The sequence below is a fragment of the Bidens hawaiensis genome, unplaced genomic scaffold (assembly GCF_021521415.1).
Source record: "Bidens hawaiensis isolate Kalapana, Puna unplaced genomic scaffold, B.hawaiensis_p1.1 tig00008152_1, whole genome shotgun sequence".
In the NCBI taxonomy this organism is placed as follows: Eukaryota; Viridiplantae; Streptophyta; class Magnoliopsida; order Asterales; family Asteraceae; genus Bidens; species Bidens hawaiensis.
The window spans coordinates 974,723-1,046,811 of NW_027491581.1; the positions used below are offsets into that span (position 1 = coordinate 974,723).

Below are 72,089 nucleotides of genomic sequence, written 5' to 3' on the forward strand. Positions count from 1 at the left end.
TACATTCTTTTTCATTTATATTTATATACATTCGTACATACTCTTAATCTTTATAACATTATTCATATATCATACATACATCATTCATAGATATTCATATATCATACATACATCATTCATAATCATTCACATAGCATACACTTACCACTTAAGGTAAGTGTATTAACTAATCACATTAAGTATGCACACAGCCCCGAAAACACAACAAGGGAGTGGGGCTAGAAATTCACCTTATCTCTGTTCCTTTCCGAGTTAATGGTAACTCCTCTCTTTAACTGGGCGCGGCTAACTGTATAACAAGTAAACGTATCAATTAACTATCACTACCAATATCATATTTCTAGTTCAATATAACCCTCAACGAACGAGGGTCCGGGGGCAGCGCCCTTGGCAGCGGGGTTCTAGGGGCGGCAGCCCTTAGCGGGGTCAAAATGGCAGAGCCCCTGGCTAGGGTTAAGCTGCCAGGTCAGCTTGGAAATTTTTATTTCCATTACTAGTCCTTAACAAAATTTCACTAGAATTCTTAAATTATTATTTTATTCGTTATGACGAATGACTTCTGGTTAACAATCCTTTACTAAAGATCGATCAGAAAATTCTAAGTTTGAACTAATCTAATCGAATTCTCAGTTCTAATCGAATGGATTTTCTATTCGAATGGACTTTCTATTCGCATGGCAGATTCTATTCGAATGGACTTTCTATTCGAATGGCAGATTCTATTCCAATGGACTTTCTATTCGAATGGCAGATTCTATTCGAATGGACTTTCTATTCGAATGGGCTTTCTATTCGAATGGACATTTTTTTCGAATCAAAGCTTCTATTCGAATGGACCCTCCATTCGAATCAGATGGTATCTGAACCTTTTTCCTTCTGTTTTTCCTTTCTTTCTATTCGAATGTTTTCCATTCGAATTCTTTTCATTCGAATACGTCCACTGTAGCGTATTAATATCAATATTACTACATATAATAACATCCATTCTCATATTATCGTATTATATCATCTTTTAAAATGCTTTCATTTCTATCCTTGACCAAGATCTAGCTTACTTAGCAATAAATTTAAACCTTTATTGATTTCAACCCGTTTAAGCTAGATCTAGGGCTACTACATGAACCGTACATATTAACGAGTCCATTAAGTTCACTTTTAACATCAAGTTTAAATTTTTATGATATAAAAATACCCGATTTGCCTTAGTACCAAGTCTTAGGGCACACCATTCTTAAAAGCTAAAATTTTATACATAAAACGTACCTCTTGACATATTTTAAGCTACTTGTTAGATTCTCGTATAGCTATGACTTGTTTCTTTCTTGATAATCAAAGATCTAATAGTTTCTAAGCTTGGCTTGGATCTTGGATCTCGGCCTTGATATTAGGGAGTGTTGGTGTGTGTGTGTTTTTAGTGTGTTATGGAGGCTAGAAGATAAGAATGAAGGTTTTAGGGTTTTAGGGAGGTTTAAGGGGTTTATATACCCTTAAGCCCATGGACCTAAGGTCCATCACCATCTTCCATCTTTCTTTGTCCAAACCCACACTTTATTATTTTATTTAACTAAATATAAACACACTCTTAAGTAAACGAAACTTCTTTTATTTATTTATTATTATTATTATTATTATTATTATTATCAAAAGTAGGAAGTTACAGAATTATAGATATAATAAAGAAATATTTTAAGTTAATAAAAAAATTTTTATTTTTTTCTTTCATCTTTCTTATATGTTGTTATTCTTTACCTTAAAAAAAACTCGTTGTGTGTATTTTAATATGTGTTGTTGTGTAACATCCCGAAATTTCCAAGAATAATATTTAATGTATTACTCGTTAATGATGGAAAAGTTTACTATAAGTAGTAGCGCATTAATAAAATAATAAAGATGTGTTAAGTAGGCTAATTAAATGGAAATAAATATGGACCAAAAAGGAAAGATGGGCCTTGGGTCCATGGGCTTAAGGGAGTATAAATACCACTTAAACTCTAATCCTTTCCATTTTTATCCAAAACACACACAAACACATTCCAACATCCCGAGCTTAGATCCGAAGGTGGAAACCCGAACGCGTTGGTGCTAAAACGTTGTGACGAACCAAACCAACATCAATACTAGATCGTGTTAGTAGATCGACTCGTTTAAGGTGCGTTATAACGAGATATTGTTTATTTTTCGGATTCGTTTAGTAATCATCAGATCTGCTTGAGTAAGGTAAAAACGAATCAAACGTGATGATTCTTGTTAAAATCCGTAAACATATGATAGGGCAATTGATAGAATGATGAACCGTATATGAATATCTATAAATCGCACCATTTAAAACGTGATGTTTAAGTATTTGGACGGTTGGGGTTTGTAGGCGCTAGTTAGACGAATCCAATGATACCAACATCATGTAATTGTTTCGTTAATAATCAAAGGTTTATTGCAGATATGAAATATGTTGACCAGTTCGTGTTCTTGACGATTTTGACTTTGACCCAGAGTCAAAGTCTGGATAAGAACAGACGCTAATTCGTTATGATAAACAAATCATGCCATTCGTTATGTGCCCAATTCGTTAAAATAAAGAATCAAGTGATTCGCTACTCACCAGTTCGTTATGCTATGATAACGAATCAGGTGATTCATTACTCACCAATTCGTTATGTTAAGATAACGAATCAGGTGATTCGTTATTCACCAACTCGCTATGTTCAGATAACGAATCAGGCTGTGTTCTGAATAACGAATTAGACTCTGAAATAATGACAGGATTGGTCCCTGGACTTAGAAAAGAATTATTTAATTACATAATAGTCCTTGGACTTTATTAATTGACGAAAGATACCTTAAAGGATTAAAATGTTAACAATAAAATATTATTATGAAATCCTAATGGAAAATGTGTTAAAACAGTTAATGAAAATAAAATTTTTCCAAGCTGACTTGGCAGCTCGACTCCAGCCAGGGGCTCTGCCCCTTGGACCCCGCTAGGGGCTGCCACCCCTAGAACCCCGTTGCCAGGGGCGCTTCCCCCCGACCCCCCGTCGTTGAGGGTTATAATTAAACTAGCAACACGATATGGGTAGCGATAGTTAATTGATACGTGTAATTGTTATAAAGTCAGTCACGCACGGCTAAAGAAAGGAATAACCATTAACAGTGAACATTGTAAGTCTCCGGTGCGATGGTGATCGATACGAGATCCGCACGATGTCTATGAGTGTGGAATCCTCCTAGACTCTTTTATGGTGTTGGAAGACGAAGAACATGATTACACACAAACAAACACACGAACGAAATAAACAGATCTGCAGACCGCTTTATATATTGATCAAAACACATTACATACCGAAAGAGAAAACATGTTACGGCCGACCCGAGGTGAGCTCTACCTCGGGTCCGCCTACGAGACTCTCCCTATCTGTTTTCTCTGGACAACTTTTCCTGCTCTCACTCTCTCTTTTCTGTTTCAACTGAACAAATAACCTCAAACCCTATACATAACACACACATATATAGATAAATATCTTCGCGGGCTTGGGCTTGGGCCTCAAGTTGAAGTTGTTCCTAACTTCACCAACACGTGAAGTTGCTCCTAACTTCACCAACACGTGAAGTTGTTCTAACTTCACCAACACGTGAAGTTGTTCTAACTTCACCTATGACGAAGTTGGCTCCCTCCATAACTTCTCCCCATCTAGTCGGAATTGCATAGTGACGGTCACAAAATGCACCAACAGACTCCCCCTTGACCATTGCTCTCAATTCTAACAAACACTAAAGATCATCTGTTACAAAACATGCACCAACAGACACCCCCTTAACTGATGATCTTCTGTTTTCTTCTTCTTGTAGGACTCGATATTTAGACATTGCACTGTGATCTTCAAGGTTGAACTTCACATATACATGCAACATCAATCCTGTTTTCAACGAGCCGTGTCTGAAACTGTTTTGTAGCTTCACAAATCTACCAATCACCCGGTGTCTTCCATATCAGATCTCCCCTTCAGTGTAAGCCCCTCCGAACTATATCGATCGAGATCTTTAACCTGCATCCCGGTGCCTAATCGATCATCTCAACCATTCGGTTAGTAAGATAAGGTTCAATCTTCAACTACTCAACAGAAAGTAATTAGTTTCATCACAAAACCACCTTGATAGAATCTAACATACTTGACCATAAATATATAATGGGTTTCCTCATTTGATATCGCAAGCCACTAAAATTGGCCTTACAATCACCCCCTTGACTTATGATATCAAAAACTTCGTTGAACCATGTCTCGCATCTTCACGAATCAACCCGATAAAGCCGAAGCATCTTCAATCACCAGGGATAACGATCAAATGACTTTCTTATTATTTCCGAGAATGAAATTATTTAAGTAGCTCACCCCTAATAAATAAGTATCCCAGATACTCGTAGCCCACGTTTTCAGGTTGAGAGCTTAAACAATTTAATTCCCGATTAAATCCAACTTGTTCAAAAATTTTCACCTTAATAAATAAATATCTCAGATGCTCGTATCCCACGTTTTCAGGATCCAAGTCTCGAACGCCTTGAAAATAACATAAATAATATGCTTTGAACACGATCCAATAATGATGAAAACCCGAACAAAATTTGACTTTCTTCAGTTGGTCAACTCCAAAAAAAACATTATCACCAATTTTTTCCTCAATGATCCTCTCTTCATATGAACGACATATGAAAATTTTCGTTCAAGAAAATTTCCCGATTTTTTTTGGATAATCATATCTTGAACGTTGGAGGAAAGGAAAACATATCGTTAGACTGACCTACGGGTGAACATCGCATATCTTCGCATGTGAACTTCACGTGATAACTTCACCCATCTTTAACTTCACTAGCTGATAACTTCACCACCTGTTAACTTCACCACCAGATAACTTCACCCTTCATTAACTTCGTCTGGCATTAACTTCACCTGACTTTAACTTCGCCTGGCTTTAACTTCACCATGTACTAACTTAGCCAAAACCCTAAAATTCGATCGACAACTTCGCTAAAACCCTGTAACTTTTTCCGTTTCCGTCTTCCCCAACTAAAATCAGATCTGAAACGTGCCAAAAACACCAAAACACAGATCTCGAACCATAGCATAAGAGCCTAAGGCTCTGATACCACTTCTAACTTCACCTATGACGAAGTTGGCTCCCTCCATAACTTCTCCCCATCTAGTCGGAATTTCATAGTGACGGTCACAAAATGCACCAACAGACTCCCCCTTGACCGTTGCTCTCAATTCTAACAAACACTAAAGATCATCTATTACAAAACATGCACCAACAAACGTAACCGCATTCAGGTGAGTTTCTAGCCCCATTTCCTTGTTATGTTTTCGGTGCTGTGTGCATACTAAATGTGAACGTTAATACACTTACCTTAAATTGTAAGTGTATGCTATGATGAATTATGTGATAGTATGTATGAATGTTATGAATGAATTCTTGTCGGTGCGTGAACGATCTTCGGATATTGCACATATCATCAGGGAGTATGGTTGTTAGATGAATGATGTGAAGAACGCCTAGAGTGTTCATATTCTACGATGTAATTATCGTATATGTGAGGTATGTGTAAGCAGGTACATGAATGGTATGTGAGATCTACGTCCGGCATAGTAAGTTAGGATGGCAAATCCCTCTAAACTACTATGGAACCTAAACTCGATATGTGAAGTGTAAATAAGGACTATGAACCTTATTAGCATTCTTTATACGGATATTATATAATTGAGCATGCGTTCCTTCTATGGAGTACCTTCTATGGACAATGCATATGGTTCCTTCTATGGATCAGGTATAGAGTTCCTTCTATGGATAATGTATAGTGGTCCTTTTATGGAAAGTATGCAGGGTCCCTTCTATGGGTAACGTTAAGGATCCTTCTATGGATAATATCTAGAGATCCTTTTATGGATAGTTTATATAGACCCTTCTATGGGTGATTCAATTTGTTACTTCTATGAATGATAGTAACTGTTCTTATAACAGATATTATGCAATGGTCCTCTTACGGATAATTATAAAGTGTCAGTAATGAAGTTCGGTTAAGTAGGAATATGTATCTTCGGATACATATACGTGAATGTATGAGAATGTATTGTATGTTGCCTGATTAACTAGAACTCACTCAGCGTAGCTGACTTTTAGTATGCAAGCAGGTAATTATGTTTAACTAGCTGGCATGAGGATGACACATAGCATGGATTGAATGGCTGGCATCTGAAAATGGAAGAAAATAATGTTTTAAATATGATGTTGTATATTATGTTTTAAAGAAAAGATCGAATGTTTTGTATCGAATGATTAAAGTTAACGTTTCCTCGAAAGTTTTAATAAACTCTGATTTGTAGAACTGTTTTTATGAGTAAATCCAACGTCCAAAGTAGGGCACCGGTAACGGGGCCTTACATGTTGAATAGCATATATGCAATTGTTTGTATTGTATATATGCAATTGTGTTATATTATATATAAAAAAATTGATATAGTTCATAAGTGCATTAGTGTTGTATTACATATATGCGATAGTGTGTATTGTATACAATTATTAGTGTTGTATTTGCGTATATTCAATAATATGTATTGTATAATGCAATTGTGTTGTATTATATGCAATAAAATACTATTGTATATATGCAATACATATTAGTGCATATATGCACTACATCGACAGTTTTTTTTTTTTTTTTTGTTTTTTTAGGAGCAATATCATCTTATTTGAAGTAGGAAAGAAAAAAAACACAAAATATTTTTGTTTAAAAGTTAAAAATATGTTTCTATTAGTTCTCTCTTTAAGATGAGTTCTCTCTAAATCCAACCCTATACACACACACACATACATATATAAGCTTAAGTTCATGCGGAAATTAATTTTATCACGAGAAATGTGTGAAGTAATTTCAACCAATCATATTTTTTCTTTTGACTTTTTCATTTAATTAAATATAAGGGTATAATGATAAAAATTAAGTTTTCTTATATTTGGTAATTATAAAGTATTTAGAAGTATCAATTTTTATAACTTTATTAATTATGTATTTGTTAATTTAATATAAAAAATTAACCTTATAATTTTGTATTCATGTGTGTATCCAATCAAATTCAATTTTTTTTGTTTAACTTTGATGTATTATTTGTTGAAAAATCTAACATAAATATTCGTTGTTAGTTTGCCATCCTATTTCAAGCATTATATACGCACTTCAAAATAATAGCTAATATTAACCAAAAAAAAGAGTTTTAAAACATTTACACTTCAAAATAACACCGATTAAGCAAATATTTTGAACCTATGATATTTCCTACATAGTCAACGTAACAAAAAAATTGCATACATAGACATCATACAAGCATATATCCTATAAATAATTTATTATTATAATACCAATATAATTATTTTATGTAGACAACCAAACTTTCCAATAGATTATTTTATATATACAACATACATTTAAAATTTCCAGCAAACATTCCAATAGAACATCCTACGTAATCAACGTACCTATATATTATCCTACGCAACTAACTTAGAAAATTTGTTTATGACACATATATCCCAAGAAAATATTAACACAACCATGCTATAGAACTTGTTACCTACACATATTGCTTACACATGTATGTTATCAACACAAAGTCTCTTACACACATACCTTACACTTAATAGCACGACCCTACAATAAATACCACAAACCTAATAAGTGTAGAATTGTTGCAAAACATAGTACATGAAATCTTTAATTTTTCTAAATATGAAATCAGTTTTATTCAATAAAGGGCTCAGCTACTTTCCCCAAGAAAATTTTACATTCATGCTCAACAATATGATATATATACACACATAATATATATATATATATATATATATATATATATATATATATATATATATTATGAATGTAGTAGTTGTGGACGTAGATCATTGTATGGATTGATTTAAAAAATAATCTTATACTATCCAAACATCCACTAATCTTTTAAAACTTGAGAATTTAATCAATCATGGTTTTTGAGGAGTTTGATTTTAGTGGATGATTACAAAAGTTAATTAAGGCATGAAAAATAACAGATAAATTAATTGTACACTTGATTGATGAGATTTAATTATGGTTACACCCAATTGATTGGTCTAACCTTTGTATTAAAAAATAGGTAATAATTATGTGTTGGTAATTACAACTATGTCATTTTTATTATACACCATTGATTATAATAATCAACGGTTCATATCGATTTCCTGCATTTCTCGCAATTATATCACTTCTCTCCTGGACCACCATATATATATATATAATCATATATATAAATATATATACATATATACACACTAGCTTTTAGCCCGCTTGTTACGCGGGTTACTTTTAGTTTTTTTAAATAATTGTTTTTTTTAATTATTTTTTTGTATATTTTTCATGTAGGATTTGTTAAGGTATTAAACTTAAAGGTTACATGAATTTATAAAACATGTTACATTTATTAGCTGTAGTTAAAGTATTGTTTGTTTTGTTTTTTTGTTTATATCTCAAATGGGTCTCATTGGTCGAGTAGTTAACGTGACCCAACATTTTATTATTTAAGATGCGAATATTTGTCTTAATATACATGAAAGCATAAAGAAATTTATATGGTTTGTGTTATTTTCGTTGTATTGAGTTGCTACGGTTCGTTGGTGATGTAGAACGTATATGTTGTTTAATGGATCACCAAAAATGGACTCTCATGTTGTCACACCCCGACCAAAGGCGGCGGAACATGCCGGGGTGCAACGGATTTCCGAAATACACAAGACGTTATTAAAGCGACAATATTTAATCAACTCATTAATTACACAAAATCAAAAGGAGTCACATAACTTGTTCATACAATAACCGAAACAAAACATAGCGAATAAATATATTGTTAATTTTTGCTAATATCCTAACCGTCTTGATAACATTTCTCCACGATCTCGAGTTAACCAAAAGTCAAACCTGTAACATTGCATAAAATAAAGTTTATCAACACAAGGTTGGTGAGAAATTTCATAGTTTTTGAATAATATATATATATATATATATAATAGGAAATTCCACAACTTGTATATGAAACAATAAATAATAGCAATAATTTGGATAAATGAAATCACTAATAAGAATACATTAGCGACACCTTGCTACAAGAGAATACCAAATAGTCTAGGATTTTGTATGAAATCGTTAGTAAGAATACATTAACGACACCTTGCTATAAGAGAATACCAAATAGCTTAGGATTTATAAATCAACCAACCAAAAGCGGTAAAACACATTAGCATATAAGCATGTAAGCATAGAACACCAAATTGAGCATTTATTTAAGTAAAGTATACAATAAAATATGTGGTTTAAGACTCAAGTATAAAACATTTAGTTTGATTAAGTATGCAATATCACCCCCAAAACGAAAGATGGACCACATTCAAGTAATAAACTTGAAAAATGGATGATTTGGAGTTTAACCGGAACGGGGGGTCTAACGAACGAAGCCTAAAATAAAAGAAGTCTTATATTAGAAAGGTTGTCTTGGAAGTCTTTAAAATAAAATAAATGTTAAAGAAATTTAAACATTTAAAGTTTAAGGTTTAAAATGTAAATATTTACGGAATTAACAATAGTCCTTTAAAAATATAAGTTTGCTCGAAACCAGGTTAAAGTATCTAACCTTAAATTTACTCAACCTATGTTAAGTAATAAGGTGGGTAAAAACGCTAGAATGTAAGTCCCTTTATAATATAGATACTAAAACGGGTTTTAACGAGTGCTCGGGTTAATGGTTCGGGTCTTGATAATTGGTCAAACCCAAAGTCAACTTTCCAAAATAATAAATGTTATGAGATAACTCAATTAAATTTAATAAGACTTAATCAAGTATGTAGTTCTATTGTTTTAGAACTAACAACGTCCGGTAAGCGAGTGTTCGGTTTTGTCGGTCCAAACTTTGTTATAAGATCAAGTTGGATTCAACATTCCAATTACATTAAGAAAATATTTAAAATCAGTTTATAAAGTATTTTTAAATAAATATACAAGTCTTGATAGCTAGAAACACACTTGTGTGTCTTAAGCGAGTGAAAAATCAGTTTAGTTCGGTTCGGTTTCCAACTTGGAATAAGTTCAAGAATGGTTACCACATGCCCAAACATCAAATAACTTGTATAATAATTTATAAATGATGATACTTAAATTTTACAACCGAAAAGTTAATAACAAAGTCTTTAAACAAAAGTTTGGTTTTCGGTTTGGATCTAGTTTCGGGTTAAGATCGAGGTTAGATTCTACAAACCCATAACCATAGAACTCATAAAAATGATTTTAGAAACTTAAATCTAACATAAATCATGTTTAAACAATTATTTAACAAAACTAGTAAACAAAGTTCAGTTTACGGTTTAGTGCTATTTACGGTTAAACCGAGGCTAGTCTCTTCAAACCCATAACCATGGAACTTATAAAAATGATATATAAACTAAAATAAGCAGAACTTTAACATGGTTAGTATGCATAAACAAGTTATATAATTATATATATATATATATCAAGGACTCGAATGTCCTCTATGAAGCCTTGCCTTACGAGGCCCGACATTCCACCGACCGAGACCAGAGAAGTGACCACCAAAGGTAACAAGGGGTGTATATTATATATATGTTGTACCACAAGCTTAAGTAACAAAACAAAGATTAAAAAATGGTTCTTGATTGATTATTAAGAAACCTTGAAGAGATGAAGTTGTGTTCGTTGTTTGGGAGAGAAAATATGAGAAATGAAAAAGGTGGAAATGAAAGAGATGAGCTAGTTTATATAGGGAAAGAGTGGAGGGCTGGTTATAAAGGTTCTATTATGGTTTACATAAAAATGAGTATGTTTAAATGGTCAAACAATGCATAATAAAACAAATATAAAATCCAATATTTTATATATTTTAAATGACAAAAATCCAATATTTTATATATTTGAAAAGTTCGTGTTACAAACGGGTCGGGTTTACATAATAAAACAAATACAAAAGTGACCCGAAATTGACGAATGTCACACATGTGTCTGTCAATTAATGTAGCCCAACATTTTATTTTTTGGTGTTTAAAAATATGTATTTTGTGCTTGATAGTGAATTGAGCTTTTAATAAATTGGTGTATTTGAATTTTTTATAGGCCAATTGTAAGGCCCCCGTTACCGGTGCCCTACTTTGGACGTCGGAATTACTCATAAACACAGTTTTTACAAATCAGAGTAAATTAAAACTTTCACGGAAACGTTAACTTCGATCATTCGTTACAAAACATTTAATCTTTTCTTTAAAACCATAACATAAAACATCACAATTAAAACATCATTTCTTCTATTTTCTGATGTCAGCCGTTCAATCCATGCCATGTGTCATCCTCATGCCAGCTAGTTAAACATAATTATCTGCTTGTATACTAAAAGTCAGCTACGCTGAATGAGTTCTAGTTAATCAAACAACTTACCATACAACCATTACATACAATTATATACGTGTCCAAAGACACATAGTCCACTATCCGAGCTGTTCACCTTACCGCTTAACCACTTAATTGTCCCCTACGTCTTAGCCACTTGTTTTACGGGAGCACATGGAGGCTTACCCTCCTACGCACTCACATTATGCCACTTGATAACGAAAGCACGTAGAGGCTTGTCCTCCCACGTACTCGCGTTATACCACTTTAATAATGACGACACGTATAGGCTTACCCTACCACGTACTATCGTCATGCCACTAACACCCTTACTAGGCCCCTTTCCACTTATATCACGCTTTACTCTAGTTGCCTACAACACATTTCCTATCAGTTCATCATTTATATAATAAGCAATTACATAATAACATTCACACACACTAATAAACACCTAGAGATCATTTCCTTTGGTGATACGTGCAATATCCGAAGATCGTTCACGCACCAACAAACATTTATTCATAACCCCTACGTGATAACTAACTCGTACATCATCTATAGCATACACTTACCACTTAAGGTAAGTGTATTCACACTTCACATCGAGTATGCACGCAGCCCCGAAAACATAACAAGGAAAATGGGGCTAGAAACTCACATGCATTCTGTTACGTTCACCGTTAATGGTTATTCCTTTCCTGAGCTGTGAGCGACAAACTGTATAAAAATTACACGTATCAATTAACTATCACTACACGTACCTCGTTTCTAGTCTAATTATAACCCTCAACGAACGGGGGGTCCGGGGGTATCTCCCCTGGCAGCGGGGTTCTAGGGGCGCCAGCCCCTAGCAGGGTCCAAGGGGCAGAGCCCCTGGCAGAAGTCGAGTTGCCAAGTTAGTCTGGAAAAATTTTATTTCCATTAACTGTCTTAACATATTTTTCATTAGAATTCTAAATTATTATTTTATTTACTAACTCAAAAAGTTCGAGGGTTTCTTTGTAATTAATTCATTTTATTATAAGTACAGGGGCCTTTCTGTCATAATTTCAAAGTCTAATTTGTTATACAATTCTTTAACGAATTGGGGCTCATTCGTTACTTCCTAACTCGCGTGTTCTTTCTTAACGAATTGGCCTCTCTAAGGAACTGGCATTTATGACGAATTGGCATTTTTAACGAACTGACCCTTCTAAGGAACTGGCCTGTATAACGAATGACCCCTCTGTAACGAATGAACTTTCTAACGAATGAGGGTTCATTTTTTATCTTCTCTTAACGAATGGGCATGACGAATCACTGCTAGTTCGTTATTTCCCCCTTAACGAATTACTTAACGAATGGCTTAACGAAAAGATTAACGAATGAAGCTAATTCGTTATTCTTCCGTTAACGAATTAGGGTTAGATCAGAGAATTTCAGAACATTCTCTGACAAAACCTTAACCTCGTACGCCGCCTTTCCGGCGCCGTCGTGCCGGAAAACCGGGTGGTTGCTGGAAAAACGTATTTTACCCCATTTTACACCGTTATCCCCCATTTTCCATCCCGTTCGATCCAGATCTGAGCTAGGGTGACCCCTAAGCTCATATTTTGACCGGCTTATACCCTATTCCATTCGGATCTCGTGACTTTAACGGTTGAGGGTGTCGGCTCGTCGTTTCACGACTAGATCTAGCGGGTTTGGGTCCATACATGTTGGTACACGGTTTTGCGTCTCGAGTCTTTGTATTTGTCATTAATGTATTTTTTGTTTATTTATGAAATAAATTATTAAAGTATTATGTTAGTTCGTTAATGTTATAGTCTAGTTCGCTAAGGATGTTTAGCGAACTAGATCTAAGTTAATTACCCTCCTGATTCGTTAAGGATGTTTAACGAATTAGGGGGTGATTCGTTAAGTGTTATTTCATTTAAAGTATGTAACGAAGTGGACTCTAGTTCGTTAGGGGATGTTAACGAACTAGATCCATCTTCTATTTATAGTGAACACTGTTCACAGTTTAATATAAGTTTTGAGTTTAATTAACGAATCTCTGCCGAATTCTCTCTCAAGCTTCATCTTCATACTAATATTATTAATACACATATATACAACTAATATATACATCAAATAACATATGAATCATACGTAATCATGAGCTAGATCAGTATAAGGTTAATCGTATATCAGATCTGAGAATCTGGGTACTGTGTTAGGATTAATCAGAGATCAAACAATACAATATCATACCATCATTACCTCGGGTCAGAAATCAATTCTTCTTCTTGGTTTTGGCTAGAGAAAGAGGGGATAAGAGAGGGAGCTTAAGTGTGTGTTTTGGATGGTGTATGGATTATGTGAAAATGAATGGATTAATGGGTGATTAAGGTTTATATATTATGGCTCATGGGCTTAAGCCCATGGTCTTTCCTTTAATAACCCAAGTCCATTACCCATATTATTTAACCCAACGCCGGGACCCATAAATACTCATATTATTATTTTATTAACAGAACGAGAAAACGGGATGTTATGAGTTTCCCCCCTTAAAAAGGTTTCGTCCCCGAAACCTACTTAGTTACCCCAACAGTATTACCTCCTGCTCTTGCCCCATCATAAAACGTCATAACTCTCTCTTGTTTACCGTTTCACCTCATGTCATGCCAATCCTCGAGTTGGTCATGGATCTCAGCTTTATTTGGTAGCGTCCCATGAAGTTCTCAACGATAGGTTTCATCGCACAAGGAATGTTACATTACTTTAATCATTACCGTCTACTTTTGGCCCGGTAGGTCGGGACCATTGATCAATCACAAGTCATTCATACGAAATCACAAGAAAACACAAGTCATTCATAAAAACATAAAAAGGAAATCATTCAAACTTGCCAGACAAACTTAGGTTCAAACTGTAACATAAAACACCCCTTAATCAATACTAACATAAAACAACTGTGACGAGTCACTTATTCTCCTGCAACCTTCTCAATGGCTGATAAACCATCCTTTTACGCATCTCCCCTTCTTCCCTCCACTGCTACGTTTTATTTTAAACGACTATGAATGTTTCTTATAGACAAGATTTGAATGTTATGTAATATATTATGGTTGAAGTTTTTATATTCCGCGAAAGTTAATTAACTCTGATATATTGAACTGTGTTTATGATTAAATCCAACGTCCAAAGTGAGGGACTGGTAACGGAGCCTTACAGCAGATAACACATTCGTTCAATTTACGTAACATCCCACTTTTGATTATAATAAATAAATGAAATTTCGTTTATTCAATAAGTGTCATGTGTCGGTTTAGATAAATAAACTATAAGATGATGGGCTTGGATTTTAAAAGATGAAATAAGAAATGGGATGGGCCTTAGGTCCATGGGCTTAAAGGAGTATAAATACCCCTTAAACCCTAATCCTTTCCATTTTTATTCATCTCTACACCATAGCCTACACCATCAAAAACACACACTAACACTATCCTATAACCCAAACCAAGATCCGAAGGCGAAAACCTGAGCTTGTTGGTGCTGGAACATCGTGACAAGCCAAACCAACATCAAAACTTGATCGTGTTCATAGTTCGACTCGTTTAAGGTATGTTTATAACTTGAACTTGTTCGTTTAGGATTGGATTTCGTCTAAGAAATCATATATTTGTGTATATGGTAAAAATGAATCCAAAGCAACAAATCTTACTGAAATTGGTTAACATTCGATGGGTTAATTGATTTATAAATGAGCCGTATAGTATATGTTTAAATCGCACACTATAAACACAAATGTTTGAACGATTGAATGGTTAGGGTTTGTAGGCGCTGGGTAGACGAATCCATTGATACCTAAATTGTGTTATTTCATCGTGAAATGAGGGTTTAATTGCAGATTTGATGAAGGTTGACTGCGTATGTTCTTGATGATTTTGACTTTGACCGTATAGTCAAAGATCTGGATAAGAACTGTTGGTAGTTCGTTATAGATTATCAATTCGTTACGCGTACATAACGAATGGGACTAATTCGTGTAAATGGATAACGAATCTATCCATTCGTTATATTAAGATAACGAATTAGACAATGAACCAGAATCACGAATCAGCTAACGAACCAGATAATGAATCAGGTGATTCGTTACTCGCCAATTCGTTACGAATAAGGTAACAAATCAGGGCATGTTCAGATAACGAATTGGAATGACGAATCAGATGATGATAAGACAACAAATTTGGCAACAACGAATTAGGCTATGTTCAGATAACGAATTAGGCTAAATTCGTTATAGCGAATGAGTTAACGAATTGGATAATAATTTAAAATCCTAATGGAAAATGTGTTAAGACAGTTAATGAAAATAAAATTTTTCCAAGCTGACTTGGCAGCTCGACCCCAGCTAGGGGCTCTGCCCCTTGGACCCTGCAAGGGGTTGTCGCCCCTAGAACCCCGATGCCAGGGGCACTGCCCCCGGACCCTTGTTCGTTGAGGGTAATAATTAAAATAGAAACGCGATATGTGTAGTGATAGTTAAATTGATAAGTGTAATTGTTATACAGTTAGTCGTGCACAGCTCAAGAAAGGAATAACCATAAACGGTGAACGAAACCGCATTCAGGTGAGTTTCTAGCCCTATTTCCTTGTTATGTTTTCGGGGTTGTGTGCATCCTCGATGTGATAGTTAATACACTTACCTTAAGTGGTAAGTGTATGCCATGTATGATTTATATGTTATTTATGTATATCTTGAATGTGAATGAAAGCTTGTTGGTACGTGAACAATCTTCGGATATTGCTCGTATTAACAAGGGAGGTATGTATATGATAGTTGAATATGATTGATAGATATATGTACAGTGTATGAATATGTATGAATGAGTAAAGAATGTATATGTATGTTACGGGTATGTAAAGACAGAATGTACAAAGATGAAGAAGTAAAGGATCAAACCCTAATAATATATGAGATAGAGAATAAAGGGATCAGACCCAAATAATATATGAGATAGAGAAGTAAAGAGGGATCAGACCCTACTAATATCTGAGATAGACAAGAAAGGGATCAGACCCATATAATATCTGAGATAGACAAAGAAAAGAGGGATCAAGCCCTAATAATATCTGAGATAGAAAAGGAAGGGATCAGACCCTAATAATATCTGAGATAGAACGGACAGTAAATATATAGTATGAAAGTAATAAAGTATGATCGTATGTATGAATTATGTATGAAAGCAAATTAGTAAGTAATTATTATGTATCTTCGGATGCATAGTTGACGGTAATGGTATGAATTGTATGATATGTGATTAACTAGAACTCACTCAGCGTAGCTGACTTTTAGTATGCACGCAGGTGAGTAGGATGAGACAACTGGCTTGAGCGGGGACACGTGGCAGCAGAATAAGAGTCTGGCATCTGAAGACCCAAGTTGTTTTATGATTTGACGTTTAATTTGAAAGACAAGAATGTTTTAAGACATGTTATGAATTATTATTTTAATGTTATGGAAGTTTTATATTCCGCGTAAAGTTTTAATTAACTCTGATATTTAGAACTGTATTTTGTGAGTAAATCCAACGTCCAAAGTAGGACACCATAACGGGGCCTTACAATTTATATACTTAAACTTACAAATAAGTAAAAATGTAGTAATACTGAGTTGAAAGTGAAGTTTTAAACACCAACAATATCGTTATCTAAAAAATATATGATTAAACAAAACCATATAAATCCAAAAGTCAAACAAACAGATGTGAAAAAAAACCATTGCAAATTAAATAAGCATATAAATTAAAGTGAGTTCTGATATGCAAATAATCAGGAGATAAAACAATTTACCATGAAACCCAAAGTTTACGGGAATACCCCACTGAAGTACTTAAGTAAATTAAAATCAATCAGCATGTAATTAAATTTTTAAAAATAACTTTTTGATCATTAAAGTTAAACTCCACCAGAATACCCTACTGAGGTGTTTAGCCCAAAACATTAAAGCTACTATATTCAGTAATCTGATACTTTAACTTTGAAAGTAAACAAAAGCTAATTAACTTCAGCTTGAAGCCTCTAATTAAAATTAAACATAAATTTCTTGATCACAATTTTGGAGTTTATCAGTAAAGCATCTAACATAAAGTCAAGACAAATCTGGATGTGGTCAAACCTATAGAAACAAAGATTAATAGTTGTAAAACATAGTACTTGTAGCAATCAGATCTTTTAACAGATGAATAGCAGCGATGGCTTTCTTCTAGATCAATTAGAGTTCTATTTTACAAACCGCTCCAATAATAATAATAATAATAATAATAATAAATGTACATGATTTAGAAGGGTGTATAGCAACAACTTATCCAGTCATGATTGTGTTATCGGGATCATAAACCTCAAATGATCTATAATAACTAAGAAAGGCATAACGAAAAATCATCCTAATTAGAACACTAATGGAAATAACATTTTAAAATTGAATACAATAACAATAATATATATCATAAAGCATTAAAAAAATTAACGAAAAAAACTAATTAATAAAGAACTATGAATCTTTAACACTTAACAAAGGCCAATCTTAAATATAGAACAAAATCCAATCAATTTTAGGTATACATATAGATTAGGGCCTTAGGGGAAATGATACAACTTACTTATTGAATTCCATTTGAAATTATCATAATAAGAAAAAGATGCCAACAAAAAAAAGGATTCAAAAGTAGTGCGCAATTAATGTGTTGCTGAAGCGATGAAATCGCACCATGGAATCGTTGATTAAAAGGTAAGGTTTTGTAATTCCAAGCTGACCTGGCATCTCGACCACAGCCAGGGGCTCTGCCCTTGGACCCTGCTAAGGGGCTGCCGCCCCTAGACCCCGTTGATAGGGGCGCTGCCCCCAGACCCCCGTTCGTTGAGGGTTATATTAGACTAGAAATTCGATATGGGTAGTAATAGTTAATTGATATGTGTAATTGTTATACAGTTAGTCATGCCCAGTTAAAGAAATGAGTTACCATTAACTCTGAAAGGAACCGAGTTCAGGTAAGTTTCTAGCCCCATTTTCTTGTTATTTTTCGGGGATGTGTGCATACTCAATGTAATTAGTTAATACACTTACCCTTAAGTGGTAAGTGTATACCATATATGATTTATGTGAAAGTTACTGAAAATATAAATGAATGCTTGTCGGTACGTGAACAATCTTCGGATATTGCACGTATTGCTATGGAAGGTGATCGTTAGAAGATTAATGTGAAAGATGCCAGTGCATCTGTATGTTATGATGTGGTATGCATGTTTACGTGGGTACTTGACGTCCGTCATAGTAAGTTAGGATGGCAAATCCCTCTAACTTCCTTTGGACATAGACGTGGAATGTAACACGTAGATAAGAAGTGTGGACCCCATTGGTGTTCCTTAGATGGATAATATATGATTAAGTGAATGTTCTTTTTATGGATAATAAACGTTGTTCCTTGTATGGATAATATATAGAGTTCCTTGTATGGATAATAAACGTTGTTCCTTCTATGGATAATATATATAGTGTTGCTTCTATGGATAGTACACGTTGTTCCCTTTATGGATAATGCAAGTTGTTCCTTCTATGGATAATATATAGTGTTCCTTTTATGGAATTTAGTAGATATTCCTGTAATGAATGTTGTGTAATGTTCCTCTTATGGATATTTAAGGGCAAGTTATTATTATGTATCTTCGGATACGTATATATGTCAATATGTAAGAAAGGTAACAGGTTAAGTATGAATATGTATCTTCGAATACGTATATATGTATGATATGCGAATGTATTGTATGCTGCTTGATTAACTAGAACTCACTTAGCGTAGCTGACTTTTAGTATGCACGCATGTAAATATGTTTAATGAGCTAGCATGAGGATGACACATGACATGGATTGAACGGCTTGCATCTGAAGATGAAAAAAATGATGTTTAAAATATGATGTTTTATGTTATGTTTTAAAGACAAGATTTGAGTGTTTTGTAATGATGGGTTGAAGTCTTATATTCCGCGAAAGTTTTTAATTAACTCTGATTTATAAAATTGTGTTTATGAGTAAATTCAACGTCCAAGTAAGGCACCGAGTTCAGGACCTTACATTTGGTAACCAATTTAACGCTGAGTTTGTACCCAACGGTGTGCACCCCCATTCAAGTTGGGCCTCTTTGGCGGTGTCAATTTTGTGGATAAAATACCGCTCACATGCTCACAGCACCGCTGAATTGAAGATTGATAACTTTTTTAGAAAAAAAAGGCCTATATTTAATTCAATATAATAGTTTGCAAAAATGGTTAGTTTTTTTTGAAAGAAAAATTAATTAAATAACTTATTAAACTATATAAACAAAACCTCTTTAATCATTTTTTTCCATACTAAAAAATTATAAATCTCTGTTAGCTCAACTTTTAATTTAATTTTGTTAAGGATATTTTATCTAATGACGAGTTAAGTTCGGTCGTTCTGCTTTTTATTCAAATGATCGTGTCTGCTGCAACCACTATATTGGTGGTTCGAAACGCACAAAGGCATATGAAGACAATGATTACGTCTCTATTAATTCAGAAGCTCGTTGTCAATAAGACCTCAACATGGATGATCTTGATGATATCCTAGAGATAAACAAACCTCTTTGGCCTCTCGAGCGAGACAAAAGCAAACGAGCGGCTGGAAGCTCATCAACGAATTCAATGGCTGATAAATTGGAATCGTTGTCAAATAAGTTAGATGCGTAACACCAACTATACGGAAATTGAGGAGCGAAAACTTAAAATGAGAAAAAATAATGGAGGAGAGGAAGGGAAGTGGAAAATTGGTAAAATCAGCGACCATTTTCATGATATTATAAAAGATAGTAAAGTGAAGTGGGTTATGATATGGCGCTAACGTGCCACTACAAAATAAAAAGTAAAATGATATTCACACCTTTTAAGCTAATATTACCTAAATAAAGTTCTCATATGCCACAAACCTTAATAATTCTTTTTTAATGATTTAAATTTCTACCTCCCATAACATTTATCAGTTAAGTACTTTTTTTCTATTTTTGAACAAATATTTATTCTTTTTTTATACATTTTCGGGAAATCAAAGCCGGATATGGATCAAATCCCCCCCCACACCCCCCCTCAAAAAAAATGTACCAAACTCAACATAGATGGATCAGCTGCTATTGGAGAGAGTGCAGGTGGTGGTATCCTGAGAAAGAGTTAACGTTAAAATTTTCTTTTCTTCTCTTCATTCTATCACAATGTTACTAACATGATGGCTGAGACTAGAGCTCTCAGAGATGGGTTCAAACTATGTTCTAATAGGGCATCCAAGTGAATGACATCGAATCTTATTCCAAAGTTACATGTAAAAGCACCATTGGGCGGTGGTTTCTATTATCTTCTTCCTCTTGAATCTCGAACAAAAAAGATCTCGGCATCAGCTCGACTAAGAGTTCCGAATAAAAGAAGTAAACTTCACTTTACTTAAGACGAAGGAACCGAGTGCAAAAAAACAAAAACCGGTTTCGCTTCAAACTACTAGTAATTAAGAAAACCAAGAATGAAGCTAGAATGTGGAGTACGGACTTATCATGCTTCCCAATTCCACTAGCATAAAAGAGCCGGCTTTTTGGCCGTATCTTGCTCCTTTCTTTCGCCTTAGCAGTGAGCGCTACTAGATCTGATTCAACTGAATAGGGGACTTGGATATGCTCTTGCTCCTGGCAGATATGCTGGGCGAGATAGTGAAAAAAGGGGAAATATGACTCTATGGCTGAGGGGAGGAGAGAAAGAACGCATATGGATATTATGTCTGTCAGAGGTTCGAGAATCTATGAAAGGACATCTAAAGCTAAGGTTACGAAGTAAAGGAAGTCCGAGAGAAGTGGTGATCTCATCTTGCTTGCTGGGAGAGAGGAAGCTTCCGGACCACCTTTTTTTTTTACAACTCTTTTCTATTTACCTAATTATAACTAAGGCTAACCTTTAACTACAGATATGTTTAATTAATCACTTGGTTTGCTTATTTTTACCGTTGTTTAGGTTAATATCTAAATATTAATCCATTAATAACAAATACATCCCCACAAACAACCTCCTATAAATATTGGAAACCCCAAAAAGAACCTAATGATTCTTGCTCTTCTTCCATCTTTGAGTACTTGAATATGACGGAAAATTAATCAAAATTAGAAAACTGATCATCCTTAAAAATAGGGTTGGCAATTTATACACGAAATACGAATATATGACACATACCTACACGACTTTAACATGTAACATGTAACGCCTTAATAGGTTTCGTGTACTAATTAAACAGGTATACACGAATTTACCAGTTAAATATCGTGTCTAAACAGGTAAAATGTCTATTTATCTGTTAAGTACCTGATTAGATTTTTATAATTAAATATAAATATATATATATAATTATAAGTTATCCCAAACCTTAAATTGTTAAAACATTCGCACTCTCTGTTTCTCACCCGTCACCACTCATCACTCACGGGCATTTCCTCTCCGACTTTTGTTTCACTAAACAGGTTGTCTAATATGTGTTTCTAACCAGCTCTTATCGTGTATTATCGTGTATACCAGGTAGTAACAGGTTCATGTTTGTGTTTGGATACAGATACACGATAAGTTTTCGTATCGTATACAAGTATACACATTTCGTGTTCGTGTATTATTGTGTACAGGTATACACGATATACCAACCCTGCTAAAAATATATATATTTATTAGAAAGTTGACACATGGTTGTATGCTTCCATTATTGTATATCCTTTTATATTTCGCAAATATGAATTTTTCTCCCGTGTGATGTTATAATATAATATATGGGTAAGTAAAAATATAAAGGGAGATAAAAATGAGAATAATATGGGCACATAAAAAATCTCTAAAGAAAAATTAAAAAATATAATAAAAATCATAATTTAAAATAAATAAATAATGATAAATATTTAAAAACTAAAAGTTTCTCCCGTCATTCCCGTTAAAAAACGACGGAAAGACACAATATCGAGAAAAAATACACAATGATGAAAATTAATAAAAGACACAACAGATCGCAAAATATAATACAACCCCCAACAAAATATAACACAATGTTAAGCAATATAACATAATATAAAAAAAGTACACAATGAAAAGGAAAAAAAACAAAATTAATGACGAAAATAAACAAAACACACATTGATAAACAAAAAGTCACAATGATTTTTTTTTCTCAACATTGTGTCTTTTCTAAGGATAAAGACGGGAGTAACATTATTGTTTGTTTACTTACTTTTATTTTTATTTTTAAATTTTGAGCTATGATTTTAATATTAATTTTTTGAGAGGTTTTTTATGGGCACAAATACTTCTCATTTTTGTTTCTCTTTGTAGATTAACCTGACTCGTAATATAGGATTATTGGATTTTAATAATCCCAACTAAAGACTATTGTCCTATAATAATCCAACTGAGTGTATCGCCACTTATGGTCTAAAATTTTAAAAAAATATGCTCTTAGTGGTCCCCATTAAAAAATATTAACGGCGTTAACTTTTTTCCGAAATTCATACTGATTATTATGGCTTTTGATCAGAAGAATTATACGATTCGGGTTGATGTAAAACTTAGCTTGAAACGATGCTACAAGCGACTTAATTTTTGTTAATTATAAGTTCAAACACTCGATTTGAAACACTAATCAAGTTGGTTGGACAATCGTTTGGAGTTAAGGTTTGTATCATTCTACTCGTATCCTCATCCCAATCAAAAACCCTAAAAAATTAGTTTGAAATTCGGAAAAAGTTAACGTCGTTAAGCTCTTTTATAACGAGGGGACCACTAAGAGTCAATTTTTTTTTAATTAGGTACCACTAGTGATGATAAACTCAGTTGAGAATATTATCATCCAATAGCCTTTAGTTAATATTATCAAAATCCATTAAACTTATAATATAATACATAACAACACAAACATATTTTGTTATTGTGATTTTATACAATTGTAAAGTTATTCTATAAAAGAAGGTAAAAATGAGAAAGATGAAAATGATTTATTGGAAAAAAAATCCTTGAAAAATAATAAAAAAGTCATAACTCAAATTAAAAAAAAATGTTTCCCTCTCGTTCTAAAAAAAGCAATGTTGAGAAAAATATAATCATTGTGTCTTTTATTTATTATTGTATTTTTTTCTTTATTTTCGTCATTTGACTGTGTCTTTTGTCATTGACATTGTATTTTTTTTCTTAATATTGTGTTATATTTTGTCTATTGTGCTTTTTTTAATTATAATTTTGTTTTTAGTTTATTTTCTTCATCGTGTCTTTTTTCTTGATATCATGTCTTTTCTAACGAGAAAGATATGGAAACATTTTAGTTTTTTTTTACTTTTCTCATTTTTTATTGATCTTTTAAGTTATAATCTTTTTATTATTTTTCTTGAATTTTTTAAAAGATTTTTTAGACAACAAATCCGTCTTACACATTTTATTTTTATTTTCATTTATATTTTAACCTTTACCTTTATACTTTATACTATACCATATGATTGTGCTGTTTGATATCGTTATTTGATTTGATTTTATTTTCTGATATATGTTTGTGCCTTAAATTTTTGTGTTAATGTATTTTAATTGTTATATTTTGGTTCCTTATTTTCGTCTCATTTTTATTGAGTGTGCTGTGTTTAATGACTACCCGTGCTGATATTTTGGTTTTGTTGTTGTTGTTGCTTCTTCCTTTTGAACGGGAATACCTAAATAGTAGTGGTGTCTTTTTCGAATGGTCGTAACATTTTTAAGCTCTTCTTACCTAAATGGTCATAAAACAATGGTGTTCCCTCCCTTTTATTGGTATACATTTGTTGGATTCGAACCTCCAAGCACTAGGGAGGAAATCCTTATGACAAAACCCGAAATCCTTATGACAAAACCTCCTAACCTTCCGGAGGATAGCCTTTTCCTTCTTTTGATGTTGACAAGGTTGTGCTATTATTATTTTGTTGTGCTTGTGGAATGTTGATGTTGTTTGCGCTAATATTTGTTTGTGAACCGAGAACTAAGATTTCCTTCATATTGAATGTGCTGATTTTTATTTTTTTTGAAATGACAACGATAATTTAAAAACTATTTAAAATGATACTTGACAGGAACAAAACATCAATACATACCGACTCATAAAAAACCAGGGTGATATATTTCACTTGTGCTTTTAAGATGATGTGGTTTAACTGAGAGCCATAATTCTCGTTAAGATAATCCTATACGGTATATATATACATCGCGTGTGCTTCTATGATGCTAACGTGGTTCAATTGAGAACCATAATTCTCGTTAACAGTTTCCTATACGGTATCTGTGTAAAAAAATAAGAAATAAAATTTTTAAAAAAGCTAAAACACTTATAAGTCCTAATTAATATGAAAAATATGAGGGACCTATCAAATAGTTAACTAATCACACTAAAACAAAATTGAACAAAAATAAAACTATAACTGTACTATATGATCGTTGTTTGATCGTCAATAAAGAGAAATCCTATGAAGAACACAACACGGACAATATTTAAACAAGTTGACGGGAACAATAAAATCATGATTTGATTTAGTTACTGAAATCATTTTTTGAATCGCATACATAGAATTCGTAACAGGATTAAGAAAAAGTTGATTTATTTTTAGAATATTATGTAATTTTGAAAAATGATTTTTATGCAACGACCATTACTAGTGGATGACATTATGTGGCGTTTTGGAGCCATAATGCTTGGGACACCGCCCCTAGGCATTATGGTGAGGAGCGTTATGTACGTAAGGTTGTGATGGCTCACAATTTGAGTGTTTTATGAGAGAGAGGTAGATAGGGGGTGAGGGGGGAGAGATGTTTTAGAACATTTTTCAGCTACACTCACTTTTTTCGAAATGCCCAAAAGCTAACTAGACAACACATGACGCAAAATGACCGTATGTGCGCCTAGTTTTGAGTAGGTATGGTTTATGATGGCGGTATCGTTGTCTTCAGTGTGCAACTATCATATCCGTTCCTATCCACAATTTTTTTTTCAGCATGCCCTTATTAATATACTCATTTCACACAAACTCAAACTCACAACCCTAAACCAAATATGTCACAAATCACCACCACTCCATTGTCATTTAACGTCCGAAGATATCCGCCGGAGCTCATTGTTCCGGCTAAACCGACACCTCAAGAACTAAAGCCTCTCTCCGACCTCGACGATCAGGAAGGCATTAGGTTTCACCTTCCCATGATTCTCTTTTACCAACAAAATCCAAATATGAAAGATAAGAATCCGGCAAATGCTATAAGGCAGGCTCTTGCCAATGTGTTGGTGTTTTACTATCCATTTGCGGGCCGGTTAAAGGAAGGTCCAGCCAGGAAGCTGATGGTGGACTGCTCAGGCCAGGGTGTGTTGTTTATAGAGGCGGAGGCAGACGTTACATTGAAGCAGTTTGGGGAGATGCTTTGCCCGCCGTTCCCTTGTATTGAAGAGCTTATGTACGATGTTCCAGGCTCTAGTGGCATCATCGATTCACCTTTGATGTTGTTTCAGGTGAATTATGTTGCATGCAAACTATATACGTGCGTGCTTATTGGAAGAGAAAAAGAATATTATTGGTAACAGTAATATTTTATTGAGTACTCATTCAAAACCTCTGCTTAAGAACTATATTTTTAGATCCAACCTTTACTTGATGAGCAAGACAGTACTATAATAATCATATTATAATTAAAAACTAACCAATTTGAACAACTTGTCAACTTAGGTTCGGAATTATCAATGTATTTTTTTCAAATTTTAAAATTGAAAACAAAAATAAGTAAAAATGTATTTCTTCTATGATCTTATTTTATATTTTCTAGTATCTTTTATTTTTGTCCAATTTAGCAGTACCCAAAACTGTTTTCTTTTTTGAACGACGAATTCCTTTTAATCATTGTTGTCTATGAGACTTGAACTCAAGACCTCAATCTCTCAAGTCTCAAACTTAGATGTTTAAAGGATTTGCTTTTCCCCGTGAACAACCATCTCATTAATACTAGGAAAAACTATATACATCTGGATCTATATCTAACTAGTTACAATTGGCATATATAAACTGATATTTATTATGTAAAATATAAAAATTAATATAAACAAACTAGATTTTGGTCATTTATATATGTTTATCAATATAAAAAATAATATAAACAAATTATATATGTTTATCATTGATATAAACAAACTCAGATCACTATTGAGGGCCAGGTGGTTCCGCAGATAACAAAGTTTAAATATCTAGGATCGTTTGTTTAAAGCAATGGAGAGATAGACAGTGACATAACCCACCGCATACAAGCTGGCTGGTGTAGGTGGAAAGCAGTCACTGGGGTTTTGTGCGACAAGCGGTTCCCATCTAAATTAAAGGGGAAATTTTATAGAGTCGCAGTTAGACCTGCAATGTTGTATGGAACACACTGTTGGGCCATCAAGAAGACACAGACGCGCAAAATGGAGGTAGCAGAGATGAGGATGCTGAGGTGGATGTGCGGACACACTAGATTAGGTAGGATCAGAAATGAGGTCTTTAGGGAAAGCTTAGGAATAGTTAGCATACCGACAACAACGATAGTTAGAGTAGTGGAAACCTTCATTGTGGAAGGAAAGAGGAGTACATGCGGGCCTAAATTGACTTGGGATAAGAGAATTAGACATGACTTGACAGAGTTGCACCTCTCTGAGGACATGGTCCAGGATAGAGATTCATGGAGACGTAGGATTAAGGTTAGCTACTTCTAGGGGAAGGTACCTAGTTAGCTTAGCTTTGCATTTAGGGTCTAGTTGGCTAGTCTGACTCCTTGTTATTTATGTATATATTTTGTTTGATGCTGACTTTTGATTCTTATTCCCTAATCTTAGTAGGTTACAAATTCGTTGCTATTTTGGTAGTTTGTTATCTATGTATTGCTAAGTGTCTTTACTTGTAGGATGTGTGTTTACTCTGTTTACATGTATGTAGCTTTATGAGCCGAGAGTCTCTCTGGAAGCAGCCTCTCTATTCTCACGGACAGAGGAAAGACTTGCCAACATCCCACCCTCCCCTGACCCTACCGATAGCATGCTATGTGGTGGGATATACAGGGCTTGATTGATTGATTGAATGAATTGTTTGATTGGTAGGTGACACGACTATTATGTGGAGGTTTCATCCTTGGTGTACGAATGAATCATACCATGAGTGACGGAGTAGGACTTGTACAATTCATGATAGCATTGAGTGAAATCACAAAGGGTGCATCCAAACCATCAACTTTGCCTGTATGGCAAAGAGAGTTACTTTATGCAAGGGATCCACCAAGCGTGACATGCACTCATCCTGAGTATGATGAACTTGAAGACAGTACCAATGGTACAACCGTCTTGATAGATGACATAGAACGTAGATCATTTTTCTTTAGACCTGCTCAGATTTCAGCCATTCGTAGGTTTGTTCCAAAACACCTACAAAAATGTTCCACCTTTGATGTGCTATCAGCTTGCATTTGCCGTTGTCGTGCCATTGCTTTGAACCCTAATCCCGAAGACGAGATGCGTTTCATTTGTATCGTTAACGCACGTTCAAGGTTTAACCCGCCCCTACCTTTAGGATACTATGGTAATGTTGTAGCCATTGTAACAACCATTTCCACAGCTCAAGACCTATGTAACAAACCATTAGGTCACGCATTGGAGCTTGTGATGAAAGCCAAATCTAGTGTTAGTGAAGAGTACATGAGATCTGTTATTGACCTAATGGTTATCAAAGGACGACCCCACTTCACGTTCACAATTCCTCGAACCTATATAGTATCAGATTTGACTCGTGCTAGCGGATTGACTGAAGTTGATTTCGGATGGGGAAATCCAATCTATGCAGGGCCTACCAAGGCGGGAGTGGGCGATCTCCCACATGTTGGAAGTTTTTTCGTGCGTATTAAAAGTCATAACGGAGAATTTGGAATTATGGTGCCCATATGGTTGCCAAGTGTTGCTATGAATAGATTCGTCAAAGAGCTAAACACCATGCTGGTGCAAGATAACAATGATCAAGTTAACCAAGAACACAGGTTACCCGTTCGCCCCAACCTATAATTTTCATGTTGTAACTTCTGATTTATGTTGTATGGTATTGTTTCTAGTAATCAATGCAAACTGTTACTTAAGAGTATATATGTTCTCCTCCAAGCAGTATTACATGTGTGAGTGGTTTATTGTATCAACATATAATGAGTTTATATATATTTATCATTGTATATTTAATGTTACAAATTTTATTATCTTGGTCCTATATGATTAAGCATCAAGATTAAACAAGAGAAGCGGGAAGATGATCCAAACAAACCAATTAAAATTGTTGAAAGTAGTTAAATTGTTATCAATAAATGGAATATTATTCGGTTTTCCTAGCAAACACAAAACAAAGTTTCAATGTAGACAAGAAGAAAGTTTTCTGAAAGATCACATAAAGATGGTACCCATGGATTTAGCCATCATCAGCAGCATTGCTTGAGCTCTCACGGCCTGTTTGCTTCACAAATTGTCCTCTCACACGGGGCCGTTGTTCTGCTAGTTGTTTTCTGTTATGATATCGTATCTGAAAAGGGAGGAGAATGAACATATACAACTTGTTTTTTGATTTAATATTGCATATGAAATGCTTCATTTTGTGTGGGTCGGGTTGGCCCGAGACATGTTTTGTCTGGCACGTTAACATTAAGAGAAAATGGAAGTTGCCTTTTTCTTAAAGCATCGATCTTTTCGCTTTTGACGAAACTTGATTAAGACTGCCTCTCTGCGAAGATTTTTTGTTGATCTTTTCTTATTTCATCACCACTCCCCCAACCATCACCAGTTTTTCCTGTCAGTCCACCGCCACTTTCACCATCTTTCCCTTCTAGATTTACACAGGTGCTGCTCCCATTCTGCACATTGCTCCCATGCTTGCTGCCTGAACCACTTTGGTTCAAACTACAGTTTTCAATGTTACCTACAACCGCGGCCAATACATTTGATGAACCACAATGTTTGGCAATGTGCACTCAATATATATTACACCCTCCATCCCATTAAAAATGTCCACATTTCCTTTTTTATTTGTCCCGTTACAAATGTCCACTTTCAAAATTTATTAGCCAATTTCCAAGTTTACACTTAAACACACACAACTAATATTAATTAACAACATTGATTGACCTGATTTCCAAGGGCATTATTGTCATTTGGTAAGCAAAGAAAACAATAATATAATCTACCTTGAACTTTGTGTTTTTCAAACTAAGTCACTTTGACCAGGACAGAGAAAGTATTTCATTTGATACCAAGTATATCCATATTCCATAGGACCAATTGGTTCGGTCAAACCAGATTTAAAAACATTTTTTAAGAGGATTTATTGGTTAAATTATTTTTAATTTTCAGTCGTGTTCAAAATTAAGTAATTAAATATACTTTCAAAATTAGGTAATTCAATTATTTTAAATTTTCAGTCGTGATCAAGAATATTCTGGCAATCTGGCTCAACTATGAGACATCATTAAATCTATTTCTAAATTATTGAATTAGCATATTCAAAACCTTGCTAAAAACATCAACCTCAAAATGATAATTCTGCTAAACCAGTTTCTGTTTGATCTTTTTTGTTCAAACAAAAGAAAAAAAAAAGTTAATGATTTTTGTTTTCTTTGGGCCATAAACTTTTTTTTAGCTTTATTTGATTTGAACTTTTAAAAATAAATTATGATGACATTGTTTCTCAAGAACTTTTTAAACCTCTTTATTATCAAAGCACAAGATCGATAATATTATTGCAGTTGACTCAAATACGCGTTATAATAATTCTTTCTGGATCACTCGTCCGAAATCTGCCCTATATTTATAGATCTAATCATAATTTGGTGGCCAACACATTACCATACTAATCTTATTTATATTTATAGATATTATTACAATTAGGAACCAACTTGTCAACTTAGATTCTTACATAATCTTTGACTTGTGAATACAGTCCGGAATTACCAACATATTAAATCAACTTTTAAAATTCTTTTAAAATAAGTAGAAATGTATTTGATATTTTCTTGATTTTTTTTAATTTTTTCTCTGTGTCAAATTTAGTACTAGCCATACTAGTTAAAATTGACATAAACTGCTATTTATTTAGTAAAAAACTAAATATAAAATAAATAAGCTAGCTTTTGGTCATGATATATGTTTATCAATTTTATTTATCGGTAGGTAACACGACTATTACGTGGAGGCTTCATTCTTGGGGTGTACGAATGAATCATACCATGAGTGACGGAGTAGGAATTGTACAATTTATGATAGCATTGAGTGAAATCGCAAAGGATGCATCCAAACCATCAACTTCGCCAGTATGGCGAAGAGAGTTGCTTTGTGCAAGAGATCCACCACGCGTGACATGCACTCATCTTGAGTATGCTGAAGTTGAAGATAGTAACAACGTTATAACTGCCTCGATAGATGACATGGAACGTAGGTCATTTTTCTTTGGGCCTACTCAGATTTCAGCCATTCGTAGGTTTGTTCCAATGCACCTACATAAATGTTCCACCTTTGATGTACTGACAGCTTGCCTTTGGCGTTGTCGTACCATTGCTCTAAACCCTAATCCTGAAGATGAGCTGCGTATCATTTACATGGTTAACGCACTCTCAAAGTTGAACCCTCCCCTCCCTTTAGGATACTACGGAAACGTCGTAGGCGTTGTAACAGCCATTTCCACTGCTCATGACATATGTGACAAACCATTAGGCCACGCATTGGAGCTTGTGATGAAAGCCAAATCTAATGTCACTGAAGAGTACATGAGATCTGTTATTGACCTAATAATGGTTATCAAAGGACGGCCCCACTTCACCTTCACAATTCCTCGAACCTATATAGTAACAGATTTGACTCGTGCCGGCGGATTAACTGAGGTTGATTTTAGATGGGGGAAGCCAGTAGGGCCTACCATAGCGGGTGTGGGTGATTTACCATATATTGCTAGTTTTTTCGTGCTTTTGAAATGCCATAACAGAGAATCTGGAATCATGGTGCCCATATGGTTACCAAGTATTGTTATGAAGAGATTCACCGAAGAGCTAAACACCATGTTAATGCAAGATAACAACGATCAAGTTATACAAGAACACAAGTTACTCACTCACCCCAAACTATAATTTTCATGGTGTAACTTCTATTTAGTATTGCTTAGAGTACTTTTTTATATAAACGTTTTCAGGAAGATCATATTGTATGGTATTGTTATTAAATAATCAATCAAAATACTACTTAAGAGTTTACATGTACCAACATATAATGAGTTTTATATGTTTATCATTGAGATATTTGATGAATTGATGTAACAAATTTTATTATGTTAGCCCTATATATGATTAACCATCATAATTAATCAAGAGAAGAGACAAGATGACCCAAACAAACCAATTAAAAGTGTTCAAAGTAACTAATTTGTATCAATAAATGAAATATTATTCGGTTTTTTAAGCAAACACAACAATACTTCAATGTAGACAAGAAAAGTTTTCTGAAAGATCGCATAAAGATTTAACCATCATCAGCAGCATTGCTTGAGCTTTCGCGGCCTGTTTGCTTCACGAATTGTCCTCTCATGGGTGGTCGTTGTTCTGCTAGTTGTTTTCTGTTTTGATATCGTATCTGAAAACTGAGGATAATTAATATATAGTTACAATTTTATTCCAAGTGAAAGTGGAAGTTACCTTCTTTTTAAAGCATCGATCTTTTCTCTTTTGGCGAAACTTGATTAAGGCTGCTTGTCTCTGTGCAGATTTTTGTTGATCTTTCCTTATTTCACCACCACCATCGCCGCCGGCACCACTTTTTCCTGTCAGTCCACCGCCACTTTCACCATCTTTCCCTTCTAGATTCACACCGGTGCTGCTCCCATTCTGCACATTGCTCCCATGCTTGCTACCTGAACCACTTTGGTTCAGACTACAGTTTTCAATGTTGCCTACAACTGCGGCACCCAATACATTTGATGAACCACAATGTGGAGCACTTGCAGCCAAAACTTTCAGACCCGGGTCTACTTGGCTAGCCACTGTGTCCTTTGGTTCTATGTTGTTGTAGTGATGAACATGGTTGTGGTGGTGATGAATGTGGTGGGCTCGATGTGGGTCCAGCGAATCAGATGGTGGAATATCACCAGATTTGGCGTGCGTTGCTTGCTGTAAAAGGCATGTAAGCAGTTTATTAGGTCTCCCTTTTCATGTCTCTTTTAGCCTGAACAATTGGTATAAAATGTACTACTCGAGCTACTCGAGATCGATTTGCTAAAAGCTCGAGTCGAGCCGAACTTAAATGAGGTGGAGCCTAAAAGTAAGCATGTTTAGTAAACAAGCCGAAGCCTGCTCTTAACTTATTGAGTTTGAGCCGGCTCACAAGCCTAAACAAGCGGTCTATTTTTATATAATTTGAATTTAATAAACTTAATATACATTATGTTATATATAAAATTTTAATAATAAAAAAAATTGAAATGTATATAATTAATTAATAAATAATAAACGAGTTGAGCCCGAGCTCGAGGATGAGCTTGAAAAACTACTAACGAGTGGAGCTCAAGCTTTAAAAACTAAGCATAAATGAGCCAAGCTCAGGCTCGTCTAGGTTCGTATATACCCGTAGTTATAAATGTCGAAAAATTGGCGTTTTGGATAGCAAGTCAAGTCAAATTTAGTACGGGTTGAAAACAGGCCTGCTTGGGTTTTTTCACCCAGAACACGTAGTTAGTGTCTGACTCATTTGTTTTTACTGATTTAACCCAATGGAGCTAAAATATAACGCATATCCACCAGTTAGCAAGTAAATGAGTCGAAATGGCCACCTCTAACTTTAGTGGTTTGCTTTTGAAACTAACAGTAACAAAGGTTTATGTAAAGAGCAAACCTCATTTAAGCCTTGATAAATAAGAAACCCGTCGGAATGAGCATCACGTGTCGAGTCTTTCTTCACACTTTCTGAATTATTATTAGTATCACGTAGAAAACCACTAGACGTGATTCCATTTCTTGTAGCATTTGTGGTTGTGTTATACCTGCAAAGCACTAAAAATGCATTAGCAGATGTAGCAATAACAGGTTATGTATGATTACCAAAAATATATTATTATAGTAATAATGTACTCTCGTGAATAATAAAACAATTAAGGAGGTTGTATTTATTAAAATTGCGCGACCTTGTGAAGGCTGAAAGCTCTGAATGTCTCAAAATGTTGTGGCCACTTTTAACTTCTTTGATTTCCCGAGGCCTCTTTAAGCTCAACTCAGTGACGGTTTCTCTAGAATCATCTATGAGTTTCGTGTTTGTATCAGTTATATTTATTGGCTCTTTTATAGCCTCATATTCTCCATTAACCACCTGAGAACCATTCATCTTGATGATGCCATCACCTCTTGTGTTCTTCGTGAGATCAAAATCTTGAAGGTGTTCTTCGTTACCATTGGTTTTTTCAACATTATCTGAAAAAATGTTAAAAACATAATTTTTTCAAGAAGATCAGTGAAACGGGGTGTTTGGATGTGCGATTTGAAAGTGATTATACGATATTCGATAATCAAAGAAGATAGTGTTGTGATGTGCTTGAAGTTAGTAAATACTAATTAGTAGGTAAAAGTCTCTCAAATTGGTTGTAAAAATGGTTAAATAGGTAAATTTTGTTAGTTAAAATGTTAAAAACTGATTATCACACTTTAAATTTTTGATAATTAAATAAATTCCAAAAATGAAAACCAAACACCCCCAAAAAATAATATTTAGTAAAATCTGAAACTGAAATATTAAATTATGTGTATCCAAACCCTCTTGAATTTCCTGATTTTGGAAATCTTTTTTTGTTGGATTTTGATCATAGTGGATAACAACGCCACATGTGCTATTCGGATGCCCGGTTGTTTGAATACATGGCGATGCTGCTTGCGGGCTATCAAGCTCAACAGCTTGTTTGGTCCAAGAACTCTGCAAAACATTGATAAATAAGTAAATTTCTAAATTTAATATATAGCACATTGTATATTTTAATAGAATTTTAATTAAAAAAAAAGAAAACAATACCTGGGTCCCACTACCATCATCACTTCCATCACGGCTGCTCCCTATATCATCCCCAATCATGCCATCAGACCTTTTTGAGTTCACTGAATTTTGAGCATTTGTAGCACTTTCACTCCCACTACCACTAGACTGATAAAAACAAGAAGATATAATTACAGACTACAGGTAGGTCACAAATGGTATTGAATATTAATAACAAGATTTATAACATGCACAAAGTGGAAGCAAGCATATATATATCCAAATTTAGCAAGTCAAGAATGAAAGAGGGGCTAAATTTATTTGTAAGCATTAAAGTTCAATAACTGGTTAAAAACGCTACAGTTGAAGAAGCTGCATGACTAACTCTACACCTAAAAGTAAATTTGGCAAAAAGACCCAAGTTTTATGTAAGTTTCCATAAGGTAATTTGTAATTTAGACTTAAAATGAAGGGTACAATAATCATTTCCAACGGGATTTGGTGTAAATGAAACAAATATAGTGGACTGTTTTTATACTTGTGTGGATCGTGTATAAGATTTGAATTTCAGTGCAGACATTAAGTTTTAAACTATAGTGCAAAAAGGCTTTCACAAGGAAATTGTGTAATTTACAATTTAAACCAAGGGTAGTATAGTACTTAAAACCGGGATTTAGGATGAATTAAACAAAATGATGCATGAGTTGCCTGTTTGTCATTGTTAGGGTGGCATGTATTATGTAAATAATTAGTGGTTCAACTTACGCTATGACATCGCCTCCAAACATGCTGCCAAAGGTTTTTAAGCTCATTTTTCCGAATAGGCTTCAGTAAAAAATCAGCTGCACCTTTTGACAAACACTTAAAAACTAGACCCATTGAGTCATGAGATGACATCACTGCACACAGTGGTCAACAGGGTTAATTTTGCAAGCTCATTTAAGACACATTTTCCATTAAATTTGACAAATTATTAATAAAAAAGATCCTTTTAAGATATTACTAATCACAGGGATACTCTTGCGCGTCTGGTGACTCATAATCTTGCACAGAAGACCAATGCCAGATAAAGAAGGCATGATTACTTCAGTTAGAACAATATCAATGTGAATTGACAGATCTTCTAGAATCTTCCATGCTTGTAATCCATTGGCTGCTTCAATAACTGCAAAAAAGAAATTGTATTAGATTGTAAAAAGTGATAGCAGGTCAACTCAACCGAAACCCGTTTTGCGCGTTATCTAACCTTCATAATTACAGTTACGAAGCAATGCTGTGACAATATGACGCGTAGAATCATCATTTTCAACCAACATGACCTTAATAGACCTAACATGAAGAAAACTGTCCCAATGGCTCAAGGACCCTTGAGGCTGTAGCTGCTGATGTGGCACGTTGATTTGTGAACCTGATCCATTACCCACACCAACAGTCACACCCCCCTCATGTTCATCTTTCACATTGCTCGGTTTTTGAAACTTTTCATCCCTACTGGTCATTGAAACACTTCCTGTCAATGATATTTAACAACACTGATGGTAAGCGAATTTGGAAAACAAATCTTGAAATTTGTTGACCCTTCTCAACACAACAAAATAAGCAGCACATAACTGCCTCCTCACGAATCAACTATCTTCACTAAAACAAGAGAAAATATTAAAACAAAAGGTAAACAAAAACCATCATCAAGAAATCATAAAACCATATGTAAACAGTAAACCAACCAGGTCTTTTTTGCAACAGGGTACGTGAACAAATAACCAAAAACCGTAACAGAATTAACCGAACCGAACAACGCACACTCCTAGTTTGCCGGAAAGAGCTCCTTAAATCTCTATTCAAACCCTGTCACAAACTACACCACAACAAAATTTACCAGAAACTCCATTTTTATGAATCCAGATACCAAAAGTGATTAGGGGTGTAAATGAGCCAAGCCAAGCCTAAGCTCGTTGAGGCCTGAGCTCGGCTCGTGAGTTGTTTTCCAAACTCAAGCTCAGCTCATTTCAAACTCTATTTACAAAGATTGAGCCTGGCTCGTGAGTAGTTTTTCAAGCTCGAGCTCAGCTTGTGAATAGTTTTTCAAGCTTGAGCTCAGCTCGTTTCAAGCTCTATTTTTAAAGCTCGACCTCGACTCGTGAGTAGTTTTTCAAGATCGAGCTCGACTCAGTTAATATTTATTAATTACTTTTCGAATATTTATACCTATTATTTTGCATATATGTTAAATTTACTTTTTATACAAAACAGAATACATATTATCTACTTATAATACATTCTATCTACTTATTTTTATCAAAAATTTATATATAACAATAACTATCATAAAAATATATTTTATAAATTAATAAATCAAATAATAATTAGATAAATAATAGGCTCGTTTAGGCTCACGAGCCAACTCGAGCTCGACAAGTAAAGCTCCAGCTCAGGCTAGGGCTCGTTTACGCTCGGCTCGATTCAAGTTGTCACTGAGCCGATCTCGAGTAGCTCAGGATCGGCTGGTTTACAACTCTAATTTTGATGCAGATTTTTAAGTTAAAACAGTAAAAAAGTGAATATGAAATTAGTACCGTTAAAGAATCCCTAATTTACCGGAACGATTGGAGCATCAATCGCACCTGAATCCATAACAGTCAAAAGTATATTCAGCACTTAACTGCATCATAATCCACTCTAATTAATCAACGAATCAACAATTAACAGTTAATCGAAGCTGCTAAACTTAATAATTACCGTAACATCTTCCGTCAATTAATCCAATTCATCACACATCGGCAGCCAGATCGATCGGATTCACAATAATTAAACCAAATTGAACTTAAATCGTTCGATGAATCGCAGTTTCTGTATGAAGAATTAGGGTTTGGAAATGATTTGAGAGATGACTTGTGTAAGAAACAAAGGGACTAAATGGTGTATATGTGGAAGTTGAAGGACGAATAGTAGAATGGATGCTTACATGGTGGATGATGTGGAGTGATGGTTGGTAAATGATGTGACAAGTGGAAGATGAGGTGGACAAATCTAAAGGTGGATATGGGGCGGGCCAAATGGATTGGACCGGATCTAAAGAGATGGGTTATTGGTGTGACACGTGTCAGTTGCTGACTTAAATAGATCTTGTTTTAATTGGATTTGTTTACAATTACCCCCCTTAACTTTGGTTTAATGCTTGATTAATACTTATGTTTTGTGAGACAAAGAAAGAGGATGTGTTTGGCCAAAATTAGCATTTTGGATAAAAAGCATAATGAGATATTTATGATGTTACTATGATTAGGATTATTATTATTATTATTATTATTATTATTATTATTATTATTATTATTATTATTATTATAATACAATGTATACCTAAATCATGATTCAGTCTTAGTTACCTCGTTACAATACTTGCAATAAGTCTTAGTGATTATCCAGGATCAACATTTATATCTTACTTACTATGCTTAAAGATTACGATATTTTTTTTACTGTTTATTCAAAAGAAAAATATGATAAAAACTATATATGCTCATTTATCAAAAATAAATAAAAATGAGAAAAACTCAATTTTTTACGGTAAGTTATATAGAAGAAATTATTTAAAAAAATTATAATAAAATTTTGATCATTTGGATAAATATAGCTTAATTTTTAATTTATCATAATCTTTTGTAGTAGTTTACCTCGGCTACTTTAGTTTAATGCTAGATTACGACGTTATCTTTTTTTAGACAAATGAAAGGAATGTGTTTGGCCAAAATTAGCATTTTGGATATTTATGTATGTGGTCTAGGTACCAAGTATTCGTAAACAAGCATTTGTACTAGATATTTATGTTATTATGGTTATATTTATTTTTTTTAATATTAATTAGATGAGATCCTATCATACTTGTTATTAGGGATGTGCATGGGTCGGCTTAGGACGGTTTTGGCCAAACCCATAACCATGACCGGTTTGTCATGGCGGTTTTGGTTAATCGGTTATAATGATTTGGTTATGAATCAGTTAACCGTGATTAAAATAAACAATTCTTTCATACTATTGTGAACATTGAATAGTCGCTATTTGTATTGTGGAATTCAAATATATTTTCATTTTTTACTATAATTTATGGAATATACATATTTAATTGACATATTAAATAATTGAAATGGCAATTTGGATGGAAATATAGAATGACAATTATGGAACATTAGAATGAATAGGATAACCAATATCATTAATATTATTATTATTAGCCTAAATCCTAGCAGGCGTGGAGAACTTTTTTCTATAACGACAATAATTATAAAAGTGTAAAACTATCATGCTCATGCACTAATTCTAATTTCCACACCCTTATTTTTTATTAATAGTTACATAAACGGGGCGGTTCGGCTATGGCGGGTTTAAAATTGACTCAAATTTGGCGGTTTTCAAAAATTCATTAAATAGACCCATTGGTTATCTCGGTTATCGGTTAAAATATGTTCGATTATAGTTCGGTTTGCGGTTATGACGGTTAATTTACTCACCCTGCTTGTTATGTATATTAGCCATTCCTGTAGATGCACTTCAATTTTATAAGGGATTGTAATACATATAAATTATTAGTAAACATGAAAACTATTGCCTTATTGTCTCGGTGTTTTAGCCACTCATTTCCAAAATTTGTTCTATTTTATGTCGCTTTTGATTTCACTCAAGTTTGAAATTTAGTGACATAAATTATTGCTCGTTTTGCCTTCTATTTCAATATAAGAGAATATATATATACATATTTTAATGTGAAGTTGAGACATCTTGACATGAATTTTACAAATTAAAGTTACTTTTATATTAAACGCCCTAATAGAATTTAAAAATAGATGCGCCAATACGTAAACTCTTTTAGGTTCACACGAGTCTAACCAGTTAAGTTAAAAGTGATTGTTGCGCATGTTATGAGGGACCCGGGTATCCCGGTCACCCTCGTATTTTCACTTAGTGAAGTATATATTCGCGATTTCATCCTAAAAAAATTATTGATGTTACAAATCCTTATAAAAATTGAAAGGCTAAGGCATTGATTGTTAACATGGAGGTCCAGGGTTCAATTCTTGTTACATGAAGTTCTTTTAAAAAAAATTAACATGGTATATAAATTCTATATTTCTACACCTACATAGAAATATTATTATAAAACTTTAGTTGTCTCAAAATTTGTGAGTATAAAGTATTACTTTGTCAAGAACTTGTTCTTTTGTATATTGCAAATACAAAGGCTATATATAAGATTAAAATTATGTATATTGCTACTAATATGAATAACATGTTTGATTGTTGAAATTAAATTTTGTTATTGAATGCTTGAAGCTATGATTATGCTAGAGCGGTTGTTAAAAATTAAATTTAATTTGTAGGTATCATGAATATCAAGAGATATTTCTAAAGAGCAGATACGTCCCCGAAAATGATAAAAAAAATTTAGGCCCTGTATGAGATAAAATTTGGACCTCCTTATAATATAAACTCATAAATTATATTTTAAAAAACCATGATACGAATACAATTGTTATAACATAAACACATTAAAAGTAGCGTATTAAAATGATCGAACTTACTTAAGCGGATTTTGAGGCTCTACTAATGTTTTGGGAACCATAAGTTTTAAGCTGGAGGGTCGATATATTTTACATCAATAATTGATATACGCAAGGTTGGGTTACCAATAATTGCTACATATAACAATTTAGACTCTTTCTTCTCTAGTTGTATAGTTATGTTTATTTATATTCAATATATTTCATCGACTTTTAATGCCCAATTTGTGTCTTTCTTTTTGTTAACCAATGCATCTTTGAGAAAAAAAAAGAAAAGAATCTATGCATAAAATAGTAAAAGATCTATGCCACACAATTATGAAAAATAATATAACCTGGAGTAAATAATGTATATAATAACTTTTGAATCAAGTCAAAATCACTCTCATAAACAATAGATATATGTTATATACAAATATAAACGTTAATAATAAATAAATAATATAACCTAATAAATAATTAAATCGTTTACTCTTACTTTTGGAAATCGAGCCCATAGTCACATAAATCGCTCACATACCCACGAATTTCTTATTGGTACGTTGTGTACCCAATCGCAATTCGCCGGCGCTCCGGTCGCCGGAGAATTCGCGAATTCAAATTCCGGTACGTTTCGATCCTTGAAAACCTAAACCGTGATTTTGAATCTGATGATCGTCGCTCTAATTGAACAATAAATCAAGTATCCCAATTTCTGGTACGTCGGACTCGCCGGAAAGAGGAAGAAGGAAGAGATCGACGGGGAAGATGGGAGAAGAAGAACGGATGATATGCTATTTTAGGGTTTAAAAAGTTTTGATATTAACCCAATACTCTATCATTCTTTACATTTAGTCCCTAAAACCTACTCTTTACATTGATATTAACCCAATACTCTCTCATTCTTTACATTTAGTCCTTAAAGTTTATAAACTTTTACATAAAACCTATTAAAAATGTAAAATTAGTTTGTGTATTCAAACAATTAACCCCCTCTATTACCACTAGTTTACATTTGATCATTAAACTTATATATTTATACATAAAAAGTATTAAATTAAATTTATAATATATATAAATTATAAATAGCTAGTTTTATATTTGGTGCATCAAACCGAACTACATGGTACACCGTACCGGTTCGTACCAAAATGAACCTACCCCCCTCCGTACCGAATTCGTCTAGCCTAGCAAACCGCGTACCCGTACCGGAGTGTACCGCGATTTATGTGACTATGATCGAGCCTATATATATTAAATACATATACAATTCTTTTCAACCATCATCCTTATCTTCCTTATTTTCTTCTTCTTGTTTTTCTTCTTCTTCTCTGCATATCACAAACTCACCGAGTCACCGGTACAATAAATCATCGGCGGCATGCCCGAGAAAACCTTTAGGCCCCTTTGAACTTTTTGGCCTCGTGCCACTGCACGGATTGCACAGCCTAAAAACCGGGCCTGCCAAAGAGAATCATCTGAGTTTAACCAAATCACTAACCCGAAAAATTATATTGTTTAACCCGACCCGACCCGACCCGACCTGAACTGAATCATAACCTATAGTCAAAACCCTTGTCGGCTCAATACTACATTCTAAACAAGCCATCACTTTACAATATCCTCAACTAGTTACAAATTAATACATACTAGGGGTATAGGCCCGTGTTATACACGGGTGGAAAAACATGTTGTCACACCCTCACTTAGGGCCTAGGCGTGGAACAATAGTTGGTACCTGTTTTGAAAATATATCAGAGTTTTAGCCGAAGTCTTTAGTTTATAATAAAATAGTAATTTATGTTTTGAAACATTAGTTTATTTGTAAAATATAACAAATTATTTGATTTAATATAAAGCTTCTCGAATAATAAATATTCAAGACTTTGATTTTCAAACATTTGTTTTATTTATAAAACTTCGTTTAAATATTGCTTGCAATATTTTAATAATTTAAAATATTGAGCCATCTCTACCTTGCGAGCATCTATCTCCATGAGTTGAGAACTTTTATTAGGATCTCTAGTCTGCAGCCACGTAGCCTTGACTGATAGACTATATTGATTATGTTTGGATCCAGACACATGTGTACTCGGTCTGAGTTGCTTTTATTTTCTATCTTGTAATTTAATAGGGATCACGTAATCCCATAAATCTTTATTTGACTGTCTTTGTTTAAGATAAACAACCCGTTTATCTTGACTGAAAAAGGTTTAACGTATTCACCTGTCACTGTCTGTTGTGAATGATGTGGTGACCTCGTTTGAAAACCTTTGTGAATGAATGAATGATTGAATGATTGACCTATAATAAAATAGGTTTACATAAATACCCGGATCGTCTCTTAATCCGGCTACAGACCTTTAATCTGGTTTTGTTAGCTTAAACCTTGATTGATTGTTTGTTTGAATAAAACATTTTGGACATGAATTCTTTCTCTTTATTTTCTAACCATGTGCTATGTTTCTTCTTATGTTATGTTTCTTCTTCAATAAGAAACGTAAATTATCTCTATCCTTAGTTAATATCTTATGTTTTTAAATGAAGAAATAGTGTACTAACTATATTCTTATTTTAAAAATTACATCTTTCTCAAAGAAACATTATTTTAATTTATTCATTGTATTTTATAATTCTTTGACCAAGGTCTAGGCTATACCCCCGACTAGGGTCTAAGCCTTTGGAATAATAATATTTTATTTGGGCAGAGCCCATACCTTGCTTAGGTTATTATTTTCTAGATTCTCGGGCAGCACGTCGACGCTTGCACGTACTTTGAGAATATTGATCAACAACTCCTCACCACGCAAATCGAGGCAACGTTCGGGAGTCGCCGGGTCATGCACGTACTTCGAGGCGGAATGTCGGTCGTCTCGAGTTGACACGGTTTACGAGGTCGTCACGCGTTTCGAGGTCGGCACGCAAAACGAGGTGCGCCGGTTGTCGGGATTGTTGGTACGAACTTCGAGGTGTCGTCGGTATATGGTGCGGATTACGAGGTTATAGTTGTCGGGTCGGTGGCACGGAAATCGAGGTAGAGAGAGAAAGTTTCCAGAGAGAGAGTGATTTGGTGTGAATAAAATGAGCCATGAAACGTTCTATTTATAGTTGAACGTGTCGCCACGTGTCATCTTCTAAGACAGCTTATGCCACGTGTTAACACGTGGCGGAAACGTGTCACTTTCTTAAACACCTTCTGCCACGTGGCGTACACGTGTCATTTTCTAAGACACCTTCAGCCACGTGTTGACAGGTGGCATACACGTGTCACGTTCCTATTATCCTAGTCATCTCGTATCGCGATGGCTTAATGTCTTCTATTAACTTGTCATACTTGGATTGAAATTTTGGGGATGTTACACATGTCAACAAACATAATAAATTTACACAACAAATTCTAGCAACACAAACTTTCAACTTTCGGACCAAAACGTTAATCATTTACGATGTCTAGATATTAAAAGTTTAAAGTTACAATAAGTTAGTGTACACCAAACAAACAAAAAACCTAAACATGTTCTTTCATATTAAACCACCATCAACTTCTTCAAATATTCTAACAAAAGAAACTCATTTTGTTTCACCACCTGAAAATTTAAAAAAGCAATATCATTCAAATTAAATTTATCATTAAAATAATATGTTTAATAATCAAAGTCCGTGTTACACACGGATGAAAATTATAATAGAAGTAAAAAAATATCACATGTAATGTGTTTGTGTGTGTGTGTTTATATATATATATTATAAATATGATAGGTAGTCGTTTACTACATGAGTTAAAATAATTAATTTTGTACGTCTTAAATGTATTATTAGAAAAATAGTATTTTACAGAAGATAAACGTTTATATCTATTACACAGTTTGAATAAAGTATATAATTTCAAGGAAAAAAAGATGTTAATATAATCTCTAACTATGTATTAACTAATATGAATCAAAAGTCATAGAATATGAAATAGCTATATTGACACAAAAACATAACACCTAACCAAAATATTGCTCGTATGACGACGTTTTGGAAACGTTTTCATCTATAGTAAGAGAGATTAATGGTATATAAGTATTGTTAAGGATAGACACATATACATATATGTGGAACGATAAAACATTCAAAGTCAAAACCTTTTAACTTCTGTAACAAAGAATATCATACATTACAAATTTATTTGTACATTGTAGCTAATAAAGTTTCTAAGTTTACATATCGAAGTGAAAACACATATTTCACATATTAATACTTGAAAAGCTTCCAAGTTCCTTCATTATATGTTTCATTACACTGGTTTACACATCACAAATAATCATTGTTAACACAACTAATTTGAAACAATCACAATTAATCTTCATCATTGACGTGTGTAAATATATATACATATATATATATATATATATATATAAATTTAAGTAAAAGTTCCACACAAATCGGGTTTTAAAATAGGTTTTCACCTACAACTAAACCACACACGAAAGGCAAGTGTACCTATCGTTTGTAATAAAGTGTCAGGAAAAACCGAGTATCAATCCATGGACACGACAAATTTCTAGTACTAAATCTTTGTAAATGACCAACCGAACAAGTAAATCTTAAGTTGAATTTTAATTAACTAAATTTGCATACAATGAAAATAATAAAGTAAAAACACAAGAATATAATCAATCCTACAAACTACCTAGACATAAATCCACTCTACTAATATGATAAAATAGCAATAATATGGTAAAACATCATGAATCTAAACATAAATACTAGATTTCAATAAAGCAACTTAATACTAGCAAATAATCATCATGATGGGCCTTCAATCAAGAGATAAACATAGACTAACTTGTTTGTCAAAACAACAAAGTCTCATAATCAAAGGAAAGCTAGCATGAACAACATTCTAAACACCTAAGATTACACTAAAGTAGCCAAATTCATGAAATTAATATAAACTTATGAAACTTTAACTAGCAAGTCATCACCAAGTCAAGAATCATAACAACACTCATCAATTTTCCAATATTAAGTGTAGGGTTTCATACTCATCAATAATTATATAACCAAGTTAATTTTTACTAGTCATTCCTAACTTAGTAATGTAAACAATGATTTCATGAACATTCAAAGTTTACAAACAAACATCTAGAACATAGTTCTCCAACATGAATGCCTAAACGTTTGCAAAACTAACAAGGTTATGTAACATAAAAAGCATGAACACCATCAATATCAACTTATAAATTCAACCATATTCTTGAAAGAAAACCACTTTACCAAAATCATGCATAGATAATATATCACATTTATAACAGTTTCAACATTGTCTAGATAGCAAAAGTAATTAGCCCATAAGGCTTAATACAACTACAATCAAACTAGAAATAAGATTACAAAACATGATCAAGAACAAAGGAATGCAAATTAAATCAAGCAAGGATTGAAGGATGGAATGATGAATCTTGTGTTGGTGGAAGCCTCCAAGAATCCCCAAAAATTGTTGCACTTGGTTGGGAGAGAATCCCCAAGACTCCACACACCAAAATGAAGTGAAAATAAGTGTTTATAAGCTTCTAGACAAAGTGCATGGTCATGCACAAAAAGTGCATGGTTGTGCACTATTTTGGGTAAGTCAAACTTTCACTTTCGGCGGCTCGGAGTTGCAGGTTCCAAAAAAGTGCACGGTCATGCACAAAAAGTGCATGGTCGTGCATTTCCGGCACTAGCTAGTGCATTTTCAAAGTTGATGTGTCTTGTTCTCGGCATTGGATAGTGCACGGGCTCGTGCCCTCGGGAGTGCACGGTGGTGCACTAAAAGTGCATGATAGTGCAGTTTCACTTTTGGCACGATAGTAGATGTGCGCGGGTTCCAATAAAGGTGCACCATCATGCACATAAAGTGCATGATGGTGCTGTTTCACAGCATGGTCATGCACTTTTGGCACGGTATCAGATGTGCACGGGTTCCAATAAAGGTGCATGGTGGTGCACAAAAAGCGCATGATGGTGCAGTTCGGTCAGCATGGTCATACACTTCCTTAGCATGGTCATGCACCGGCACAGCATGGTCATGCACTTTCTTAGCATGGTCATGCACTTTTGGCAGATTCTTGATTTTTGTCCGAAAAGCGCCATTTTTTTCGTCGTTTCTTCGTCGGGCGAGCGCCCGGACCTGCAAATTCATAAATAACTCAATTAAGTACTAAATACAACGAATTTTCATGGAGTTTTACCAAAATAAGAGGATAATTTGATGCTAAAAGGTGTACACTTTGTGTTACATCAATCATCATCATCATCATCCTAAATTATATTAACAAACGATAAATGCCTATCAATATACTTACATTTCCACCCACAGACTCTACAATGGCTGAAATAGTATTAATGGGAGGCTGCAATACATAGTTGAAAACCTAAAGTAATAAGTAAGGGTGTAAATTATATTTTCTTATTATAAAACACAAAACTACAAGTTCAATAGATAATTAAACTATTGCGCATACTTAAAATATGTAAAGTAGTAAAGATGCTACAAACATGAGGTTTATCTTCATATACTGCAAATCAAGTTATTTTTCCCACAATCTGTGGATCCATTTCAAATAAAACATCATATATCCATATGCTTTCACTCGAACTCCCGTAATTGCCTCTATATTTAACAAAAAGGCTAAACACTTCAATTACTTGCATAATGCGATAAATGTAGTCCCTAGTCCGCTATAAATTAAAGACCAAAATAAAACAAACGTGGCCACCTGTAGTCTTCAAGAATTCTGGAGTTTACATACATTTTCACTCCCGGGGTATCTCTTATTGTTGTCCTTAAGGTTCCTACTCAAGAATAAACTTTTGTTAAGTCTATATATAGCAATATAATAAAAAAACATGAAGCTAATTTTTGACCATAATAGATGTTAACACATCTAGGAAATAAGGAAAAATAATACCAAATATATACATTTCTTGTGTGATGGTGGGTGGAACACTCGAAGAGAATAGAGAAAAAGGAATGTTGGATATGTCAACATATTAAAGTTAATTATTCAAATTATTTAAACTTGATATGTAAATAAGGTAAACATTATTGTTGGTCAAAAGAATAATTAACTACTTATCATAAATTTGGGCTTAAATAAGGAAACCATTTATTTTCTACTAGTCTAATTTTGATGTAATATCATAATGTCCTTGATTATCAATTAAACATCGAATTCAACTATTATTTTAACTTTGAAAACATAATTGATTTGTTAGCAACAAACTCATAAATCATCTAACTCAATAAAATTATACATACTAATTCTACGCAACAGAAAGATAATTAATCAAATTAGTCAACAAACTGAAAATCAACATTCCGAACTTTAACCTTTGTTGGTACTAATTAAAATGTATCCGTGATAGGACTATAGAATAAATTCACTACTAACCGAGAATGATCATGACATACGAGAGGAACATCAACCTTATTCTTATTCATAATCAATCAAATAAAAAAAAACCTAAACAACATACAAACACTAATCCGTCAACATTCAATGTTCAATGTAATGAATAATTAATCGGTTGAAAACTGATTCGTAAAACATAGTAATACATCAATGGATTAAAACTAATATTTAATGAGGGGATTAATTCATGGAATCAAAGAGTACTAAAAAATTACCTTAAGGGTTGTTTTTTGGAGCAATCGACACATATTTTGTTTCCGGGTTCCGATTGGAGGTGCCGGAGCCACTGTGATGCCGCTATATCGGAGATCGGATGTTAGGGATTGGGATATGTGACAGATCAATTGATATGTGAGGGTTGAAGTGGATGAATCCATTAGAACCCTAAGCAGAATAATCAATGGAGGGAAAACTGTGAGAGAAAGAATGGAGATTAAGGATTAGTGGACTGGAAATTATTAATGGGTTAACATAGATATGAAAACAAACCGGGTTATAAAATTGAAACGGGTGTGTGTGTTTTAGTATATTTAGATATAAATTTAAATGGGTAAGATGTGGAAAATAGATTTATGAAAACTTGATGACATAGCAAAGAGTTGGCATCTAGGTGAACACCTTAGTTGAATGAAATGTGAACAATTGTATTGCTTTAATAGTATTATTTGCATATGACATTCAATGTACAACAATATATCTAACAAAAAATATATACAATAATAAAAAGTATCAGTGTCACCATAAACTCTATCACATCATAATATTCCTCGTCAATTCCTGCCTTAACATCATCACCGCTATGATCGTGCCACCATCCTAACAAACCTCAACATCGTAACATCGTTATCGTTATAGTTGTATCTTTGTGGTCTTTTGTTGTTTAAGAGTATTCCATGTTATTGTGAATTATAGGAATAGATTAGAAGAGAATTAAGACATTATTAAAGAAAAGAAGTCAAAATCATGGCAAATAAATGAAATATTCACGTGGATAGATTGTTGCAACAACATAAATCTTGGAAACAGACATATTTCAAATACGAACCATTAAAATATAAGCCGTACTAGCTCAGTTGGTAGAGCGCGTGGCTTTTAACCACGTGGTAGTGGATTTGAGTCCCACGGATGGCGGCATTTTTGTTTTTGGGCAATTGTTTGTTTATGTAACTACTTTTTGTTCAAAAAATGCCATATTTTGTCTCAAACAACACATGCCTGGTTTTCCCACGAAACATTGTATTTTCACCAACAACATATGTCGGTTCTCTTGTTCTATCTATACCTTTCGTACCTTTCTATACATTCATAATTATAACTTTCATACATCCATACATCGTCTATACATCATATATATCATATATATGACAATCATATCTTTACACTATCCCTTGACGGCACATGCAATATCCGAAGATCGTTCATGCATCATCAAGCATTCATTCATACATAACTCATATAAGGCATACACTTACCACTCAAGGTAAGTGTATTAACTAATCACATCGAGTATGCACACATCCCCGAAAACATAGCAAGGAAATGGGGTTAGAAACTCACATGAATGCGGTTACGTTCACCGTTTATGGTTATTCCTTTCTTCAGTTGGGCACGGCTAACTGTATAATAATTACATGCATCAATTAACTATCACTACTTATCTCACGTTTCTAGTCTAATCATTACCCTCAACGAACGGGGGTCCGGAGGAAGCGCCCCTGGCAGCAGGGTTCTAGGGGAGGCAGCCCCTAGCGGGGTCCAAGGGGCAGAGCCCCTGGCTGGGGTTAATGAAAAATTTTATTTACATTAACAGTCTTTACACATTTTCCGTTAACATTTTAAATTGTTTTCTAAGTTGGGCTTATTTAAATCAGGCCCAATCACCCATCATCCGGCCCAATTTGGGTTCAGGCCCAAGGTCAAACAGAAACACGGTGGCCGAGAACTCAAGGCAGAGAGACTATTTTGACCGAGAACTCTAGGTCACCGAGAACCCTCATCACCGAGAACCCTCGTTGACCGAGAACTCTATTGACCGAGTTCTCGTGTTGACCGAGAACCATCAGCATTGACCGAGAACCCCCCCTTTTCGGCCGAGAACTCCTTGTCTGAAGCATACAACCCATATTTTCATTCCTTATATCCATTCTAGGCTTAAATAACAGTTAACGACCCATGATCACAACCTTTAACCACCTATTTCCCATTTTCCTTAACCGTTTACACCCGTTAGTAGCCCTTTATCAAGATCTAGTCCGTTTCAAGCTTAAATATCGAACCTTTAACCTTGAAACGTTCTTTACTAGATCTAGGGTTTCCTTCATGAGCCGTATCTAGCCATGAGTCCATTACGTCCATTTTAAGCATCAAGTTTGCTACTTTATGATTTAACTAGACCCGATATATTCTATGTTTAAGTTTCATGGCTAACCGTTCATAAAAACGTAAGCTTTAAGGTTAAGAACATACCTTTAATCGTTTGCTTGGTCGCGGCTAGTTCCAATATATAACTCTAACTCGTATCTTGCTTGTATGGTTAAGGTTTATCAAGATCCATGCTCGGTTTTAGGTATTGGATCACTCTCTTGGTTGCGGTCGTAAGGTGTAGGCTTGTGTGTGTGTTTTGTGGTGTGTAGGGAATATTATAGATAAGATGGATGAAAATGGAAAGATTTAGGGTTTAAGGGTTATTTATACTCCCTTAAGCCCATGGACCTAAGGCCCATCTTTCCTTTTTAGTCCATAATTAACTCCATCTATTTAGCCTACTTATCTCTCTTTCTTTTTTATTTTATTATTCTCGCAATAACTCAAGTAAACATTTCCGTCATGACAATTAAATATAAAATATTATTATTCGAAATTTCAGGATGTTACAAGTGTTCCCTCCTTAAAGAGGTTTCGTCCTCGAAACCTAACTATTATCCAAACAGACTCGGGTAAAACTTGCGCATCTCTTCCTCGACTTCCCATGTAGCATCTGATCCCTTACGATGTTTCCATATCACCTTTACTAAGGGAATAATCTTGTGACAGAGTTGCTTTTCCTTGCGATCAACAATTTCTATGGGCTGCTCAATGTAGTTCAGCTTCTCATCAACCTCGATGTCCATCAGTGGCACGTGAGACGTGTCATCTGCTAGACATTTCCTCAAGTGAGAAACATGGAAGGTTGAATGAATTCCTTCTAACTCTTCTAGAAGATTCAGCTTACAAGCCACCTCACCCACGCGATCTACAATCTTAAACGGTCCGATATACCTCGGACTCAACTTTCCTCTCTTTCTAAAACGGATAATCCCCTTCCAAGGCGAGACCTTTAGCATCACGTTGTCACTGACGTTAAACTCAATCGGTCGTCGCTGCTTATCAGCATACGACTTCTGTCTGTCTTGAGCAGCTTTCATTCTGGCTTTAATCTAATCGAACTTTGAAGACGTCTCTTGAACCACTTCTAAACTTCCCATTTCCTTCTAGCCAATCTCACCCCAACACACCGGGGTTCTACATCGTCTACCATATAGCATCTCAAATGGTGGCATACCAATACTTGAATGGTAACTGCTATTATAGGAGAATTCTGCCAGATGCAGGTGATCATCCCAACTTCCACCAAAGTCTAAAACACAAGCACGTAGCATATCCTCCAGGGTTTGGATCGTTCTCTCGGACTGTCCATCGGTTTGAGGATGATGCGCCGTACTAATGTTCAATCTCGTTCCCATGGCTTCATGGAATTTCTTCCAAAACCTTGAAGTAAGCCGCGTATCTCTATCAGACACGATCGGTAATGGTACTCCATTCTTAGACACAACCTCTTTGATGAACAAACTTGCTAACGTTTATGACGAGATAGCCTCTCGTATAGGCAGAAAGTGAGCACTTTTAGACAATCGGTCCACTATCACCCAAATGGAATCATGATGCTTAGCTGTACGTGGTAGCTTAGTTATGAAATCCATGGTGATGTGTTCCCATTCCTATTCTGGTATCTCTAGCGGTTGCATATTCCCATAAGGATTTTGATGTTCGGCTTTGACTTGTAAACAAGTTAAACACTTACTAACATAATCCACCACATCATTTTTCATTCCTGGCCACCAGTAGTCTCTTTTCAAATCTTGGTACATCTTTGTAGCTCCAGGATGAATCGAGTATCTTAACTTATGAGCTTCATCTAAGATTCGACCTCTAAGATCACCATGGCGTGGGATCCACATACGGTCGAACCTAGTCTTAACACCATGAGTGTTTTCCATCAACTCATCTTGCTGACCGTAAATACTTTCTTTCTTTACTAACCTTTCATCTACTAACACCTCTGACTGCTCTTTTATGATTTCTTCAAAAAGACTTGAATTCATAATCAGCTGGTATGACTTAACTGTTGCAAGGACTTCCTCATTCTTACGGCTTAGCGCGTCGGCAACCACATTAGCTTTACCAGGATAGTACTTAATGTCGCAGTCATAATCCTTAATCACCCATCATCCGGCCCAATTTGGGTTCAGGCCCAAGCTCAAACAGAAACAGGGTGGCCGAGAACTCAAGGCAGAGAGCCTATTTTGACCGAGAACCCAAGTTTGACCGAGAACCCATACTTTGACCGAGAACTCAAGTTCACCGAGAACCCTCGTTGACCGAGAACTCTATTGACTGAGTTCTCGTGTTGACCGAGAACCATCAGCATTGACCGAGAACCCCCCCCCCTTTCGGCCGAGAACTCCTTGTCTGATGCATACAGCCCATATTTTCAATCCTTATATCCATTCTAGGCTTAAATATCAGTTAACGACCCATGATCACAACCTTTAACCACCTATTTCCCATTTTCCTTAACCGTTTACACCCGTTAGTAGCCCTTTATCAAGATCTAGTCCGTTTCAAGCTTAAAGATCGAACCTTTAACCTTGAAACGTTCTTTACTAGATCTAGGGTTTCCTTCATGAGCCGTATCTAGCCATGAGTACATTACGTCCATTTTAAGCATCAAGTTTACTACTTTATGATTTAACTAGACCCGATCTATTCTATGTTTAAGTTTCATAGCTAACCGTTCATAAAAACGTAAGCTTTAAGGTCAAGAACATACCTTTAATCGTTTGCTAGGTCGCGGCTAGTTCCAATATATAACTCTAACTCGTATCTTGCTTGTATGGTTAAGGTTTATCAAGATATATGCTTGGTTTTAGGTATTGGATCACTCTCTTGGTTGCGGTCGTAAGGTGTAGGCTTGTGTGTGTGTTTTGTGGTGTGTAGGGAATAATATGGATAAGATGGATGAAGATGGAAAGATTTAGGGTTTAAGGGTTATTTATACTCCCTTAACCCTTAAGCCCATGGACCTAAGGCCCATCTTTCCTTTTTAGTCCATAATTAACTCCATCTATTTAACCTACTTATCTCTCTTTCTTTATTATTTTATTATTCTCGCAATAACTCAAGTAAACATTTCCGTCATAACAATTAAATATAAAATATTATTATTCGAATTTTCAGGATGTTACAGTTTCTTCGTCGGACGAGCGCCCGGACCTGCAAATTCATAAATAACTCAATTAAGTACTAAATACAACGAATTTGCATGGAGTTTTACAAAAATAAGAGGATAATTTGATGCTAAAAGGTGTACACTTTGTGTTATATCAAACATCCCCACACTTGAACTTTGCTTGTCCTCAAGCAAATGAAACAAACTCGATTGTTGCAACAACATAAATCTTGGAAACAGACTTATTTCAAATATGAACCATTAAAATATAATCCGTTCTAGCTCAGTTGGTAGAGCTCGTGGCTTTTAACCACGTGGTCGTGGGTTCGAGTCCCACGGATGGCGGCATTTTTGTTTTTTGGCAATTGTTTGTTTATGTAACTAATTTTTGTTCAAAAACTGTCATGTTTTGTCTCAAACAACACATGCCTGGTTTTCTCACGAAACGTTGTATTTTCACCAACAACTGTCGACTGAGTGATAGTCCTTGTGACCTTGCCGATAGTAGAGCACTAGAGCGTAATGACATTGTTCGTTATAACTCGTATAGCATTAATTGTGCACGTGCATGCTAATGTATGAACAATTGCTGAAATGATTCAAAGTTGTTTATATCACGTTTGTGATAACAAGAACGCAAACACTATATTGACAAACAAGGCTTTGATATAACATAAAAAAAATGACATCATTGTTACGGTTCGTTTAAAAGGTACAATATTCAAGTTTCGAACCCACAACTACCGTTATTGTTAACAACAAAAAAAACACGTGGAGTTCATAATCTTGAAAAAAATACGTACACATACAAGAAAACTTATCCTTTCTAAGACAAACTCAAAACTGGTTTTGCTTCGACTTCCTGAGTTCCTTTGATGGCACATTTCTATTATCCTCGCATAAACTAGTCACCATCTCCTTAACCGTCTCGATAATAAGATGAAATATTCGCAACTTGACTAGACAGCGTCTAGGTGGAAGCCTTCCATTCGGCTTTTTCATGCCCGACTCTTTCGTCATGTGTGCGTTTTGTAAGTTGTAACAAACTAATCAATGTGTTTGAATGAAGATGATGTTAGTGAAATTATCACACACATATACACACACACAAATATATACAGTGTCTTGAGTACTTTCTTAGAAGACACGGGATGACGTCATGTATGATAAGTTGATAACTACTTACCTAACCATAATCATGTGAAAATGTGAATAATGTGATAATTGAAACATGAATAGAAGAAAAAGTCATGTCACTTGAAATTGTCTACTAAAAAGAAACATATACACTTGATATCCAAATAGGTGATCCGGGAGAAGATTTCATATCTAAATGGGTCAAAATTTTGACCCGAGATGTTACCTTAGAAAAGAACTTTAAATGGTCTACCACCAAAAATGTTTCCTTTGAAAGGGACTTTGAAACATGAGTAACATGGGACCCCCAGACAAACATATGTCTGGTTCCTAAAAACACGCTACCAAACCATAGTAAATCAAGACATGAGTGATTTGATAATAGTACTTTGATTATATTGTGTCTATTGATTAAGTTACTGAGTCTATTGTGCGAGTCAAGATCTTTCAAATCGCATCCAACAATGATGAAACCAGAGTCCGATCTTTAACAATAATTTCGTAGCTACAATTATTATTGTCGCATATCATGTACTTTCGTATAAGTACATGGGCGTTTGTGATCGCTTATCAAAAATGTATTTGAGAAGAAATTATCTATGCAAACTTTTTATTGGGTTATTTGTGAGTAAAATATGATGTTTTAAATAAGTAGCTTAAGACTTGATTATTACAAATTATTCATATGTCATGATACCAAGTATAATGTCACAGAACAAATATTTAAAGGTCAAATTGTTTTGATTGTGCTTAGCGCTTGGGTTGATGGGCTTGTTACAAACTTTATCTGCCACAGTCTCAATAGAAAAGGAGGCGTGCATGCCTAGTTGCGCTTGCACACCGCACGCATCGCTGGTAGGGAGTTGTTGTCGCTCGCTAAATGAGTCCAAGGCAACACGAAATCAACATACTCCGATCATATGCGGACAGTTTGGCTGGTATTCGGACGTCACACGAAGTCTGATAAGAACTCTTAAATGGTGGATTTTATGGATGTAATGGGTTAAGTGACGTGCGAATTAGGATTTTTTTTATTATTTTTTTTTTGTAAATAATTGTTAACATCTAAAAGTTAAGAATTACCTAGAACTAGGAATAACTGTATAACTATTAAAATCCTTGTATGAGCCGATCTAACTCATCCACGTGGGTTCACATAAAAAGTAACCAGTTAGCTTTTTATGTTTGATGTTCTGTCTCATAACATTTGTGTCAATTTTCTATTATTAGCTCGTTTTTATCCTTAAATCTCATATACGTGTGTCATTTTTCTATTATAAGGTCGTTTTGTTCGTGCATAAATCTCATATTCTATTTCTTTAATGGTCAAAACAACTATTGTTGAATCAAAAAAGACTACTCTTTATCAAGACAAATGCATAGAATATTATCTTTATCCCAAACATTTACTGTTGTAGTGGACTTCACACTATTTTGAGAGATGATCATATCAATTAGAATTTGGCTTGTACGTGTGTTATCACTATACATGTTCTAATGGGTCCATTTGTTGTCAAAGAACTTTGTTGACTTGTTCCAGATGTGACACTTGGATATGATAACCCAATAAATTAATACATCTAATTAATCTACTAATAAGTATTATAAAAATGATTATAAGTTACAATCATGATACGTGGTTTAAATTTGTTTTTGAAAGGCCAAATTAAATTAAACCAAAAAAAGGACCACTTACAAGATAAAAGTAGCCCAAAAACAAACAAAAGTGAAATAAAAAACTTGAAACAAAATCAAAACATACATCTAATTAAATTAGAAAATTCACGAAGTTGAACCTGCTCCATTTTTCCCATTCTAAGCACGTTCTTTTGCTTCTTTGCTTCACCCACATGAAGGATGCCGATTTGACGTCGTTCACCAACTTTGATAATACAAATGGAATATTATTAAAAATACAATCGTTTCTAGATAGCCATATCATCCAAGAAGTTATCGCCGATATAGATTGCACCGCAAGACACACCTCCTTGTTCTTTATGTTCTTACTTGGATATTCAAGAATTTCTTCCATCGAATCGAAATGAACCTGGATAGGTAATTTTACTCAATCATGTATTATTGACCATATCACCTTAATAGCCTTGCAATTCACAAACAAATGCTTGGACGTTTCAATACTGCTACCACAAAATACGCAATTCAAATCTTCCAAAACTATGCCTCTCAAAGATAACACTTCTCTTGTCGCAATACGATCTAATAACAATCTCCATATAAAACAGTTTACCTTAATGGGAATCCACTCGAGCCAAAAAGTATAGTTTTGAACTTGATAATCCACATTATCAAGTTCCCAACGAAGCGAACTCACCAAAAAGTCCGAATATTTGCCATCAAACCCTAGCCATAACCAACAATCAGGATTTAAAGACACAACAATTGACGAGATAAGATTAACACAGATATGATATTCCAATTGTAATTGAGCAGAATTGGGCATTCTTCTCCATCTCCATTTCCAAGTAAAACTGTTATCACTTCGATCATAACAATCAATAACTAGCACATCCTTTTGTTTTTCTAAAGAAAAAAGAGAAGGAAAAAGATTTTTTAAAGGAAGTTCTTCTGCCCAACAATCAATGCAAAAAAGTGTTTTGTCTCCTTTTCCGATATGGGGTTTTAATCTTGCCAAAATATTGCTTCTTTCATTGTCTTCATCTCTATTTACTCTCACCAATTTATTTCCAAACACCACTTAAACAATTCTTAACTAGAATCGATTCCCATTTAAGTGTCCCCCTATGCATTGCCGAAATAACCTTGACCCAAAGAGAATTAGTACCAATTTTATAACGAGTCAACCATTTTGCAAGCAAAGCCGTATTCATAGCTTTTAGACTACCAACACTCAAGCCTCCTCTTTCCCTGTCAAGTACGATCCTACTCCAAGCTACCCAACTAATTTTGTCTCGTTCTTCCGACCCTCCCCATGAGAAGCGTCTTCTTTTGCTTTCGAGTTGCTTAAGAACCTTTATAGGGGCTAAGCATGGTAAATGGCCGCTGAGCTTGGGTGACATTCAAAATGGGATCAGTATCAATTTGATATGGAATAACTCGGGTTTTAACCAAAATGGATTCATACTGAAATGAGTTCTTTTAGAAGAAAAAAACTGTCAAAATTGATTCACTATTGTATTTGTATAAGGGGGCGGTGATGGCGTCACATGAACAGTAGCGGGGGGCAGTCTTGGTGGTGATGCCGATGGTGTGGCGATGGTAATGTTGGCGAATGGTAATGATTAGACCATCCTCTATGGTGGGGGGGCTTCGAAGCCCCTTCATCGTGCCACGTCAGCACCATGTAACCACCGGGGGTCATCGAAGCCCCATCCAATAATGATCCGCTATGGTAAGGACGCCCATTATATATATATATATATATATATATATATATGTGTGTGTGTGTGTGTGTGTGTGTGAGAGAGAGAGAGAGAGAGAGAGATAAAGAGAGAGGGCCCACCAAAAACCCCTCTTCCGCGCCCAGCATTGCAACCACCTTCAGCACCAGCGCCCCACCACCAAGGGCGCCCCTTGGTGGTGTTGAGCGCCCAATGGCGCCGACCAACTCAGCCAACCCCACCCCAAAGTGGGTGGTCTTATAGTGGTGCATGCACGTTGGTGGTGGTGGCTTGCGGTGGTGGAGACTTGTATGTTAGAGCGTTCTCATCCCTTCCACCATCTTTATTTTTTTTATTACACTAAAAACATTATATTTTTTTTCTCATTATTAATTAAATAATACTTTTTTTATACCTTTATCATTACATCTCACTTTCTCTCACAACTTTTAAAAAATATGATGTTACAGTAACTTTTCAAATATACAGAAAAATCACCATATTTCCTATCTCCTCTACTTACATTACCTTAAATTAGAAAAACCTCAAATCACATTATTTGATGGATAAAATGTCTTACTCGTAAATTGTACCAATGGATCCAAATAAAATATATAAATAATCTTTTAACAGATCAGTTATAACTCATTTCATAAAATATGTTATAGCAAACTCCAAATGAAAATACCTTGCAGGTCTTTTACTAATTAGTTCAAAGAAAACGAATTTTGGTACTCCTTATGAGGTCACAACATTCTTCTTGGACGATGTGTTATGGGTGATGGTTTGTTAATGAAAAGTAATGTCATGGTATCACCACGTAGACGGTGGGCATTAACTATCTAACTAACTAACCTATCATAAACATCCGCAATGGTTAAACTGAAACACAATCTCACGCATTCCCCTTGTCTCGTTATTTGCTGACGCCTAAAGGGGCATTCTTGTGTTTGGCACAACCACCTTAAGATATATGAAATGAAGTGACGACCCCTACTCATCATAACACACGGTTTTAGCGAGAGTTTTCCACTTTCAAACTCTTTTGTCTCTTTGTGAGTGTACTATATAACATAGTATTTACAAACTATGATGTAGCTTACACACATTAGACAAAAGTGAGAACACAAAAGTAAAACTGTTAATTAGAGCAATATTACTAGGACCATTTAAGCTAGCAAAGTGCAATTCGGTTAAAGGTCTATACAACGAACTATTTATATTTTTCTAATTAAATAGTATTTGTCTTGAATTACGTTAGTTAATAACATTGAGGGAAAGTAAAAAGGGTAAAAAGATAAATACATATATACTCTTTAAGGAAATTTGAATTAAAAATTTTGAATCGGTCGCTACAGGAGGCCCCATTTTATAACACAAAATGGAAGAAAAAATATAAATAGAGAAATGTGTTATGTTAATGAAAAAAAATCTCCAGGTTTAATACAATTGTTAGTCACGTCACAAGATTAATACTATGACAATCATGTAGAGTATGAAAAGTCGAAAAGCCCTAGGATAGTAGGATGTATATCTAAAAATCTTTTTTAAACTTAAAACTCTTTGACGTTTTCTTTTCATGTTTGATCAATTTCTGTGTGTAATATCAAAAAATCATCAAGTACCTGGCGTTCTAAATTCTGTAACTTTGGGCTTATTCTAGATTAAACGGTTAAACCTATTGTAAGTATGGACTACTGGGCTTAAACCTCGTTAGTTAATTGGCCGAGTATAAAAAAATTAACTAGGCCCCAAGCTAGTATTTTGATTATATAAGCGAGCTTACATAAATGGTTATTTTTTATTTTTTATGAATTAAGGCTCTAACTTAGAAACATGTCTTGAAGACTCGAACTATTCATATTTTTTTCATTTATAACTTTTTATTTATAAAATAAAATAAAGTTAGCGCTATCTGAGGCTCGACATACCTCTGGGATGGTCTTGTCAATAATGGCGTAACCAAACTATCGGTTAACTGTTTGGTCCGGTTAATTCACTTCAGTTAAGTCATTTAATTTGGTTATGATTCCGTTAAGTCAGTTATATGCTCACTCTTACCTATGGTTATATGTCACATGATCTGGTTCGTCAAGATCTTTCTGTCGGCTGATTTTGTGTCGTAATTACTCTACCATTAACTCAAGTTTTGAGCGTTAAAATTTGAGGTTTTTTTGGTGACGTTTTCCCTTTGTTTAACTGGTAGATTACAAGTATCTCGTATATTGGTTTGAGCTGATCAAAATTTAGTAACAAATAAAAATAAGTAAAAATGTAAAATATCAATATAAATGGAGATAGGAGTAGACCCACGACATTATAGTCTTTTCCCAAAAAGCCCTTGTTTTTTGTTGTCCAATCTAATCAAAGACAATAACCATTGTTTTCTTAATTAAGTGCTACCTATGTCCGTTAGATTCTACCCATGGTGTGCTTTTGTTGCCTCCGCATGGGTCACTGGGTCACAACAAAAACCCAAAAAAGGACAAATGCAATTCCATATAGTTTAATTTATTACATACTAACATTTTAACTTTTGCATCTAGCAAGTTGCAAAAAACTTAATGAGTTGTACTATATTGTAAGTACTAAGTAGCGCATGAAGTTGCTATATATGGATGAATTAGTTTTGCTATGGGTGTTGTATTTAAGTTGGTTAGTTAGCTTTCCTTTGATATATATTACAAATGCAATTTTGTTGGGTTAATTAAATCACATTAGAAAATACCCCAAAAGTTTGTCGTTTTACATATTTTCCTCCGTCCCATTTTAAATGTTCATTTTTTCATTTTTGGTTGTCCCAATTTAAATGTCATTTCTATACATATAAATACAATTTCCAATTGTGCCTTTAGTATTACATATACTAGAGCCAAAAAGTAGTGGATTTTTTAGCCAAGGAAGAAAAATGATTTTTAGCCATAATAACTTAAAAGACATTATTGTCATTTTACAGCTCATAAAATAAAATGATCAAACATTTCTTAATTTGTGTATTTTGGGTTCCATAACATTTAAAATGGGACGGAGGGAGTATTAGATGTCGTTGAAAATAAATAGAAGGCATAAATGTAGAAAAGAAACAGAAGCCATTAAGGGTTGATACATGTCTATATTAATGTAATGTCATGCCTACAATATATTTTTAACAAGTGGCTGTGTCTAAACTATAATCTTGCATTTTGGGCAGAGTTTGAGTATCAATCATATCACATATTTCAGAAACACTTATTTTCTTTGCAATGCTACATTTACTTTCAAAGTAAGCTTTTTAGATAATATTACATTGGAGTGTGTGTGAGAGAGAAAAAAAGAGATCTCCGTTCGCTCACATTTGGAATTCCGCATGCATCATGGGAAAAAACACTGTCCAGGAGGTTCCTATGAGGCTCCCGTCCAAAATCGGATGCTAGATGGCATCCACGTTGCCGTCATCCGCTTTTACCTATTGGAGATGCTTTAATACAAGTTTCATCGAATTTTTAAAATTCATAAAATTTTAAATGCTTTATGATTTTTTAATATACTACATAAAAATCAAAATTTTATTTTCTTTAACATGAACATAACATTGTTAAACTTATATTATAAATGAGACTTATAAAGTGTGCAATGCACTATATACAAAATAGTTGTATGGTTATATCATTATGCATTAACAAAATGTGGTTATACTCTTTTATATGGCGCTATCATGCGATACCTCTAAGCAAATGATGGTAAATACCTGTCGCCCACAAGCACGCATGTCGACACTATTTGTTTTCCACATTGCTTAGACGAAAATGGCCACCTAAAAACACATAGATATTTTGATACAGTATTGTAATACACCAATGTATACATGATGTAACGTAACGTAACGTAACTACCTAACAACCCTCATTTTCTCTCCCACAACACCTACACAGCGTACACTTGTTTAGTACGGTTCTCATGATTAAGTTAACCATCTTTTAATAACATCACAACACATACTCTAAATAAGTTAGCCTAACAATTCTATATATATTTAAAAAAACATGTTTTCGTATATCATTTTATCACAACTTATTTATTTTACATTTATTGTAATTTTAACTTATAAAAAACACACTGGTTCTAAACTTTTACCAATGGTTATTATATCCACTAGCAACCACCATTTTATGCATATATATAACTATCCTTAACTCCACATCTACCAATACTCACTCACATTAGATAAAAACATTGTAACCCTCTCTAAATATTGGTACACACAATTACTTCTCTTATATCCGACCACTTTTTAAAACCTTAGTATCATCAAACAGTGTAACAAAAATTAAGGTTGTTTTATTGTCTGATAGTGCAGGTTCTTTAGCACTTAATTTGAGATAATTGGCGTGATGTTAGATCTTAATCTAAGTATCGGTCAGACCAACGGTGACGATGATCAGTGCTCGAATCTCGTGTATAAATTTGATATACTAAAAAGTAATAATAATCTAGAAGACTTTACAACAAAGCAGGTTTTTGCGGCAATTCCACGTCAGCAGCAGCAACAACAACAACAGCAACAACGACATATACAACAGGTGAAGAGGAGTAGGAGGGGACCGAGGTCTCGAAGTTCTCAGTATCGCGGTGTTACGTTTTATCGAAGAACCGGAAGATGGGAATCACATATTTGGTTAGTTAATTTAAATAATGATAAATATTTGTGTTTTCTAAATTGTTATGTTAACTCATGTTGGATTTAATTTATATGACATTTTTGTTGTAGGGATTGTGGGAAACAAGTATATCTAGGTAAGCAATTATTTATATAACACCGTTTTGTTGGATCACTTTGGCTCAACCTCGAGAAAATCATAAGCCTGTTGGATTCTGGTTTTATTTATATAAATATATGTTATCTTAAAGTATCTGACATGACATGTTATTTATTGTTTAAATTATCTATGTACATGTGTACTGGATATTATAGGTGGATTTGATACTGCCCATGCTGCTGCTAGGTCATTATCTTGTTCTTGTTTCATGTTATTCATAATTAGTTTGATCATTTGAAGCATAACTAAACTTATCAATGTGATATTATCTTCAGGGCATATGACCGCGGTGCTATAAAGTTTCGGGGTCTTGAAGCTGATATCAACTTTAATATAAGTGATTATGAAGAAGAATTTAATCAGGTTTGTAAACACCTAAGCAAAAGTAAGGGGATGATTAGATGATATAAAAAGTTACATTTTTTTTGTATCTTAGCAGCATTGTATAGTACTATGGTTCAATGGTTGCATTGTACGTACAACATAGTTTTGTGTTATGTCATCCAGTACAATCATACAATACATGTGAGACAAAAATTAGTTAGCAAATCTGAGCTCTAGAGTAAGATGCTAGCTCAATAGCCTCTTTGAGTCATTATCATGCTAGTTTAATATGATTACAGATGAAAAGCTTGACGAAAGAAGAGTTTGTGCATATTCTTCGACGTCAAAGCACCGGATTCTCTAGAGGAAGCTCAAAATATCGAGGGGTTACTTTGCACAAATGCGGTCGATGGGAAGCACGAATGGGGCAATTTCTAGGAAAGAAGTGAGTGCCCATGACCTAAAGTTAGAATCATATGTAGTCATCAAGGAGTATGTACTCAAGTTTTTCGTACATTTTATAGGTACATCTACCTTGGATTGTTCGACAGTGAAACGGAAGCTGCAAGGTGATCATTTTCCACAATTAACTCGATAATTAGTTAGTTACTCGATTGGAAAAAATTCTGGAGGTGCGGTGCTAATATATGTGAAATACTTGCATGGTTTGGGAATAAATTGCACACATGTTGAATAATTTGTTTTAACGCTTAGGTTGCACACAATTAGGGATGGCAATGAAACCCGAACCCGATGGGAAAACCCGAAACTCGACATAAATTGGACGGGTAATACCCGACCCATTAGGGTTTGGGATTTCTAATATACCCGATTACCCGACCCGATTACCCGATGACATAAAACCATTCTCCCGATTATATACCCGATGTACCCGATATCGCTTTTTATATTATATATTTACTATATTCCAAATATATTATTTATTGAAAACTGTTTATGTTGATTATTTGAGATATATTATCTTTATGGTAACCATTTTTGTAATCGATTAGTTATATTTTATCAAAACCCGACGGGTTTTGAGCTGGGTATATTCGATGTATATTTTATAAAAACCCGAGAGGAAACCCGAAACCCGATGGGAAAACCCTAAACCCGACGGGTAATTACCCGATTAAAACCCGACGGGTTTGGGACGGGTTTGGGATGGACTTTAATAATCGGGTATGGGTTTGGGATTACCTAAACCCGACCCATTGCCATCCCTACACACAATATTAGTAGCAAAATGATAGTACATGTACTTGGTCATTTATCGAATATGTGTTGTGAATTGGGGGCACGATTTGTATATTGCATATAAAAACGAGTATAGAGATTAAGTTTCTGTTTCTTGTCCTAACAATGGTGTGATTCTATGAATTCGTTAGGGCTTATGATAAGGCGGCTATAAAATGCAACGGAAAAGAAGCTATCACCAACTTTGATCTTAGCTCATACGAAGGCGAGCTAAGCCACGGTATTAAAACCGTAGTAATTTATATTAAATTTTTCATTATCATTTGTGAAGTTCGGTTAATTTTGCATATCACGACTTGCATTTTATATCTACAGAAAACATGCAATCTATGGATTTGAACTTGGGAATTGCTCCCCCATCTTTAACGGGAAGTAATCAAGAGAATGACACCTCAGGGAACTTGAATGAGATCAACTACATCTTAGGAGACATGTCATCTCATGTTGCAACAACTTTGGTAATATTCGAAGCTTAATTATTTGATTATTAATTGTTAATGTTAATCTTATATATATAATAACCTAACAAAGTAGGGATCAAATTGGATAGCATTCTTATTCAACCCCCTATTTTATGTGAGGGGTGTTTTTATAATTTAGAGTGATTAAGTGTGTTGTGAGTGAAAATTTTTAATATTTTAGAATGCGCAGTGATTTTTCTGTATATTTGAAAATATTTGAAAAACTCCTGTTCATCCCCTAAAATTTTTAAAATTTTATGAAAGTGGTTGTGAGTGAGGAAAAGAGAAAAAATAATGATAAATATATAAAAAATACTATTTAATTGAAATAGAGAAAAAATATAATGAGTTTTAATGTAATTTTTGACAGGGTTAGATAACATGTTCACACGTGCAACTTATGTATAGGTTAAAATAGATTGGGTTAGGTTGACCAGCCAACATGACCTTTTGAATCTTATAACTAATAAATGTAAACTTGATTGTATAAAAAATTTTTGAATTAATTTTTTAGGTGTATATGAGTTTAAACTTTAAAAGCTTATATCTTTTAATGATCAGGAAACACCAAGCGTGCCTCCATGTTGGGCGGCAAAGGAAGGGGCTACATCAGCATCATTCTTATCGGCCGCAGCATCATCAGGATTCGGTAACATACCATCATCATCTGCTGCTGCTCACTATCACTACAATGTCACCACGTTCCCACCGTACTACTGTAGGAGCTGAACGTACAAGTTGGGGAAGCACATCTTCTTAGTTTATAGAGAATAGAAACAACACTTTCAAGATAATGTGGATTCATGTGTGTTAGATTCGTACGTCAATCTGTCAATGTAACATTCTGGTCAATGATTTATAAAGTACTATTAGTATGTCTATATTTGAATATAATATTCTTTATTTAATATTAAAGTTGTAAAAAAAAACTTTTATAAACTTTTGCCATTTTAGTCTTATAAACGACTAATTAGTATTTTAATAGTTATTTAAGAATAAACTTTTATAATTACTTAGTGAGTTTGTAACAAATTTATTAGATGGTGTTTTGAATTATGAATAAGGATATACATACATGTATGATTCTGTATTTCATTGGTTCGTATTTCAGAATCAAAACCAGGAGGAATTAATTTTAATTTATAAATAAGCATGTATAATGTCCTTATATCATGGGTTTTATAAAACTCAAAAAAATCAAAACAAATACTAACAAATTAACAATATCGGTCATATTATTATTAAAGTATATTTCTCGTCTCTCGAATCAGAGACACTCTAGCTAATTTTTAAGGCTTGTACTTATAAAACATAATTGCATACAAAGGATTAGATTTTAGACAGTCACAATTTAGAGGTTGTCTGGGACTCTGGGTACCTCTGCAAACTATCATAATGCATAAATTGTAAAGAGATTATAGACCAATAAGTGTTTAGCACACCGAAACATGGTAATTGGTGGTGGGTTAAGGAGGTGGTGTGTGAGTGCAAATTGACGGTTATGATTAATGAATAATCTTCTGTTTATTGTTTTAGTTTTGTTGGATGTGCCCTGAAGGACAATTAACAAATAGATACTCATAGGAGGGTTTATAAAAGAATTCACATATGAGGATAAGTTGTGCATGTTTGTAACTTTGTATAATGTTAATTGTAAAATATTATATTTTTAGGGTAGTTTTAGTGAGGAAGATTTATATGTAGTATACAAAAATAGATAATTTATATAAGAAAATAAAAATTATATATTAGGGATGTTATAACTGGATAGAAGGGAAGGGGTAGCTACCGTAGGAAGATTGGACAAACAGATTTGATAGTGGTCAAAAACTCAAAAAATGTCCCTCGGACTTATTAGCATTCCTCAATTTTTCACAAAACCTATGATTTGTCAAATCATAAATTACTAAATTACCCAAACAACCTTTTTACTTTTCCAAAGACCTTTTACTTTTTACTGCAAATTAATTTTTTTTAAGTAATTACATATCACTTTATTAAAAAAAAGTTATGTTTATAAAACTTTTATAATCTATTTCTTCTAATACATCTTGTTGAAACCAAAAATATTATGTTTTATCTTTTCCATGAAACTTATGCATCATAATACCAAGTTTCGTGAAGGGTTACTTAACTAAAGTATTGTCAGATTGTCATTGTCACTCATTGTCATGTGTGCTGAATGAACTTTAATTAACCATCCCCACATCTTGGATACCCAAACCCTAACGGATCTCTCCTTTAATGGTGCCCACCACTCCAATGGTGCTCTCCCTCAATGGTGTCCCCCCCCCCCCCCTGTTTGGCTCGTAATTGTGTGTGTCGCCGCCCCATGCTGGTGACATGGCAATTGGTGGCGCCCAAATAATAATCTATCAATATTAATTTGAACACATTTTAGACGTCGGAAGTAACAATTGATTAAATATATAATAAGATGTGATCATCAAGCCGCATATATATAGAAGAAAATAAATTACTTTTAACTAGAGCTAGCGGTGTGTAAAAATATCGCAATCCAAAACCAAACCCTAATGGTTGAATAATCATAACAAAAAAAAACTTTTAGAACAATCAAATATACAAGAACAAAGAAATATGAGTGTTTATGGTTTTACACTTTTAGTGATATGAATTGTCCTTATTAAACATAATTTGTTTTTCAGAAACATGACGTGTCTTGAAGACAATAAGTTGAAGGATTGGGGCATAGGCAGAAGTTTGGCACATTTAATAAGGACAGAGTAAAAAGGTACTAGGTTTTAGGAAGGCTTCCTCAATCTAATCAGTTAAAGAGGTGACTTCTGGCATACGAAACAGCCAACAGGCATCTTTGGTTGGCCTCCTGTTGTCAGGTTTTCGTTGGTCTATCTCATGTTCTTCACACCCTTCCTCTTATTACTGTGCCACAGCCACTGTCAAATCATTTCTTTTCTTATTTTTTTTATATTAATTTTTTTGTTTTGTTTTGGTAACTCAATAGCAACAACACGTGGGTACAATATTTTTTGGCTTATTTAAGTTATTTGAGTCCGGTCCTGCAAAGCTTTTGGCCTGGTCGAAACTAGGGGTGCTGGGGAGTTGCCCGACTAAGCTCTAGCTCAGACTTGATAGCTAAACAAGTTTTTCATAGACTTAGGCATGGCTCAAGCTTGAAAAAAACTCGACTCTTTTTGAGCTTTTTATCGATCAGAGCTCGAGTAGGTCGCCAACGGCTTTGCTTGTTGGCATCCCTAGTCGAAGCTGAATCCAACTCGACTGACCAAGAGTATAAGGCAAAAACGTAAACAAATGGTCATTAATAACACACGGTTGAAACCAAAAGATTGTTAATGAAAAGCTTCGGAAGTCGAAATCTTTAAGCGAAGAAATAAGTTCAATGTTTAACAAAAGTCCAATCATAGATTTCTCCTTATAAATGAGAGCCGAAAGTTCAAAAGAACGGAAACAAATAAGATAAACTTGAAAATCAAATTCTAAATAAACAAAAAGATGGACAGAATCCTCCTTTTCTTAGCTTCGGTGTCTATTCTTTCCTGGCACCATCCAAACTCATGCAACCCGACATCCCATCGTACCACCAAACACGCTACCCATTCACATATTGCATCACCGGATTCACTCTGAGCCCCCGTCACACACACGAGCCCACTATGAAAATCCATGGATGCTTCTGCATCTTGTACAATGTTTTTGATTTTTTGTTCACTGACGGATATTAAACACATAATATGGGTGAGCTAGAAGATCTTGAACAATAACTTGGATGAACCGGACTCAATACATATAATTTTATTTTGATATTGTTCAGTCCATCCTAACAACACTTTCAGTCAGATCGCCTAAGAGTATAAGACCGAGAGTTACCACTCATTTCTTTCTAGTTTTCGCTTTGAATATTTCTTGATAACCGGTTTTGAATTCGGACCGGTTCATAACAAACACATCAATGTATTATTTTTCCAACATCTTTACAGATGGATGGATAATTACAACGATTTGGATACAATAGAATACCTAGTACGTCAATGTTTTGATTTTTGATATATTTGTACGGCGCTAATGTTGGGTCATATTCTTTTACGTTCTATAGCTATAGAATATGTGAACATATTCTAAGTGTTCAAGTTGAGTCCCCATAACATATGTATAGTCAATAGGCCCGGTTTTTAGTTTTACAAATATTTCGAATGAGTTTTTCTACCCGACGTGTTGCGCCGGGGCAGCTGACAAAACCCCATCGTTGAAACCTGAGCGTTGGTAAAACCCGAGCGTTATGACGATAAGTTAACATGAATTCGGTCGGTGTTGCGTTTGTTATAATATAGACACTATTGGTAAAATTTGAGGATTATAACCCAAAAAATTAATTCGTCAAATTAACATATAAAAACATTAACATATAAGAAAATAAAATAATTAAGACGATGTTTATTTGTTTGACAAACCTGGGCGGTGGTAAACTCAAACTTTGTCGGTCTTGAGCATTGAGGCGGTAACTTAACACGAATTCGATCAGTTTCGATTACGTACCTTACGGTACCAGAACTAAAATACGAAAAAAATATAAAACTTGACGTGAACCAACAACCAATTGGGGGGGGGGGGGGGGGTCGGTCGGTAGCGTTGTCGGTCATGGGCTTTATATAAGCCGGCGAGTCTGCACGAACTCGGTCGGTTTCTTTCAGATTTGTTTTGGTACCATAACTAAAACAAAAAGAATTAACGTTTCGTCGGTTTCGATTACGTTTATTTTGGAACTAAACTAAAAAAATCACCGACTAATACGGTGCCGCCAAGTGGCTTAGTAGGCCACTTACGGCACCAAACTCTTTAATTATATATAGTATAATATATAATCAAAATATCATTCTCCATAAATATGTCATGTAGTTGACAAAATTTTCGTGTGTACAAAATAAGAGAGAATAAGAAAAAATTTAACCGGTGATTATAATTTTCAATTGTGTTTGTTGATTCGTAAAAGTAAAGTAAATACTAAAATTTGTATCCGTATATCAATGGCTATAGACTTTCAATAATTTTGTTTTCTTTTCCTTTTAAACGTTTATTAAATAAAGACTAGCAAGGTGTTAGAGACAACACAGAAACAAGAATTTTGTTGATTAGTAGAATAAAAATAGGCACGTGAAATTTGTTCTTGTATGCTATATACGATGGAGTTAAAAAATTGTCTTACACACGAAGTTGACTTATAAATATATCTAAAGTTGATATTTAAGTGATTTTCTTTTAAGGGTGAACAACTCGAAAGTGATTATTCCTTTTATTTATTTATTTATTTATTTATTATTATTATTATTATTATTATTATTTTTAATGTTTAACTATTGATGGCATATAGTAATTAACTAGTGTTTTACCCGGCGCAACGCGCCTGGACAGATGGGTAAAATACATGTGATGGTAAAACCCAAGTTTTGAGTCAGTAAGTCAATACGATGGACTGGTAAAACCCAAGCGTTACGTGCGTTATTGTGGCAGAAGTAAAAAAAATATATAAAAACTGAGGTGGACCAATGGGGTGGTGTTGGTCAGTAAAACTCGACTTAAAGATGTATCATCCCGGCTATTGAACCAAAAATAATCTATCAACCAGGAGGGGAGTCAAATCTTGGAAAAAATCATCACCATCAACTGACTTAAAGATGTATCATCCCGGCTAAAGCGAAATACGTCTGAATGTGACGAACAAATTGCTCAAAACACATGTGACACTATTAAGTGATAATATTATCATTAATTTATTTAAACAGCATGTACACAAGTTTGTAACAATAAATACAAGAAAAATACATGAACAATTAACAATTTATCCATTTATTAATATAACCTAAGTACTAATGTCTTCGTCATGGCTGCGTTCTCTAAATAAGGTATTTGTAGTATAGAGTTAAGTGCCATTTTAGTACCTGTGGTTTGTTCAATTATGCAACTTTAGTACCATTTTTGAATTTTTTGCAAATGACTACTTCACGTTTCTAAAACTTGCTATTTTAGTACATTTTTCTAACCCCGTCTATTTTTGTCTGTTAAATCGAGGGTAAACTGGTAATTCCATTTTATTTTTGTATTTTCTTGTTTCCTTTAATCAAAATACCCGTTAAATTAAAACATCAAACTCCCTCTCCCACTCAACCCATAGATCTGCAATTCATAATTTCATATTCCCCCGATCCAAATCCTCAACTCAAGTTTTAATCTTGATTACAAAACCCCAATTCAATCACTCACCCTTTTTTATCCTTCAACCTTCCATTTCTCAAATCGTTCAACCATGTCAATACTCAATCGACATTCGACAGTGGATCTCCGGCCATCACCGCCGTCGGCGGTCGTGTCTTCATTTTGAAGATCTAGCTTCCAATTACTTAACAACCCAACAAACCGTTTTCGTTGATGAATATTCCCAACTTTACCGAACGGCGAGAATCATCTCCAAACCTCGTCGTATAGCTTCTAAATAACCAAACTGGGGTCAGATTTTGTATTGAAGACGAAGATGGTGTAGCCTGTCGCTCCGCCTCTATCTCAAATCAGATCTGCATCGGGGCAGAGATTGTAGTGGTCCCAATATGTCAGTGGTGCTGTGAAAGTTGACTGACGGAATGGTGGTAGATGGTTGGGAAGAAGGTGGAATTTGATGGCGACGGCGGCGATTGCCGGAGCAAAGGGGTTTTCATATTCCAACTGGGTATTGACTGGAATCGAACAATTGTCGATATTTAGGATGTATTTGGGTACATCGGAATCTGACAGCGACGGCAGCGATTCCGGAGAAGAGGGGTTTTTAGATCATTGACTGACTGCCTACAATCATATTTGGTGAACTGACATCACAATGGGGGAGTTGAGCGAAGAGAGAAAGAGGAGACGGTGGTTGTATAATGAGGATACATATTTGATTATCCTGCCTCCTGGGTTTTGAACTTTGATTTATTGGTAGTATTTTAATTTTAATTTGTTTTGTTTTGTTTTTTTAATTTTAAGGTATTTTGGCTGAAAGGAAAGATAAAACAAATAACTAAATAAAATTACCAATTTACCCCTGACTTAATGGACAGAATAGACGGGGTTAAGAAAAAGTACTAAAATGGCAAGTTTTGGAAACGTGAAGTAGCCATTTGCAACAAATTCAAAAATAGTACTAAAGTTGCGTAATTGAACAAACCACAGGTACTAAAATGGCACTTAACTCTTATAGTATATATATAAAATAATGTCAACTAAATGAATAGTTGGTGAGTTCATACAAGTTTTGATATAAGTACATAAAAATCATAAAATTCCATGAACAAGTGTAAATGAGCAAGTAAGGTCCTTTCCAGCTGGGATTGTGCACCAGGGTACTCAGATAGTAGCGCAAGTAAGTGTCTTTTCCGTTGGTAACAACCAACGTACTCAGATCAAGGGTCCCTATTCCACTCATAACATCGAGGTCCTGAGTGCATATGGGGGCGTATGATCATACTTAATGAGGAAACCATGAACACGTAATCTTTGAGCAAGTAAGCATATAAACACACAAGTCCATGTAACGAACTGTAGTTTGTAAATAATGAATAAATGAAATTGTATTGTTGATAGGATATATATGCTACCACCAAAATGTATAAAAGCGTTAAAAAGGGGGTGTAAGAAACTCACCTTGAAGTTGAAGACAAACTTGAAATAAAACCGGAATTGCGTAAATGAAACCGAAGTAATTGAACGTCACGAACTA

At 34.4% G+C, this 72,089-nt stretch overlaps 2 protein-coding genes, 2 non-coding genes and 3 pseudogenes across 10 annotated transcripts; 6 read left to right on the plus strand and 1 right to left on the minus strand.

The window, feature by feature from the left end:
- Positions 1-25,568: 25,568 nt before the first annotated feature.
- On the plus strand, positions 25,569-26,087 carry LOC143637249 (benzyl alcohol O-benzoyltransferase pseudogene; annotated as a pseudogene).
- A 1,549-nt stretch (positions 26,088-27,636) lies between these two features.
- Positions 27,637-28,661, plus strand: LOC143637210 (benzyl alcohol O-benzoyltransferase pseudogene; annotated as a pseudogene).
- A 272-nt stretch (positions 28,662-28,933) lies between these two features.
- Positions 28,934-37,420, minus strand: LOC143637229 (two-component response regulator-like APRR7). Of its 7 annotated transcripts, none has more exons than XM_077104672.1 (12): positions 37,284-37,420; positions 37,143-37,206; positions 36,272-36,392; positions 35,794-36,057; positions 35,551-35,712; positions 35,313-35,446; positions 34,587-34,715; positions 34,334-34,490; positions 33,712-33,994; positions 33,423-33,570; positions 32,231-32,701; positions 28,934-29,079 (listed from the first exon to the last, which is right to left on the minus strand). In XM_077104672.1, the coding sequence occupies exons 2-12, from the start codon at positions 37,176-37,178 to the stop codon at positions 28,969-28,971; spliced, it is 2,016 nt and encodes a 671-aa protein (XP_076960787.1). In that variant the 5' UTR covers positions 37,179-37,206; positions 37,284-37,420; the 3' UTR covers positions 28,934-28,968. The 7 variants fall into 7 exon arrangements, with proteins under 7 accessions (XP_076960787.1, XP_076960793.1, XP_076960792.1 ...); XM_077104678.1 differs by lacking the exon at positions 28,934-29,079 and adding an exon at positions 31,921-32,168 and having other exon boundaries at positions 35,794-36,180; positions 37,121-37,206; positions 37,284-37,410; XM_077104677.1 differs by lacking the exon at positions 28,934-29,079 and adding an exon at positions 31,921-32,168 and having other exon boundaries at positions 36,272-36,402; positions 37,121-37,206; positions 37,284-37,410.
- Positions 30,776-31,669, plus strand: LOC143637213 (benzyl alcohol O-benzoyltransferase pseudogene; annotated as a pseudogene).
- Positions 37,421-48,578: 11,158 nt separating the features above from the next.
- On the plus strand, positions 48,579-48,651 carry TRNAK-UUU (transfer RNA lysine (anticodon UUU)). The gene has a single exon. It is a non-coding gene; the product is annotated as a tRNA-Lys (tRNA).
- Positions 48,652-53,280: 4,629 nt separating this feature from the next.
- On the plus strand, positions 53,281-53,353 carry TRNAK-UUU (transfer RNA lysine (anticodon UUU)). Its single transcript has one exon. It is a non-coding gene; the product is annotated as a tRNA-Lys (tRNA).
- A 7,906-nt stretch (positions 53,354-61,259) lies between these two features.
- LOC143637211 (APETALA2-like protein 1) lies at positions 61,260-63,317 on the plus strand. The gene is made up of 5 exons (XM_077104656.1): positions 61,260-62,158; positions 62,252-62,277; positions 62,456-62,486; positions 62,576-62,663; positions 62,924-63,317. Exons 1-5 carry the CDS (start codon positions 61,875-61,877, stop codon positions 63,071-63,073), a joined length of 579 nt encoding a protein of 192 aa, XP_076960771.1. The 5' UTR covers positions 61,260-61,874; the 3' UTR covers positions 63,074-63,317.
- Positions 63,318-72,089: the final 8,772 nt, after the last annotated feature.

Bases quoted from the DNA above. Each gene is read 5' to 3' on its own strand.
- LOC143637211 (XM_077104656.1), top strand. From the start codon at position 61,875: ATGTTAGATCTTAATCTAAGTATCGGTCAGACCAACGGTGACGATGAT. The intron at 62,159-62,251 runs GTTAGTTAATTT...TTTTTGTTGTAG, and splicing joins AGATGGGAATCACATATTTG to GGATTGTGGGAAACAAGTAT. The intron at 62,278-62,455 runs GTAAGCAATTAT...TGGATATTATAG, and splicing joins TGGGAAACAAGTATATCTAG to GTGGATTTGATACTGCCCAT.
- LOC143637229 (XM_077104672.1), bottom strand. From the start codon at position 37,178: ATGGATTCAGGTGCGATTGATGCTCCAATCGTTCCG. The intron at 36,058-36,271 runs GTTGGTTTACTG...TATCATTGACAG, and splicing joins CCTGTTGCAAAAAAGACCTG to GAAGTGTTTCAATGACCAGT. The intron at 34,716-35,312 runs GTAAGTTGAACC...TGTTTTTATCAG, and splicing joins TTTGGAGGCGATGTCATAGC to TCTAGTGGTAGTGGGAGTGA.